The sequence below is a fragment of the Rattus norvegicus genome, chromosome 2 (genome assembly GCF_021556685.1).
Source record: "Rattus norvegicus strain SHRSP/BbbUtx chromosome 2, alternate assembly SHRSP_T2T, whole genome shotgun sequence".
In the NCBI taxonomy this organism is placed as follows: Eukaryota; Metazoa; Chordata; class Mammalia; order Rodentia; family Muridae; genus Rattus; species Rattus norvegicus.
This window is the reverse complement of record NC_141535.1, coordinates 177,953,956-178,026,044: the sequence shown is the minus strand read 5'-3', so window position 1 is coordinate 178,026,044 and position 72,089 is coordinate 177,953,956. Positions and strand designations below refer to the sequence as shown.

Sequence of the window (72,089 nt, the reverse complement as noted above, 5' to 3'; positions counted from 1 at the left end):
TATTTGGAGCATAGATATTTAAGATTGAGAGTTCATCTTGGTGGATTTTTCCTTTGATGAATATGAACTGTCCTTCCTTATCTTTTTTGATGACCTTTGGTTGAAAATCGATTTTATTCGATATTAGAATGGCTACCCCAGCTTGCTTCTTCAGATCATTTGCTTGGAAAGTTGTTTTCTAGACTTTCACTCTGAAGTAGTGTCTGTCTTTATCTCTGAGGTGTGTTTCCTGTAGGCAGCAGAATGCAGGGTCCTCATTGCGTATCCAGTTTGTTAATTTATGTCTTTTTATTGGGGAGTTGAGTCCATTGATGTTGAGAGGTATTAAGGAATAGTGATTGTTGCTTCCTGTTATATTTGTATTTGGATGTGAGATTATGTTTGTGTGCTTTTCTTCTCTTTGTTTTGTTGCCAAGACGTTTAGTTTCTTGCTTTTTCTAGGGTGTATCTTGCCTCCTTATGTTGGGCTTTACCATTTATTATCCTTTGTAGAGATGGATTTGTAGAAAGATATTGTGTAAATTTGGGTTTGTCATGGAATATCTTGGTTTTTCCATCTATGTTAATTCAGAGCTTTGCTGGATACAGTATCCTTGGCTGGCATTTGTGTTCTCTTAGGGTCTGTATGACATCTGTCCAGGATCTTCTGGCTTTCATAGTCTCTGATGAGAAGTCTGGTGTGATTCTGATTGGTCTCCCTTCATATGTTACTTGACCTTTTCCCCTTACTCCTTTTAATATTCTTTCTTTGTTTTGTGCATTTGGTGTTTTGACTATTATGTGATGGGAGGATTTTCTTTTCTGGTCCAATCTATTTGGAGTTTTGTAGGCTTCTTGTATGTTTATGGGCATTTCTTTCTTTGGGTTAGGGAAGTTTTCTTCTATGATTTTGTTGAAGATACTTACTGGTCCTTTGAGCTGGGAGTCTTCACTCTCTTCTATACCTATTATCCTTAGGTTTGATCTTCTCTTTGAGTCCTAGATTTCCTGTATGTTTTGGACCAGTAGCTTTTTCCGTTTTACATTATCTTTGACAGTTGTGTCGATGATTTCTATGGAATCTTCTGCTCCTGAGATTCTCTCTTCTATCTCTTGTATTCTGTTGGTGATGCTTGTATCTACGGTTCCTTGTCTCTTCCTTTGGTTTTCTATATCCAGGGTTGTTTCCCTTTGTATTTTCTTTATTGCTTCTATTTCCATTTTTAATTCCTTCACCTGTTTGTTTGTGTTTTCCTGGAAGTCTTTCAGGGATTTTTGTGGTTCTTCTCTATAGGCTTCTACTTGTTTACTTATGTTTTCTTGCATTTCTCTAAGTGAGTTCTTCATGTCTTTCTTGAAGTCCTCCATCATCATGATCAAATGTGATTTTAAATCTAGATCTTGCTTTTCTGGTGTATGTGCATATTCAGTGTTTGCCTTAGTGGGAGACTTGGGCTCCAATGATGCCATGTAGTCTTGGTTTCTGTTGCTTGGGTTCCTGCGCTTGCCTCTCACCATCAGGTTGTCTCTGGTGTTATTTTGTTCTGCTATTTCTGACAGTGGCTAGACCTTCCTATAGGCCTGTGTGTCACAAGTGCTGTAGACCTGTTTTCCTGTTTTCTTTCAGCCAGTTATGAGAACAGTGTGTTCTGCTTTCAGGCGTGTAGTCTTTCCTGTCTACTGGTCTTCAGCTGTTTCTGTGGGTGTGTGTCCTGAGTCCACCAGGCAGGTCGCTTGGAGCAGAAAAGTTGTTCTTACCTGTGGTCCTGCAGCTGAAGTTGCTCCTGGGGGACTGCTTTTGAGCTCTCCATGAGGGCAGCAACCAGGAGGGCCTGTGCTGCCTTTTCCTGGGGCCCCCGTGCACCAGGGTCCCAGATGGTGTTAGGTGTTAGGTGTTTTCCTCTGGAGTCAGAAATGTGGGCAGAGTGTAGTCTCTTCTGGCTTCCCAGGCATGTCTGCCCCTCTGAATATTTAGCTCTCCCTCCCATGGGATTTGGGTGCAGGGAGCTGTTGACCGGGTCCCTTCAGGTCTGGGCCAGGAATGATTGTTAAATAGCATAAAATCATTTAGTCCTATAATTACTTCTTGTGTAGATCAGGGAAGGATGTAGAGAAATGGAGACTGTGTAGAGGAGAGGAAAGAAGACTAGCTCTAGTCACTGAAAGGTGGGAAACAATGGGAGTCTTGCCTCTTGCTGCTCCAAGAACAGCATCACTTCATATGCACTAAGGGAGCCTAGACAGCTCTATGAATATGCAGAAGCTCAGTATATTCTTTGCGTTACTCACCTCCTTCAAGAGATCAGAGGAGAAATTGAAATACACGAACATGTCCTCAATAGCCATCGTGGAGGATCTGTGGTTTGCAGGACCCCTTGGAGAAAGAGTATCTGGGAGGCTCTGGCCTGCATCCAGGTCATCCTATTGAAAGAAACAAGAAGAAACTCCCAACTTGTCCATGCTTCTCTGCCACTGTGGAACAGAGAGAACCTCTCCACTCTTTACACAGATGATCAGATAACAAAACACAAGAAGATGAAGGACACTGAGTGCTTTAAAAGGCAAAAATCTTTTGCTCTAAAGTGTGAGAGCTTTAAGCCAAGGAATGTAGTTTAGTGTGTAGCTTGTATGAGGCTTTAGGTTCAGTTCCCAGGAAAAGAAAAAATAATAATAACAGGATGGTTGGGGGATAGAAAGAGTGTTCTTTTTTCTGTTTTTTTTTTATTGAATATTATGTTATTTACATTTCAAATGTTATCCCCTTCCCAGTTTCCCATCCATAAACCCCCTATCCCTTCCTCCCTCCCCACCCTGAATTCCCCTACCCTGGGGGCATCCAGCCTTGGCAGGACTAAGAGCTTCTCCTCCCATTGGTGCCCAACAAGCCATATACAACTGGAGCCATGGGTACTCAAGAAAGACAGTTCTTAATATTTCTTTTTACTAAAATAAGAGCAACAAACTCATATAAAACAAGGTAAAACTTTATTTTATCAAAACTTTAACAAGACAATCTCTACATATATTCCTTTTATTTGTCTTTCCTCTTACCCTTCCATTTTTCAGAGCACCATGGACAAAAATAAGGCTCCATGTGCTTACAACAAATGATGAAAGTAGGGAGGGTTTCAGAGCCAGCAGAAGCCATCAGGCAAAGACAGGCCATAGTACTAGGCAGCAAGTGTTGGCGTCTGCCTTCCTATTGGAGGAGCATATGGTCCTGGCACTCAGGTTGCTCTATGGATACAATGGCACAGGACTTCAGAGACATGGCATCTGTTATGGACAAGTCATCAAAGTCATCTGTGGACCTCTGACCAAGAAGTAGCAATGCTGAGAATAACAGCAGGATGGGACACTGGACAGCAAGGTTTCCACAGAGGGGTGATAGCAAACTTTTGGGAAAGGTCTGGGGTCTTTAACTTGTTCCTCCATTTCTTCAACAAACATCTATAATATCTACTAACATTTAAACACAGGTTGAGAGTTGACACAGGCTACCTAGTGGTAAAGAAAATTCTGCTGCTGTCCTGGAAAAACTCACAATCCAGAAGAAAACTTACATGTTTCCAAGGGAGCATTCACATATGCACAAGTGGATGTATAAGCAGAGGAGGGGAGGGCACTCTCCCTGGGCCATGGATGAGCACTGGAAACTATCAAACAAACCATAGATACCAGGCAGAGGGGCAGACAACTAAGGAAGGAGGTATGACAAGAACCAACCCATTACCTCACCTGGCTGAGCAGACAAGTACCCAGGAGAGAAGAGGCTTGACTCAGACTCAAGGGACTATAAATGTAAAACTTGGGGGACACTGGTAGAAGTCACCAAGAGAAGACAAGGTCATCCAAACTGGGGAAATGAACAAGGTAAAGTTTTTTAAATGAGAGGACAGAGATACTAATCCAAGGTGAGAGGTAAAGACAGACACACAGCAGCAGGAACATCCTCAAATAGGGCTAAACACTTCCCTCAGTGCTTGAAATGGGGCCACGTCTTGATAATGTTGTACAATGCCTGCCCAGGGGACAGAGTATTGGACACATCACTGTGGCCCATTAGCAGGTAGTTGGGAGTCAGGTACCCCTTGACCACAGCACACTGGATCAAGTCCTGGGCTGCCTGCAGTGCAGCTGCATTGGGTGAGGAACCTGCAAAACACAGCCAAACCACTGATTATAAAATCCCAGGGTGGCCAAAGCAGGACAGAATATGTTCCAAAACCCATCCAGTCTACCACTAAAATAGCATATGTGATTTTTGGCAGGCACTCTATATATAGACAGAACAGCAGATCAAGATTTTACATGTCTCAATCCCAAAGTCTTTCTGACTCTAAATTTCTGGAAATATACAGTTCTGAAAAACTCTAAATGTTTTCCTACAGTGAAAATTTGTCCTGATAGTTCTCCATTGGGAATATTTTAGTACCCTAAGGACCATTTGGCAATGCCTAGAGATTTATTTGATTGACAAAAGTGGGAGAAGAAAGGACACTTTCATTGTCAAGTTGGGAGAAGGCAACGACCTGACCAACCAAACTTCAAAGTACAGATCTGTGACAATGAGTTATCTCACCCAGAATGTCATGAGTAGGAAGATTTACAGACTTTCCCAATAGAGCCTCTCTGCACTGGCCCTTAGCCTTTATCTAGGGTTCATCTTCCAACCAACCAGAAATGTATGCAATAACAGTACCTTACCTCTCCAGAGTCTCAAAACAATAATGTAGCTCTAGTCAGAAGCTCTGAGTAAATAAATACTTTCAGTGCAGTCAAGGCAAATCCCTGCCTTGGTGTATAAGACTAAGTGATCTTGCATTGTTACCATGAGAACAAAAATAGGATAGGTTACAAAGGGGAACTGAAATTATTCACAATAACATTGTCCTTTGCTTCACCCATTCATTGTAGCAGAAAGGGGGGGAGGGGAGATGAGGAGGAGGAAGAGAGAGAGGGAGAGTGGATGAGATAGAGAATAATAAAAAGAGGGGGAAGGACAAAGAGAGGAAGGGAGATTAAAGATTTGTCTGTGTGTGAAAAAAGTGACTATAGAGTACCTACCCTCTTGGATCTGAAGGTCACTTTCAACCACACTCATCTTAGATAAATGTAAATATAAAGCTTCAGCATATGATGCTTTAAACAATGTCTGAGCCTGATGTCTTTTCTGTCCAAATCGGACACTTTCCTCAAAAGTGGCACAAGGATCACAACTACCCAAAGCTTCCCTTACCTGTGAAGATACCCATGAAGGCGATACTCAAAGCAATGTCATTGTACCCATCAGTTTTAGAGCCTTGGTTATTCCAGCCCACGCCTTCATAAACACCACCATCCTGGCCCACAAGGAAGCTGGAGAAGCAGAAGAGAGATAGAGATTAACATGAAAGAGAGATACTCTGGGACTGACATTTACCTTCCTTCATCAGTTCACTCTTTTTTATTTTTTTACTCAACTAAGCACCAAGTTAAGAACCAGTAAGAGAGAGTCATTGTGAGTTGTATGCTAGTGAAAACATCTGGAGAAATGGGGCTCTAGAAGAACCCAGAATTAAAACATTTGCTGATCTCTTCAGAAGTAAATTGCCACAGTAGTTGCTGTTAGAATATAAATGTCTGGGGTTGGGGATTTAGCTCAGTGGTAGAGCGCTTGCCTAGGAAGCGCAAGGCCCTGGGTTCGGTCCCCAGCTCCGAAAAAAAAGAACCAAAAAAAAAAAAAGAATATAAATGACTTACCAACTGACTCCCTAATTTCCCAAATATCTAACCATCATTTCCCTGCCAACCCCTCTTCCTTCTCCAGTCATCGTCTTCCCTTAAAGTCCACTGCATAATGGTCCACTCACCCTCTGGCAGATCCATCTCGGTATCTCAACCTCCTCATGTTTGTGTTCCTTGGGGTGCTCCCCTGCCCCTCTTCTTTCTTACTCTACATACTGGCGCAGAACTAACCTATCTATTTCCTCAGCTTCTTCACCATCCATGAAAGTGCACAACTCACATTTGGAGTCACTTCCCACCTTTTCTGGGGTAGCATTGGAGAGAAAAATCACCATCCACTGGCCCCAAACTCAGGCCTTAGCCCACTCACTTCATCTACTTGCCAGCCAAGACTTGTCACCAGTGTCTCCCAGCCACCTTTCTGGCATAGTTTTATGCCATAGTCACTAACCACTCACTTTCATGAGCTCTTAAATGCCCCCACTTCTCCCTGTGACATCTGTACCCTCTTAGCTCTATAAACATCTTGCCTTGTCTGGATTACCACAAATCTTAAACTCTCATTACCCTCACCATTCTGTTTCCAAAGCTTCGTACAAGGTGCCTTTCTCAAATACAAATCATGTAAAATCTTGCTCTTAGTCCTTTGTGCAGAATCTAAACTCCCAGTTAAAATACACCATCTTCAGAACATTGCTCTTTGCTTCCCAGCCTCAACTCTCACCAACACCCAATGTTGGCATTTATGTGATCATAATCAGTCTCTCGGATCCTCAAAAATCCTAGTCTTACCCTAGAATTCAGGCCTTCACCTATATTTGAAGCACTCTTGCTGCTTCCTCCTCTGATTTGTTCCCACTCCCTCCTGGGTTCCCAGCTAGTGAGTTTCTCCTCTGAGAAATGAGTCCTTCAGTGCTCTTCCTGCCTTCCTGCTCATCCCTCATATGTCCTTCATAACAGCACTTAATTCACCTTATTGAGACTAGTGTTGTAAGTTGTTTTTCTCACTCACTGAAGTCTGAATGCCAGGAGGGTAGGAGCCACCTGTTATTCCTGTTCCAAAGTACACCCTCATGCTGTGATGTATGAGAGTGTTTCCTGAGTTCAGACCCTTTCAAGAATATCAATAGGACACACAATATAAATCAGGAGCTGAGAAAACAGTAACTAGAGCCTGAGTAGGTAACTTCATCCTCAGTTGAAAAAAGATTTCTAAAGTTGTATTTAATATTCACATCTCCATTGCAGACTTACTAATCATTTGATAAGTCCTGATACACAATTAGTGGTGATATTTCCTCCCATATTTAAAGAGCTTCACTAAAGAAGATCAGTCATCTTAGAAGAATATATCAAATGCAACTGAGGCAGGCACATTGCACACAAGTGCCTGGTGGGAATAGTCAAGACTAAATACATCTCCAGAAGCTAATCCATGAATGTCCCCAGAGTAGCGGCTCTTTCTATTAACACATATAAACACACCATATGAGTTATCAGTGGCTTGTCCTTAGGCTTCAAGTTTAGTTTGTTTGTAATGGGAATTGAGCTGAGCTGTTCTTGTGTCTTAGCTGCAAGCTCTGGGTACATACTCCAGTGTTTTTGACTGTTTAGTGAAACATTTTTGTTTTCTATGTGGACCAGTCTCAAGTTACTGTCTTTTAGTGTAAGTAACTAACAACACTTTTAAAAGATTTATTTTATGTATATGAGTACACTATAGCTGTCTTCAGACACACCAAAAGAGTGCATCTGATCCCATTACAGATGGTGGTAAGCTACCATGTGGTTGCTGGGAATTGAGCTCAGGACCTCTGGGATAGCAGTCAGTGCTCTTAACTATAGAGCCATTTCTCCAGCCCCTGATGTAAGTGTTCTTAACCAATAAAACCCAATCTTAAATTTTTGATATTCATTTAGATTATATTATGTGAAAATGAAGAGAGTAAGGAAAGAAACAGGGTAGAAGGAGAAAAGGGAAGTGGTAGAAGAGACAGACAGACACAGAGAGAGGATAAGGACTAGGTAACACATTCTTCGTTATGAAATCAAAGACCTTGGTGCTATGAAATTATCAAAGATTTATCCAGTCTCTCTGAGTAGAAAGACTCTCCCTCTGAGTGTTCTTAGTCTTAGATATGCCACAATAATACCAGAAGGAGCAATCCAAGCAGAGGGCATCACCTGAGTCACAGTGTAATGAGAGGCATTGGACTTGGTTAGTCTCCTCTACAGGTTCCACTATCTTGCACGCTGTACCTTCCTCTAAATATTTCTTCAGAAGCCTTAGTAACTATAATGTCCATAAACTGCCTTTAACAGGTGCATATTTTAAGGATATGCTTGGGGCTATGACTACCCCTTATCTGTCTCCTAAATAAGAACATCCTGGATTGGGTAAGAAGCCAATGTATAAGTACATATAGATCTCTCATATGGTCAGTAATCTATTAAAAAATAATCTGCTTTTCCCTCCTATTGAGAGATTTCTATTTTCCCATTGAAGGAAAAAAGACCCTGCTTTGGGAATACTTACTTATACCCAATGTCACATGCGTTTAGCCTGTCCATGAAGAAGGACTGGAGATCTTGGATCAGCAGGCGGCACTCATCAGGCTGACTGCATGTTCTTCCAGCAGTGTGAAGGATGATGGCATACTTTGCAGGCAGAGTCATCTTGAAGCAGTGGGACTCTCTTGCCCCCCAGGCAGACCGTGGAACTATGTGGGGACAAGCTGCTGCAGGGTAAAACAACAAAAGCAACAAAACATAGAGGATTCATTTTACCACCCCATGCCTACCACATGACATGCTGTAACCCTCTGGTTGTTGAGAGTTGCCAACTACCCTCAAACCTCTTCCCAATCCTGACTGTGGTACTATGGAATATACTGATCCAAGCAGCAAACACAGAAGCTTTATTATGGAAACCTGTTTGATAGACATTTAAAACCAATAAGAGTCTGCTTGTACAAAGCAATATTAAATATGGAGAGATGACAGCAGTCTCAAAGAAGTGGTCAAACTGATTCAGGGCTCATGACAATGAGGACAAGTTTCTTCAAATGTTATTAAGCCCAAGAAAAGGCCAATAGCTTCAGGAAAACCCTGTCTAGGCCTCTCCTGTTCCGTGGTGTGGGTGTGTGTGGGTGTGTGTGTGTGTGTGTGTGTGTGTGTGTGTGTGTGTGTGTGTGTGTTTGTGTTTGTGTGTGGTGAGGAATGCTGAGACTTTAAGACTAGCTGAGACATTCTCCAACTTGTTGAACTACCTGCAAATTGTGCAATAAGCTCCACATTTGAGAGTGGCCACCCAGACTGGGGTGGGCTTTTGGTGATGGGCTCTTTCATAAGTAACCCCCCGCCCATGATCCTGTAATTAACCCCCAAACACTCATTGGTTCAGAGAGAGGGGGAGGGAGGGAGAAAGAAAGAAAGAGAAGGTGGGAGGGAGAGAGAAAATAAAGGTGAGGGAGGGAGGGAGGAAGGAAGGGAGGGACGGAGGGTGGAGGGAAGGAAGGAAGGAAGGAAGGAAGAAAGGAAGGAAGGAAGGAAGGAAGGAAGGAAGGAAGGAAGGAAGGGGACAAAGAAGGAAGTTTTGTTTGGCTTTGGGCTGGAAGGATAGTTCAGTGACCAAGAGCACTTGTAGCTCTTGCAGAGGGCCTGCGTTTGACTTCTAGTGTTCACATGACAGCTCACAATTATCTGTAATTCCAGTTCCAGGGGATCTAATGCCATCCTCTGGCTTCCATGGGCATCAGGTTCATACATAGTACACAATATATGTGTGTAAGCAAAACACTCACACATAAACAATAAAACAAATGAATCTAATAACTCATTGCTTTTAGTGTAGTCACTGCTTGTTCACCTAAAACAACATCTAACTTGTCTGAATTCTTTTAGTTCCTCCTTTAATGTCAGAGTGACAATGTCAAGTTTCTGTTATTGTCTGTATTTATAAATGTGAAGTTGTAAAGGCAGCACAGGCCCTCCTAGTTGCCGCCCTCACGGAGAGCTCAAAAAGCAACACCCACGAGCAAACTTGAGCTGCGGGACCGCAGGAAAGACCAACTTCTCTGCTCCAAGTGACCTGACTGGTGGCCTCAGAACACACAGAGGCAAAATTCCTCTGGGACCGGACATTTCCGGTTTTTAGCTGGATTCCCAACCTCGCTGATCCCCACCTGCAGCTAGCTCACGGCTCACAAACCCCGAGGGAGAGAGAGTTCACTGCCCGGACAGGTGGGCAAACCTGAGACTGCAGAGCGGAAGAGACCACCAATACTGCCCACCCCTGCCCACATCCCTGGCCCAAGAGGAAATTGTATACGGCCTCTGGGAACCAGAAGATAGGGGCACTGGAGCTGCAGGTCCCTGGTGCTCCAGATACCACCAGAACCTGAAGGGATCGGATGAAGAGTTCTCTGCACCCAAATCCCATGGGAGGGAGAGGTAAACCTTCAGAGAGGCAGACACACCTAGGAACCCAGAAGAGACTACACTCTGCCCACATTTCTGACTACAGAGGAAAACACCTAACACCATCTGGGACCCCTGTGCACGGGGGTTCCCAGAAAAGGCAGCGCAGGCCCTCCTGTCTGCTGCCCTCACAGACAGCTCATAAGCAACACCACACAAGCAAACTTGAGCCTCGGGACCACTGGTAAGACCAACTATTCTGCTACAAGCAACCTGCCTGGTGAACTCAGGACACAGGCCACAGGACCAGCTGAAGACCTGTAGACAGGAAAAACTACACGCCTGAAAACAGAACACTCTATTCCCATAACTGGCTGAAAGAAAACAGAAAAACAGGTCTACAGCACTCCTGACACACAGGCCTATAGGACAGTCTAGCCACTGTCAGAAATAGCAGAACAAAGTAACACCAGAGATTATCTGATAGCAAGAGGCAAGCACAGGAACACAAGCAACAGAAACCAAGACTACATGGCATCATCGGAACCCAAGTCTCCCACCAAAGCAAAGACTGAATATCCAAACACACCAGAAAAGCAAGATCTACAATTAAAATCATATTTGACCATAATGCTGGAGGACTTCAAGAAAGACATGAAGAAGTCCCTTAGAGAAATGCAGGAAAACATAAATAAACAAGTAGAAGCCTATAGAAAGGAATCACAAAAATCCTTAAAAGAATTCCAGGAAAACACAATCAAACAGGTGAAGGAATTAAAAATGGAAATAGAAGCAATCAACAAAGAACACAGGGAAACAACCCTGGATATAGAAAACCAAAGGAAGAGACAAGGAGCCTTAGATACAAGCATCACCAACAGAATACAAGAGATAGAAGAGAGAATCTCAGGAGCAGAAGATTCCATAGAAATCAACGACACAACTATCAAAGATAATGTAAAACAGAAAAAGCAACTGGTCCAAAACATACAGGAAATCCAGGACTCAGTGAGAAGATCAAACCTAAGGATAATAGGTATAGAAGAGAGTGAAGACTCCCAGCTCAAAGGACCAGTAAATATCTTCAACAAAATCATAGAAGAAAACTTCCCTAACCTAAAGAAAGAAATACCCATAAACATACATGGAGCCCACAGAACTCCAAATAGATTGGACCAGAAAAGAAAATCCTCCCATCACATAATGGTCAAAACACCAAATGCACAAAATAAAGAAAGAATATTAAAAGCAGTAAGGGGGAAAAGGTCAAGTAACATATAAAGGCAGACCTATCAGAATCACACCAGACTTCTCATCAGAGACTATGAAAGCCAGAAGATCCTGGACAGATGTCATACAGACCCTAAGAGAACACAAATGCCAGCCCAGGATAGTGTATCCAGCAAAGCTCTCAATTAACATAGATGGAGAAACCAAGATATTCCATGACAAAACCAAATTTACACAATATCTTTCTACAAATCCATCTCTACAAAGGATAATAAATGGTAAAGCCCAACATAAGGAAGCAAGATACACCCTAGAGAAAGCAAAAACTTAATCCTCTTGGCAAAAAAACAAAGAAGAAAAGCACACAAACATAATCTCACATCCAAATATGAATATAAGAGGAAGCAATAATCACTATTCCTTAATATCTCTCAACATCAATGGCCTCAACTCCCCAATAAAAAGACATAGATTAACAAACTGGATATGCAATGAGGACCTGGGATCCTGCTGCCTACAGGAAACACAACTCAGAGACAAAGACACACACTACCTCAGAGTGAAAGGCTAAAAACAACTTTCCAAGCAAAGGGTCTTAAGAAGCAAGGTGGAGTAGCCATTCTAATATTGAATAAAATAATTTTCAACTAAAACTCATCAAAAAAGATAAGGAAGGACATTTCATATTCATCAAAGGAAAAATCCACCAAGATGAATTCTCAATCAAAAATATCTATGCTCCAAATACCAGGGCACCTACATACATAAAAGAAACCTTACTAAAGCTCAAAACACACATTGCACCTCACAAAATAATAGTAGGAGATTTCAACAGCCCACTCTCATCAATGGACAGATCGTGGAAACAGAAATAAAACAGAGACATAGACAGACTAAGAGAAGTCATGAACCAAATGGAATAAACAGATATTTATAGAACATTCTATCCTAAAGCAAAAGAATATACCTTCTTCTCAGCTCCTCATGGTACTTTCTCCAAAATTGACCATATAATTGGTCAAAAAACAGGCCTCAACAGATAGAGAAAGGTAGAAATAATCCCATGTGTCCTATCAGACCACCATTGGCTAAAGCTGGTCTTCAATAACAATAAGGGAAGAACACCCACATATACATGGAAGTTGAACAATGCCCTACTCAATGATAACCTGGTCAAGGAAGAAATAAAGAAAGAAATTAAAGACTTCTTAGAATTTAATGAAAATGACGTACAACATACCCAAACTAATGGGACACAATGAAAGCTGTGCTAAGAGGAAAATTCATAGCAATGAGTGCCTACAGAAAGAAACAGGAGAGAGCATATATCAGCAACTTGACAGCACAACTTGACAGCTCTAGAACAAAAAGAAGCAAATACACCCAGGAGGAGTAGAAGTCAGGAAATAATCAAACTCAGAGCTGAAATCAACCAAGTAGAAAAAAAAAGGACCATAGAAAGAATGAACAGAACCAAAAGTTAGTTCTTTGAGAAAATCAACAAGATAGATAAACCCTTAGCCAGAATAATGAGAGGACAAAGAGAGTGTGTCCAAATTAACAAAATCAGAAATGAAAATGGAGACATAACTACAGAATCAGAGGAAATTCAAAAAATCATCAGATCTTACTATAAAAGCCTATATTCAACAAAACTTGAAACTCTGCAGTAAATGGGCAATTTCCTAGACAGATACCAGGTACCAAAGTTAAATCAGGAAGAGATAAGGCATTTAAACAACCCCATAACTCCTAACAAAATAGAAGCAGTCATTAAAGGTCTCCCAACCAAAAAGAGCCCAGGTCCAGACAGATTTAGTGCAGATTTCTATCAGACCTTCATAGAAGACCTCATACCAATACTTTCCAAACTATTCCAAAAAATTGAAACAGATGGAGCACTACCGAATTCCTTCTATGAAGCCACAATAACACTTATACCTAAACCACACAAAGACCCAACAAAGAAAGAGAACTTCAGACCAATTTCCCTTATGAACATTGATGCAAAAATGCTCAATAAAATTCTGGCAAACCGAATCCAAGAGCACATCAAAACAATCATCCACCATGATCAAGTAGGCTTCATCCCAGGCATGCAGGGATGGTTTAATATACGGAAAACCATCAACGTGATCCATTATATAAACAAACTGAAAGAACAAAACCACATGATCGTTTCATTAGATGCTGAGAAAGCATTTGACAAAATTCAACACCCCTTCATGATAAAAGTCCTGGAAAGAATAGGAATTCAAGGCCCATAACTAAACATAGTAAAAGCCATATACAGCAAACCAGTTGCTAACATTAAACTAAATGGACAGAAACTTGAAGCAATCCCATTAAAATCAGGGACTAGACAAGGCTGCCCACTCTCTCGCTACTTATTCAATATAGTTCTTGAAGTTCTAGCCAGAGCAATCAGACAACAAAAGGAGGTCAAGGGGATACAGATCGGAAAAGAAGAAGTCAAAATATCACTATTTGCAGATGATATGATAGTATATTTAAGTGGTCCCAAAAGTTCCACCAGAGAACTACTAAAGCTGATAAACAACTTCAGCAAAGTGGCTGGGTATAAAATTAACTCAAATAAATCAGTAGCCTTCCTCTACATAAAAGAGAAACAAGCCGAGAAAGAAATTAGGGAAACGACACCCTTCATAAAAGACCCAAATAATATAAAGTACCTCGGTGTGACTTTAACCAAGCAAGTAAAAGATCTGTACAATAAGAACTTCAAGACTCTGAAGAAAGAAATTGAAGAAGACCTCAGAAGATGGAAAGATCTCCCATGCTCATTCATTGGCAGGATTAATATAGTAAAAATGGCCATTTTACCAAAAGCGATCTACAGATTCAATGCAATCCCCATCAAAATACCAATCCAATTCTTCAAAGAGTTAGACAGAACAATTTGCAAATTCATCTGGAATAACAAAAAAACCAGGATAGCTAAAACTATCCTCAAGAATAAAAGGACTTCAGGGGGAAATCACTATCCCTGAACTCAAGCAGTATTACAGAGCAATAGTGATAAAAACTGCATGGTACTGGTACAGAGACAGACAGATAGACCAATGGAATAGAATTGAAGACCCAGAAATGAACCCACACACCTATGGTCACTCGATTTTTGACAAAGGAGCCAAAACCATCCAATGGAAAAAAGATAGCATTTTCAGCAAATGGTGCTGGTTCAACTGGAGGGCAACATGTAGAAGAATGCAGATCGATCCCTGCTTATCACCCTGTACAAAGCTTAAGTCCAAGTGGATCAAGGACCTCCACATCAGACACACTCAAACTGATAGAAGAAAAACTAGGGAAGCATCTGGAACACATGGGCACTGGAAAAAATTTCCTGAACAAAACACCAATGGCTTATGCTCTAAGATCAAGAATAGACAAATGGGATCTCATAAAACTGCAAAGCTTCTGTAAGGCAAAGGACACTTTGGTTAGGACAAAACGGCAACCAACAGATTGGGAAAAGATCTTTACCAATCCTACAACAGATAGAGGCCTTATATCCAAAATATACAAAGAACTCAAGAAGCTAGACCGCAGGGAAACAAATAACCCTATTAAAAAATGGGGTTCAGAGCTAAACAAAGAATTCACAGCTGAGGAATGCCGAATGGCTGAGAAACACTTAAAGAAATGTTCAACATCTTTAGTCATAATGGAAATGCAAATCAAAACAACCCTGAGATTTCACCTCACACCAGTGCGATTGGCTAAGATCAAAAACTCAGGTGACAGCAGATGCTGGCGAGGATGTGGAGAAAGAGGAACACTCCTCCATTGTTGGTGGGATTGCAGACTGATACAACCATTCTGGAAATCAGTCTGGAGGTTCCTCAGAAAATTGGACATTGAACTGCCTGAGGATCCAGCTATACCTCTCTTGGGCATATACCCAAAAGATGCCTCAACATATAAAAGAGACACGTGCTCCACTATGTTCATCGCAGCCTTATTTATAATAGCCAGAAAATGGAAAGAACCCAGATGCCCTTCAACAGAGGAATGGATACAGAAAATGTGGTACATCTACACAATGGAATATTACTCAGCTATCAAAAACAATGACTTTATGAAATTCGTAGGCAAATGGTTGGAACTGGAAAATATCATCCTGAGTGAGCTAACCCAATCACAGAAAGACATACATGGTATGCACTCATTGATAAGTGGCTTTTAGCCCAAATGCTTGAATTACCCTAGATCCCTAGAACAAACGAAACTCAAGACGGATGATCAAAATGTGAATGCTTCACTCCTTCTTTAAATGAGGAAAAAGAATACCCTTGGCAGGGAAGGGAGAGGCAAAGATTAAAACAGAGACTGAAGGAACACCCATTCAGAGCCTGCCCCACATGTGGCCCATACATATACAGCCACCCAATTAGACAAGATAGATGAAGCAAAGAAGTGCAGACCGACAGGAGCCGGATGTAGATCGCTCCTGAGAGACACAGCCAGAATACAGCAAATACAGAGGCGAATGCCAGCAGCAATCCACTGAACTGAGAATAGGTCCCTTATTGAAGGAATCAGAGAAAGAACTGGAAGAGCTTGAAGGGGCTCGAGACCCCAAAAGTACAACAATGCCAAGCAACCAGAGCTTCCAGGGACTAAGCCACTACCTAAAGACTATACATGGACTGACCCTGGACTCTGACCCCATAGGTAGCAATGAATATCCTAGTAAGAGCACCAGTGGAAGGGGAAGCCCTGGGTCCTGCTAAGACTGAACCCCCAGTGATCTAGTCTATGGGGGGAGGGCGGCAATGGTGGGAGGGTTGGGAGGGGAACACCCATAAGGAAGGGGAGGGGGGAGGGGGATGTTTGCCCGGCAACCGGGAAAGGGAATAACACTCGAAATGTATATAAGAAATACTCAAGTTAATAAAAAAAAAATAAAAAAAAAAGTATATTGCAAAAAAAATTATGCCCACAAGCATCTACACCACCATGAAAACTCAGTCGACCATTTCAAATTATAAATTGATCCCCTGGATTTGCCATAATATCACTCTTGGTGTTCCCTAGTTCTCTTCTGTGCCCATGGTCAGCACTAATAAATGTCTCTCTTCTAACTACAGAAAGGAAGAAAGGATGAGAAAACCATGAGTTTCATGATGGATGACCTTGACACAAATAAAGCTAAACACCTGAACTTTGAAGAATTTTTAGCCCACATAGATAGTAGGATTCTGATCAATACACATAAGGAGAGTCACAACAATGCTTCCTCATGTAGCCATGGCCAGAGTCCCAGCTATGTCCAAGCCTCAGAAAGGATGGCCATGGACACTACACAGCAATTAATCAGAAGACCAAGCCAATGCTGATTGCTAGGGAGAGCTTAGTCCTTTGTGAATGCAATGATCATTAGATCCATAACCCCCTTGTTAATACACACTGAAGGGATTGAACCACGATGGAATCACTATAGGATCTGATAAAATCAATATGAACTTTGAAAGACTTTGCCATGCTTATGTTCTCAGACACAGTGATAACTAAACTCAATGGAGAAGGAGCTATCCAAATGTCCCACGATAAGAGAGGGGGTACTTATAACAGATAGATGGGCTAGACGTTCTTTGAATGCAGGTAATGCCAATTACATAAAAACCATCCAGAAATTGAGACCTTAAATTATTTTTCAAAACACAGGGGCTAAACTAAGGTCAGTAGAGCATTTTGGCTGCTACCACAAAGCAATGCTGTATAAAACCCACTTAACTAAAGATAGAATGATTTTTTAAAAAATTAACTGTTGGAAAAATAGCTTCAACAGATTTAACTCACTAGCCATGATCAAGGCAAGGCCTATTAACAATAATTGGCGAGTTCTTAGAAACTAAGAACCCATAATTTAAATTTACTTGTCTTCTGAGTGATTTGGATTAATTATATCCATAATAGGCGCATAGGCACCCCCTCCCTGGCTTGGAGTTGTGGATGACTGCTGCACAGAATCTAGGCATTTACTTCAAACCTAGAGCATTCTGTGTGCTGCCAAGACAATGCTGCTACAAAGCCCATTTCCTCTTAGGATGTACTGAAAAGTGACAGGTGTTGATTTGCTGGTCTCTTTCTCAACAGATCTGAATGAGCTAAACAAAATGACTTCTCTACCCATTTAGGCAGAAAAATAAATGGAGACACCAGCTAATGAGTGAGGGTAGAGTTAGCTGGCCTCAAAGCTTTCCAAGCTGTTGGCAGCTGGAATCAAAAGAGGAATCATGCAGACAGTCGCTCATGTTTATTGCCGAACATGAAATTAGAAAGATATTTCATCTTCTCCATAGGTGTACGAGTATATAGTTATCAATTGCAGCAAAACACGCCTATTGACAACCCCAAGCCTACAGAATCCCACACTCAGCAAATAGCTTTCAAAGTTCATCCAAAAAACACTTTAGAATCAATACAAAAGCATCACGCAGTTGATGAATCTGTGCCCAGAAGAATTGTACATCCTAGAAGCATGGCACAAACTGTCTCTTGATATTTATGGAGTTGAGTATCATTGATGCTTTCTTTGTTCTTGTAAGGAGGGGGCCCCCACTATATAAAGAGTTTTGCAGCTTCTGACTGTGGACAGGTATAACTCCAGACTAGGGAGAGGATTGGATCAATTTTGTTTCTGTCCACAGCCTTTAATAACTGCTTTACTCGTTCACTGAGTCTTAAGTCATACAAGGTTATGTGCTCATCCTGTGAATTTAATAAATGTCTATTAGTCAGATTATTTAGTCAAATTTATTGTTGGACTAGTTAATTTCTAGTCTTAATATTTTGGAAAATGTATATAAACACAGATAGAGGGTTTACTTATTGGATTGATGCTATGAACTAATTATGATATACCATAAGAGTGTTTCATTAAAATTTGATTTATAGTCAAAAGAATTTAAAAGTCACCTTGGTTTAAAGGGGAGAAACACTTGAAACCATTGTAAAGATTGGCTTCTAAGCTATGTTGCCCATTGTTAAATGAACATACATAGTTTATTTGGTTGTTGATTTTACTAACTTATTTTGGGTTTTGCGATAGTATTCATAGAGAACATAAAATAAGAATATTATAAAATAAAACTATCAGATATGTAAATAAATATCACATGTGACCCAGGGTTAACTATGACACTCCAAATGTTCTCCATACATTTCTGTCATTTGAAACTAAGTCTTTAACTTGAGCCTATGTTTCTTGGTAGCCAGGAACATGATTTAGTACAAGAGATGTATGATTCCAGATGAATCACATGAGTCTTAGTGATGCTTGTGTATAAATACTAGGGGAACTGGGGGTAGAAAATAGAAAGTCCCAGATGCAAGGGAAACAAGAGGTTCCCAGGACCCAACAGAGATGGCATTAGCCAAAATATCCAACAGAGGGGAGATAGAACCTGTAGAGACTATATTCAGTGGATAGGCATGGCCCCTGGTAGAAAGATGGGGCCACCCACCCATCTCAAAAATTTTAACCCAGAATTATTCCTGTCTAAAGGAAATGCTGGGACAAAGAGTGGAACAGAGACTAAAGGAAAGGCCATCTAGAGACTGCACCACCTAGGGATCCATCCCATCTGTAGATACCAAATCCAGACACTATTGCTGATGCCAAGAAGCACTTGAAGGAGCCTGATATAGCTGTCCCCATGGAGGCTCAATACCCCAGTGTGGGGGGACGCAAGGGTGGGAGTGGTGAGTGGGTCGGGGAGCACCCTCATAGAGGCAGGGGAGGGGAAACAAGGAAAGGGGGACAACATTTGAAATGTAAATAAAATAACTAATAAAAAATCTTTAAAGAAAAAAAAAAGAAGACCAAGCCATTTTGCACCTGTCCAACCAGAACTACAAAGAATGTTGTGTCATAGAGGCTTATTTGTTGAACTGTAATATGGGGAGCAATAAAGTCTTTTTTAAGCCAATGCCTTCCATGATGTTTCTGTCTCCTAGATGTATCCTTCTGAATAAGATGAGCACTAGACAGGCCTGCTCTTGCTTGCAGCTCAAGCTCTCCATTAAATCATAATGAAATGACAACCAGCAACTTCTTTGTCTGCTTTTATCTCTGGGGATTCAACTGTGACTCTGTCTCATCTTGGACATGTGCCTACTGTTTGAGTGGGGGTTCCCATATTTAGCCTGTAAATGTGGCTCTTGGCAAAAGAAGCTGACCTCCCCTCAACATGCCAGCTATTTTCAACCTTGGCCCAGCCCTTCTTCACTGATCTCTGCCCACAATTCTCCTAATACAACACTAATCCTCTAAAAGTTTTTTTCTGAAATAAACCCAGGCAATGTTGTCTGGGGAGGAATACCTGAACTCTAGCAGTGTGAACACTGGAGTATGAGTAACTACAAATCCATTTTTTAGTCCATACTGCCTTTCTGTGTTACTCTAGGATATAGTATTTTTATCTGAGATGTGAGGTAGATATGTTTCCCTTCCCAAGAACTCTGCAGAGCTGGTGATAGGGCAAACTGGGAAATATCTATGAAGATCATTATGAAATATAAATCCAAGGGGCATTCTCGGGAGGCTGGCGTTGTTTTATAGCCTTCTGTGTTTCCTTTAGGGAGTTCCTATGGTAAAGGACCCCTGAGTCAATGGCTCAGAATTGTCCCTACTAATCACCTATGAAGAATTATGGATTTGAGTTCTCTTAAAGAGAATAGGTAAGAACATTCTCTCAACTATTTTCCTTTACACCTCATGAAGTCTCTCCCCCTTGAGAAAATAGGATAGTTAAACAGCAAGCATATTTGTGCCCAAAAAATCCCAGAGGACCCTCAGCTAGCCCAACCAACAGATGAGGGCTTAGTTGGCTTGATCCGCCTTGCCTGGCATTTTCATCCTTCAGCCTTAGTCTTCAGGAGTTGTCACTCCTCCAACAGCTGTCACCTCCTCTAGACTTTGTTCTTTCTTAGATGGTATTCCTGCCCTGGGAATAGAGCACTGTAGCTCTAGTTTCCCAATAAGGAAGTAACAAGCACTGATCTGAAACAAAAGAGATGTGACTAAGATATAAGGTTTAAGGCTGACTCTGACTAAAGCAACAAAAGGAACTCAGATAGAACTAGGACATGGCTGAAAATACCTGGAAATCTACCCTGTAAAAAAACAGGTTTCTTGTCCCTGGGAAAGAGCCAGATAGCTACATATTCCCATGGTTCCTTCCTGAAACCAGCCTTCAGTAATCCTTGCCATCCTTTGCCTAGAGTGATCTATGGACTGTATCCCTGACATCGAAGAATGGAGATGGGTCTGCTTCACTTGTCTGAGGGCTGTGGTATCAGCTCACTTCCAACTACCACCCCCTTTTCCTTTCTACAAGGGCTGAATTCTGGGAAAGAAATAAAAGATTATAATCCCCAAAAATAGTTCACTATGTGTCCTCATTAGGACTTCAGAACCTGTAGCCATCACATACATTCACCATCCATGCTTTGCCAAATATGATACTGCTTCCTTGAAACTCTTCAGCCCTATGCCCTGCCTCTGCACTTTGTCAGAGAGGTTCACACATACAGCTTTCCAACAGTGCTTTTCAGACCTTTAAGGTGAATGCTCATATCTAGCATCATTAAAGATTCTGTCCACTTGTTAGGGCACTGATAGCTACTGTGGACTACTTAGTGATGGGCTCCAGCACACTACAAGGCTGATCTCACCATGACTAAATCCTCACATTCTGATTTGTTCATTAAGAAGCACATTTAATGAGCTCCCGACTCAACAGATGGAGGGAATTCCAGATTAAGGTTTTTGGAAACAGATATCAAAGGAGCCAGGAATGTTGCTGACAATGGTAGATGCCATCTTTGGCTTCTTCAAAACATGTGACAATGTTTTCATATCTGTTATTTTAATGTCATTTTACTCTTGTTTTATTATTTAGATTTCCTTCATTTATTTCCATTTTCATCTGAAATATTATCCAATTTTACCCTTATTTTTGTGGTAGATACGGCATAAGCCTGTAACATCAGCTGAATGAAAGACTGAGGGAAGAGGATCATGAGTTCAAGATCAGCCTAGACAACTTGGTAAGACCCTGTGGTAAAATAAAATTATCCCTGTAAAACTCTTAGTGGTGGAACCAGGACACTGATCTAGACACAAAATCTTGGACCTGCATCTGTTCTTGTTCAAGATATGCTGTGGCAATGTTGGCTCAGAGCTTGTCCAAGAGGCCAACCAATGACTGATCTAACTTGAGGCCCAAGCCACTAAGGCCCTTACTGGACCCTGTTCTGGTTGTCCAGGAACCAGAAGCTGGATGGCTCAGAGATATACCTTAAAACAAAACATGAGAAACCCGCGGATCCCGGCCCGCAGCAGCTCTCTGCTCCCAGACCCCGAGGGAGAGAGACCTCACCGCCTGATCAGGAGGGCACTCCTGAGGCTGCAGAGCAGAAGAGACCACCAACACTGTCCACCCCTGCCCACATCCCTGGCCCAAGAGGAAACTGTATACGGCCTCTGGGTTCCCGTGGGGGAGGGCCCAGGAGCGGAAGGACCCCTGCGCCTGAGACACCACCAGAACCTGAAGGAACAGACCGGATAAAGAGTTCTCTGCACCCAAATACCGTGGGAGGGAGAGCTAAACCTTCAGAGAGGCAGACACACCTGGGAAACCAGAAGAGACTGCACTCTGCACACATTTCGGACGCCAGAACCCTGGTGCACAGAAGCTCCCAGAAAGGGCGGCGCAGATCTTCCTGGTTGCTGCCGCTGCGGAGAGCTCATAAGCAACACCCCATGAGCAAACTTGAGCCTCGGGACCACAGGTAAGACCAACTTTTCTGCTGCAAGTGACCTGCCTGGTGAACTCAAGACACAGGCCCACAGGAACAGATGAAGACCTGTAGAGAGGAAAAACTACACACCCGAAAGCAGAACACTCTGTCCCCATAACTGGCTGAAAGAAAACAGGAAAATAGGTCTACAGCACTCCTGACACACAGGCTTATAAGACAGTCTAGCCACTGTCAGAAATAGCAGAACAAAGTAACACTAGAGATAATCTGATGGCGAGAGGCAAGCGCAGGAACCCAAGCAAGAGAAACGAAGACTACATGGCATCATCGGAGCACAATTCGCCCACCAAAACAAACATGGAATATCCAAACACACCAGAAAAGCAAGATCTAGTTTCAAAACCATATTTGATCATGATGCTGGAGGACTTCAAGAAAGACGTGAAGAACTCCCTTAGAGAAACACAGGAAAACATTAATAAACAAGTAGAAGCCTACAGAGAGGAATCGCAAAAATCCCTGAAAGAATTCCAGGAAAACACAATCAAACAGTTGAAGGAATTAAAAATGGAAATAGAAGCAATCAAGAAAGAACACATGGAAACAACCCAGGATATAGAAAACCAAAAGAAGAGACAAGGAGCTGTAGATACAAGCTTCACCAACAGAATACAAGAGATGGAAGAGAGAATCTCAGGAGCAGAAGATTCCATAGAAATCATTGACTCAACTGTCAAAGATAATGTAAAGCAGAAAAAGCTACTGGTCCAAAACATACAGGAAATCCAGGACTCAATGAGAAGATCAAACCTAAGGATAACAGGTATAGAAGAGAGTGAAGACTCCCAGCTCAAAGGACCAGTAAATATCTTCAACAAAATCATAGAAGAAAACATCCCTAACCTAAAAAAAGAGATACCCATAGGCATACAAGAAGCCTACAAAACTCCAAATAGATTGCACCAGAAAACAAACACCTCCCGTCACATAATAGTCAAAACACCAAACACACAAAATAAAGAAAGAATATTAAAAGCAGTAAGGAAAAAGGTCAAGTAACATATAAAGGCAGACCTATCAGAATCACACCAGACTTTTCACCAGAAACTATGAAGGCCAGAAGATCCTGGACTGATGTCATACAGACCCTAAGAGAACACAAATGCCAACCCAGGTTGCTGTATCCTGCAAAACTCTCAATTAACATTGATGGAGAAAGCAAGATATTCCATGACAAAACCAAATTTACACAATATCTTTCTACAAATCCAGCACTACAAAAGATAATAAATGATAAAGCCCAACATAAGGAGGCGAGCTATACCCTAGAAGAAGCAAGAAATTAATCGTCTTGGCAACAAAACAAAGAGAAAAAAAGCACACAAACATAACCTCACATCCAAATATGAATATAACAGGAAGCAATAATCACTATTGCTTAATATCTTTCAACATCAATGGCCTCAACTCCCCAATAAAAAGACATAGATTAACAAACTGGATACGCAATGAGGACCCTGCATTCTGCTGCCTACAGGAAACACACCTCAGAGACAAAGACAGACACTACCTCAGAGGGAAAGGCTGGAAAACAACTTTCCAAGCAAATGGTAGGAAGAAGCAAACTGGAGTAGCCATTCTAATATCAAATAAAATCAATTTTCAACTAAAAGTCATCAAAAAAGATAAGGAAGGACACTTCATAGTCATCAAAGGAAAAATCCACCAAGATGAACTCTCAATCCTAAATATCTATGCCCCAAATACAAGGGGACCTACATACGTAAAAGAAACCTTATTAAAGCTCAAAACACACATTGCACATCACATAATAGTAGGAGATTTCAACACCCCACTCTCATCAATGGACAGATCATGGAAACAGAAATTAAACAGAGACGTAGACAGACTAAGAGAAGTCATGAGCCAAATGGACTTAACAGATATTTATAGAACATTCTATCCTAAAGCAAAAGGATATACCTTCTTCTCAGCTCCTCATGGTACTTTCTCCAAAATTGACCATATAATTGGTCAAAAAACAGGCCTCAACAGGTACAGAAAGATAGAAATAATCCCATGCGTGCTATCAGAACACCACGGCCTAAAACTGATCTTCAATAACAATAAGGGAAGAATGCCCACATATACGTGGAAATTGAACAATAATCTACTCAATGATAACTTGGTCAAGGAAGAAATAAAGAAATTAAAAACTTTTTAGAATTTAATGAAAATGAAGGTACAACATACCCAAACTTATGGGACACAATGAAAGCTGTGCTAAGAGGAAAACTCATAGCGCTGAGTGCCTGCAGAAAGAAACAGGAAAGAGCATATGTCAGCAGCTTGACAGCACACCTAAAAGCTCTAGAACAAGAAGAAGCAAATACACCCAGGAGGAGTAGAAGTCAGGAAATAATCAAACTCAGAGCTGAAATCAACCAAGTACAAACAAAAAGGACCATAGAAAGAATCAACAGAACCAAAAGTTGGTTCTTTAAGAAAATCAACAAGATAGATTAACCCTTAGCCAGACTCATGAGAGGACACAGAGAGTGTGTCCAAATTAACAAAATCAGAAATGAAAAGGGAGACATAACTACAGATTCAGAGGAAATTCAAAAAATCATCAGATCTTACTATAAAAGCCTACATTCAACAAAACTTGAAAATCTGCAGGAAATGGACAATTTCCTAGACAGATACCAGGTACCGAAGTTAAATCAGGAACAGATAAACCAGTTAAACAACCCCATAACTCCTAAGGAAATAGAAGCAGTCATTAAAGGTCTCCCAACCAAAAAGAGCCCAGGTCCAGACAGATTTAGTGCAGATTTCTATCAGACCTTCATAGAAGACCTCGTACCAATATTATCCAAACTATTCCACAAAATTGAAACAGATGGAGCACTACCGAATTCCTTCTATGAAACCACAATTATTCTTATACCTAAACCACACAAAGACCCAACAAAGAAAGAGAACTTCAGACCAATTTCCCTTATGAATATCTACGCAAAAATACTCAATAAAATTCTGGCAAACCGAATCCAAGAGCACATCACAACAATCATCCACCATGATCAAGTAGGTTTCATCCCAGGCATGCAGGGATGGTCTAATATACGGAAAACCATCAACGTGATCCATTATATAAACAAACTGAAAGAACAAAACCACATGATCATTTCATTAGATGCTGAGAAAGCATTTGACAAAATTCAACACCCCTTCATGATAAAAGTCCTGGAAAGAATAGGAATTCAAGGCCCATACCTAAACATAGTAAAAGCCATATACAGCAAACCAGTTGCTAACATTAAACTAAATGGAGAGAAACTTGAAGCAATCCCACTAAAATCAGGGACTAGACAAGGCTGCCCACTCTCTCCCTACTTATTCAATATAGTTCTTGACGTTCTAGCCAGAGCAATCAGACAACAAAAGGAGGTCAAGGGGATACAGATCGGAAAAGAAGAAGTCAAAATATCACTATTTGCAGATGACATGATAGTATATTTAAGTGATCCCAAAAGTTCCACCAGAGAACTACTAAAGCTGATAAACAACTTCAGCAAAGTGGCTGGGTATAAAATTAACTCAAATAAATCAGTAGCCTTCCTCTACACAAAAGAGAAACAAGCCAAGAAAGAAATTAGGGAAACGACACCCTTCATAATAGACCCAAATGATATAAAGTACCTCGGTGTGACTTTAACCAAGCAAGTAAAAGATCTGTACAATAAGAACTTCAAGACACTGAGGAAAGAAATTGAAGAAGACCTCAGAAGATGGAAAGATCTCCCATGCTCATTCATTGGCAGGATTAATATAGTAAAAATGGCCATTTTACCAAAAGCGATCTACAGACAGATTCAATGCAATCCCCATCAAAATACCAATCCAATTCTTCAAAGAGTTAGACAGAACAATTTACAAATTCATCTGGAATAACAAAAAACCCAGGATGGCTAAAACTATCCTCAACAATAAAAGGACTTCAGGGGGAAATCACTATCCCTGAACTCAAGCAGTATTACAGAGCAATAGTGATAAAAACTGCATGGTATTGGTACAGAGACAGACAGATAGACCAATGGAATAGAATTGAAGACCCAGAAATGAACCCACACACCTATGGTCACTCGATTTTTGACAAAGGAGCCAAAACCATCCAATGGAAAAAAGATAGCATTTTCAGCAAATGGTGCTGGTTCAACTGGAGGTCAACATGTAGAAGAATGCAGATCGATCCATGCTTATCACCCTGTACAAAGCTTAAGTCCAAGTGGATCAAGGACCTCAACATCAAACCAGATACACTCAAACTAATAGAAGAAAAACTAGGGAAGCATCTGGAACACATGGGCACTGGAAAAAATTTCCTGAACAAAACACCAATGGCTTATGCTCTAAGATCAAGAATCAACAAATGGGATCTCATAAAACTGCAAAGCTTCTCTAAGGCAAAGGACACTGTGGTTAGGACAAAACGGCAACCAACAGATTGGGAAAAGATCTTTACCAATCCTACAACAGATAGAGGCCTTATATCCAAAATATACAAAGAACTCAAGAAGTTAGACCGCAGGGAGACAAATAACCCTATTAAAAAATGGGGTTCATACCCAAATCCCGTGGGAGGGAGAGCTAAACCTTCAGAGAGGCAGACAAGCCTGGGAAACCAGAAGAGACTGCTCCCTGCACACACATCTCGGACGCCAGAGGAAAAAGCCAAAGACCATCTGGAACCCTGGTGCACTGAAGCTCCCGGAAGGGGCGGCACAGGTCTTCCTGGTTGCTGCCAGTGCAGAGAGCCCGTGGGCAGCACCCCACGAGCGAACTTGAGCCTCAGGACCACAGGTAAGAACAAATTTTCTGCTGCAAGAAAGCTGCCTGGTGAACTCAAGACACAGGCCCACAGGAACAGCTGAAGACCTGTAGAGAGGAAAAACTACACGCCCGAAAGCAGAACACTCTGTCCCCATAACTGACTGAAAGAGAGGAAAACAGGTCTACAGCACTCCTGACACACAGGCTTATAGGACAGTCTAGCCACTGTCAGAAATAGCAGAACAAAGTAACACTAGAGATAATCTGATGGCGAGAGGCAAGCGCAGGAACACAAGCAACAGAAACCAAGACTACATGGCATCATCGGAGCCCAATTCTCCCACCAAAGCAAACACGGAATATCCAAACACACCAGAAAAGCAAGATCTAGTTTCAAAATCATATTTGATCATGATGCTGGAGGACTTCAAGAAAGACATGAAGAACTCCCTTAGAGAACAAGTAGAAGCCTACAGAGAGGAATCGCAAAAATGCCTGAAAGAATCTCAAAAATCCATGAAAGAATTCCAGGAAAACATAAATAAAAAAATAGAAGCCCATAGAGAGGAGACACAAAAATCCCTGAAAGAATTCCAGGAAAACACAATCAAACAGTTGAAGGAATTAAAAATGGAAATAGAAGCAATCAAGAAAGAACACATGGAAACAACCCTGGATATAGAAAACCAAAAGAAGAGACAAGGAGCTGTAGATACAAGCTTCACCAACAGAATACAAGAGATGGAAGAGAGAATCTCAGGAGCAGAAGATTCCATAGAAATCATTGACTCAACTGTCAAAGATAATGTAAAGCAGAAAAAGCTACTGGTCCAAAACATACAGGAAATCCAAGACTCAATGAGAAGATCAAACCTAAGGATAATAGGTATAGAAGAGAGTGAAGACTCCCAGCTCAAAGGACCAGTAAATATCTTCAACAAAATCATAGAAGAAAACTTCCCTAACCTAAAAAAAGAGATACCCATGGACATACAAGAAGCCTACAGAACTCCAAATAGATTGGACCAGAAAAGAAACACCTCCCGTCACATAATTGTCAAAACACCAAACGCACAAAATAAAGAAAGAATATTAAAAGCAGTAAGGGAAAAAGGTCAAGTAACATATAAAGGGAGACCTATCAGAATCACACCAGACTTCTCGCCAGAAACTATGAAGGCCAGAAGATCCTGGACTGATGTCATACAGACCCTAAGAGAACACAAATGCCAGCCCAGGTTACTGTATCCAGCAAAACTCTCAATTAACATTGATGGAGAAACCAAGATATTCCATGACAAAACCAAATTTACACAATATCTTTCTACAAATCCAGCACTACAAAGGATAATAAATGGTAAAGCCCAACATAAGGAGGCAAGCTATACCCTAGAAGAAGCAAGAAACTAATCGTTTTGGCAACAAAACAAAGAGAATGAAAGCACACAAACATAACCTCACATCCAAATATGAATATAACGGGAAGCAATAATCACTATTCCTTAATATCTCTCAATATCAATGGCCTCAACTCCCCAATAAAAAGACATAGATTAACAAACTGGATACGCAACGAGGACCCTGCATTCTGCTGCCTACAGGAAACACACCTCAGAGACAAAGACAGACACTACCTCAGAGGGAAAGGCTGGAAAACAATTTTCCAAGCAAATGGTCAGAAGAAGCAAGCTGGAGTAGCCATTCTAATATCAAATAAAATCAACTTTCAACTAAAAGTCATCAAAAAAGATAAGGAAGGACACTTCATATTCATCAAAGGAAAAATCCACCAAGATGAACTCTCAATCCTAAATATCTATGCCCCAAATACAAGGGCACCTACATACGTAAAAGAAACCTTACTAAAGCTCAAAACACAGATTGCTCCTCACACAATAATAGTGGGAGATTTCAACACCCCACTCTCATCAATGGACAGATCATGGAAACAGAAATTAAACAGTGATGTCGACAGACTAAGAGAAGTCATGAGCCAAATGGACTTAACGGATATTTATAGAACATTCTATCCTAAAGCAAAAGGATATACCTTCTTCTCAGCTCCTCATGGTACTTTCTCCAAAATTGACCATATAATTGGTCAAAAAACGGGCCTCAACAGGTACAGAAAGATAGAAATAATCCCATGCGTGCTATCGGACCACCACGGCCTAAAACTGGTCTTCAATAACAATAAGGGAAGAATGCCCACATATACGTGGAAATTGAACAATGCTCTACTCAATGATAACGTGGTCAAGGAAGAAATAAAGAAAGAAATTAAAAACTTTTTAGAATTTAATGAAAATGAAGATACAACATACTCAAACTTATGGGACACAATGAAAGCTGTGCTAAGAGGAAAACTCATAGCGCTGAGTGCCTGCAGAAAGAAACAGGAAAGAGCATATGTCAGCAGCTTGACAGCACACCTAAAAGCTCTAGAACAAAAAGAAGCAAATACACCCAGGAGGAGTAGAAGGCAGGAAATAATCAAACTCAGAGCTGAAATCAACCAAGTAGAAACAAAAAGGACCATAGAAAGAATCAACAGAACCAAAAGTTGGTTCTTTGAGAAAATCAACAAGATAGATAAACCCTTAGCCAGACTAACGAGAGGACACAGAGAGTGCGTCCAAATTAACAAAATCAGATGAAAAGGGAGACATAACTACAGATTCAGAGGAAATTCAAAAAATCATCAGATCTTACTATAAAAACCTATATTCAACAAAACTTGAAAATCTTCAGGAAATGGACAATTTCCTAGACAGATACCAGGTATCGAAGTTAAATCAGGAACAGATAAACCAGTTAAACAACCCCATAACTGCTAAGGAAATAGAAGCAGTCATTAAAGGTCTCCCAACCAAAAAGAGCCCAGGTCCAGACGGGTTTAGTGCAGAATTCTATCAAACCTTCATAGAAGACCTCATACCAATATTATCCAAACTATTCCACAAAATTGAAACAGATGGAGCCCTACCGAATTCCTTCTACGAAGCCACAATTACTCTTATACCTAAACCACACAAAGACACAACAAAGAAAGAGAACTTCAGACCAATTTCCCTTATGAATATCGACGCAAAAATACTCAATAAAATTCTGGCAAACCGAATTCAAGAGCACATCAAAACAATCATCCACCATGATCAAGTAGGCTTCATCCCAGGCATGCAGGGATGGTTTAATATACGGAAAACCATCAACGTGATCCATTATATAAACAAACTGAAAGAACAGAACCACATGATCATTTCATTAGATGCTGAGAAAGCATTTGACAAAATTCAACACCCCTTCATGATAAAAGTCCTGGAAAGAATAGGAATTCAAGGCCCATACCTAAACATAGTAAAAGCCATATACAGCAAACCAGTTGCTAACATTAAACTAAATGGAGAGAAACTTGAAGCAATCCCACTAAAATCAGGGACTAGACAAGGCTGCCCACTCTCTCCCTACTTATTCAATATAGTTCTTGAAGTTCTAGCCAGAGCAATCAGACAACAAAAGGAGATTAAGGGGATACAGATCGGAAAAGAAGAGGTCAAAATATCACTATTTGCAGATGACATGATAGTATATTTAAGTGATCCCAAAATTTCCACCAGAGAACTACTAAAGCTGATAAACAACTTCAGCAAAGTGGCTGGGTATAAAATTAACTCAAATAAATCAGTTGCCTTCCTCTATACAAAAGAGAAACAAGCCGAGAAAGAAATTAGGGAAACGACACCCTTCATAATAGACCCAAATAATATAAAGTACCTCGGTGTGACTTTAACCAAGCAAGTAAAAGATCTGTACAATAAGAACTTCAAGACACTGAGGAAAGAAATTGAAGAAGACCTCAGAAGATGGAAAGATCTCCCATGCTCATGGATTGGCAGGATTAATATAGTAAAAATGGCCATTTTACCAAAAGCAATCTACAGATTCAATGCAATCCCCATCAAAATACCAATCCAATTCTTCAAAGAGTTAGACAGAACAATTTGCAAATTCATCTGGAATAACAAAAAACCCAGGATAGCTAAAGCTATCCTCAACAATAAAAGGACTTCAGGGGGAATCACTATCCCTGAACTCAAGCAGTATTACAGAGCAATAGTGATAAAAACTGCATGGTATTGGTACAGAGACAGACAGATAGACCAATGGAATAGAATTGAAGACCCAGAAATGAACCCACACACCTATGGTCACTTGATTTTTGACAAAGGAGCCAAAACCATCCAATGGAAAAAAGATAGCATTTTCAGCAAATGGTGCTGGTTCAACTGGAGGGCAACATGTAGAAGAATGCAGATCGATCCATGCTTATCACCCTGTACAAAGCTTAAGTCCAAGTGGATCAAGGACCTCCACATCAAAGCAGACACACTCAAACTAATAGAAGAAAAACTAGGGAAGCATCTGGAACACATGGGCACTGGAAAAAATTTCCTGAACAAAACACCAATGGCTTATGCTCTAAGATCAAGAATCGACAAATGGGATCTCATAAAACTGCAAAGCTTCTGTAAGGCAAAGGACACTGTGGTTAGGACAAAACGGCAACCAACAGATTGGGAAAAGATCTTTACCAATCCTACAACAGATAGAGGCCTTATATCCAAAATATACAAAGAACTCAAGAAGCTAGACCGCAGGGAAACAAATAACCCTATTAAAAAATGGGGTTCAGAGCTAAACAAAGAATTCACAGCTGAGGAATGCCGAATGGCTGAGAAACACCTAAAGAAATGTTCAACATCTTTAGTCATAAGGGAAATGCAAATCAAAACAACCCTGAGATTTCACCTCACACCAGTGAGAATGGCTAAGATCAAAAACTCAGGTGACAGCAGATGCTGGAGAGAATGTGAAGAAAGAGGAACACTCCTCCATTGTTGGTGGGGTTGCAGACTGATACAACCATTCTGGAAATCAGTCTGGAGGTTCCTCAGAAATTTGGACACTGAACTACCTGAGGATCCAGCTATACCTCTCTTGGGCATATACCCAAAAGATGCCCCAACATATAAAAAAGACACGTGCTCCACTATGTTCATCGCAGCCTTATTTATAATAGCCAGAAGCTGGAAAGAACCCAGATGCCCTTCAACAGAGGAATGGATACAGAAAATGTGGTACATCTACACAATGGAATATTACTCAGCTATCAAAAACAACGACTTTATGAAATTCGTAGGCAAATGGTTGGAACTGGAAAATATCATCCTGAGTGAGCTAACCCAATCACAGAAAGACATACATGGTATGCACTCACTGATAAGTGGCTATTAGCCCAAATGCTTGAATTTGTTCTAGATGCCTAGAACAAATGAAACTCAAGACGGATGATCAAAATGTGAATGCTTCACTCCTTCTTTAAAAGGGGAACAAGAATACCCTTGGCAGGGAAGAGAGAGGCAAAGATTAAAACAGAGACTGAAGGAACACCCATTCAGAGCCTGCCCCACATGTGGCCCATACATATAGAGCCACCCAATTAGACAAAATGGATGAAGCAAAGAAGTGCAGGCCGACAGGAGCCGGATGTAGATCGCTCCTGAGAGACACAGCCAGAATACAGCAAATACAGAGGCGAATGCCAGCAGCAAACCACTGAACTGAGAATAGGACCCCCGTTGAAGGAATCAGAGAAAGAACTGGAAGAGCTTGAAGGGGCTCGAGACCCCATATGTACAACAATACCAAGCAACCAGGGCTTCCAGGGACTAAGCCACTACCTAAAGACTATACATGGACTGACCCTGGACTCTGACCTCATAGGTAGCAATGAATATCCTAGTAAGAGCACCAGTGGAAGGGGAAGCCCTGGGTCCTGCTAAGACTGAACCCCCAGTGAACTAGACTGTTGGGGGGAGGGCGGCAATGGGGGGAGGATGGGGAGGGGAACACCCATAAGGAAGGGGAGGGGTGAGGGGGATGTTTGCCCGGAAACCGGGAAAGGGAATAACACTCGAAATGTATATAAGAAATACTCAAGTTAATAAAAAAAAAAAAAAAAAAAACATGACTGGCAAAATAAAGTCAATGAAATGACTCCTTTTGATATTCTGCTATGCTTATAGATTGGTGCCTAGCCCAAGCAGCATCAGAGAGGCATCTTCATGCAGCTGATGAATGAAACAGAGAGCCACAACAACACATTAGATGGAGCTCGGCAGCTATTCAGAAGTCAGGGAGGAAGGGTCATAGGAATCAGAGAAGTTGAAGATCCCAGGAAGGAATGGCCCAATGATATCAACTATGTAGAGTTCATAGAAGTTCACAGAGACTGAAGCAACAATTACAAGACTGTGTGGATCTGCACTAGGTCCTCTGTATATGTTATGTTTGTCTAGCTTGGTATTTTTGTAGGACCCCTACAGTGGAAGTCGGGGTGTGTCTGACTCTTTTTTCCATTCCTGTGATCCTTTTCCTCCTACTGGGTTTCTTTTCCAGTCTTGATATGAGGGTTTGTGCCCAGTCTTATTGCATCTTGTTATGAAGTTGAGATCACTGGAAAGCCTCCTCTTTTTCTGAAGGGAAACAGAGAATCAGTAGGTCTAGGAGAAAGGAAAATGGGGGGGAGGGGTGATGATAGGAGTAGAAACTGTGGTCAGGGTGTATTATGTGAGAGAAAACTAAGTAAAAATAAATAACTAAGAAAAATTAAATTAAATCAACACAGACTAACCTATTTAGTCCATATCCTGCTACCTGTATGTATGTTTTCAGGGCTGATACTTTGGCACTGGACAGCCAGTTTGTGTGCTTCTAAGAAAAGCCTCTCCTCCTGCTCTAAGCTTTACTCAGTTACCTACAATTCCTTACTTTCTGATACCTGGGACTGAATCCAAATGGACTACATTCTGTGTCAATTTAATTTAATTTTTCATAGTTATTTACCTTAAATATACAGTCCATTATCACTATGGCAGGAAGCATGGTCATGTCTAGGCAGGCATGGAGCTGGAGGAATTGAGAGTTCAACCTCTTGTCCCAAAGGCAGCTAGGAGAAGATTGGCTCCTACATGGTTAGGAAAGGGGTCTTAAAGCACATACCCAAATGACACACTTCCTCCAACAAGGCCACACCTCCAAATAGTACCACTCCCTGAGCCAAGCATACTAAAACTTCCACTGTTGGTCTGCCCTCTTTAGCATGAAAAGAAACAAACCTATCATCTTCAACCTAAGTCTACATTGTTATTGGAAATTGCTAACATATTTAAATAGCATATTTAAATCATCATCAATATGTTAACACTAATGTCCATGAAAAGAGACTCAACCTTCATTCCACCTGTCATCATGGGTGTCTTCAATCTATTCTCTTGTATGACTAAGCCCTGTTCTCTTCCTCAAAACTGCATATGACTGCCACTAGTTGAGTTACTAACACGTACAACAATAAACTCATACAGGGAAGTGGAGACTGTTGTCCAAGAAGAAGCAGAACCTGCCAGAGCCAAATAGAAGTGGCCATGCTACTGCCACAGATAACAATAACAAGAGAGCAAGAACTGAGGGCTTACTGCATGTCAGACACTGGTTCTAACACGTCACATATAATGCAGTCTATGCCACACCTATGATACTGTTATCCCTAGTGCAGATGTTCAGTGGAAAGTGAAAAAACAGACAGAGAGGAAGGAATCCATCTACAGGGCCTGGAAAATAACTTCAAAATTGCAACCCTCTTACAATCACAGACTTATTTTATTCAGATGATAAATGAAGGAATGATTTTTTTTCATCTTTATTAACTAGGGTATTTCTTATTTACATTTCGATTGTTATTCCCATTCCTGGGTTCCTGGCCAACATCCGCCTAACCGCTCCCCCTCCCCTTCTCTATCGGTGTTCCCCTCCCCATCCTCCCACCATTACTGCCCTCCCAACAACAATCACATTCACTGAGGGTACAGTCTTTTTTTTTATTTATTTTATTTTTTATTATTAACTTGAGTATTTCTTATATACATTTCGAGTGTTATTCCCTTTCCCAGTTTCCGGGCAAACATCCCCCTCCCCCCTCCCCTTTCTTATCGGTGTTCCCCTCCCCACCCTCCCCCCATTGTCCCCCTCCCCCCAACAGTCTAGTTCACTGGGAGTTCAGTCTTAGCAGGACCCAGGGCTTCCCCTTCCACTGGTGCTCTTACTAGGATATTCATTGCTACCTATGAGGTCAGAGTCCAGGGTCAGTCCATGTATAGTCTTTAGGTAGTGGCTTAGTCCCTGGAAGCTCTGGTTGCTTGGCATTGTTGTACATATGGGGTCTCGAGCCCATTCAAGCTCTTCCAGTTCTTTCTCTGATTCCTTCAACAGGGGTCCTATTCTCAGATCAGTGGTTTGCTGCTGGTATTCGCCTCTGTATTTGCTGTATTCTGGCTGTGTCTCTCAGGAGCGATCACCATCCGGCTCCTGTCGGTCTGCACTTCTTTGCTTCATCCATCTTGTCTAATTGGATGGCTGTATATGCATGGGCCACATGTGGGGCAGACTCTGAATGGGTGTTCCTTCAGTCTCTGTTTTAATCTTTGCCTCTCTCTTCCCTGCCAAGGGTATTCTTGTTCCCCTTTTAAAGAAGGAGTGAACCATTCACATCTTGATCATCTGTCTTGAGTTTCATTTGTTCTAGGCATTTAGGGTAATTCAAGCATTTGGGCTAATAGCCACTTATCAGTGAGTGCATACCATGTATGTCTTTCTGTGTTTGGGTTAGCTCACTCAGGATGATATTTTCCAGTTCCAGCCATTTGCCTACGAATTTCATAAAGTCGTTGTTTTTGATAGCTGAGTAATATTCCATTGTGTAGATGTACCACATTTTCTGTATCCATTCCTCTGTTGAAGGGCATCTGGGTTCTTTCCAGCTTCTGGCTATTATAAATAAGGCTGCAATGAACATAGTGGAGCACGTGTCTTTTTTATATGTTGGGGCATCTTTTGGGTATATGCCCAAGAGAGGTATAGCTGGATCCTCAGGCAGTTCAATGTCCAATTTTCTGAGGATCCTCCAGACTGATTTCCAGAATGGTTGTACCAGTTTGCAATCCCACCAACAATGGAGGAGTGTTCCTCTTTCTCCACATCCTCGCCAGCATCTGTTGTCCCCTGAGTTTTTGATCTTAGCCATTCTCACTGGTGTGAGGTGAAATCTCAGGGTTGTTTTGATTTGCATTTCCCTTATGACTAAAGATGTTGAACATTTCTTTAGGTGTTTCTCCGCCATTCGGCATTCCTCAGCTGTGAATTCTTTGTTTAGCTCTGAGCCCCATTTTTTAATAGGGTTATTTGTTTCCCTGTGGTCTAACATCTTGAGTTCTTTGTATATTTTGGATATAAGGCCTCTATCTGTTGTAGGATTGGTAAAGATCTTTTCCCAATCTGTTGGTTGCCGTTTTGTCCTAACCACAGTGTCCTTTGCCTTACAGAAGCTTTGCAGTTTTATGAGATCTCATTTGTCAATTCTTGATCTTAGAGCGTAAGCCATTGGTGTTTTGTTCAGGAAATTTTTTCCAGTGCCCATGTGTTCCAGATGCTTCCCTACTTTTTCTTCTATTAGTTTGAGTGTGTCTGGTTTGATGTGGAGGTCCTTGATCCACTTGGACTTAAGCTTTGTATAGGGTGATAAGCAGGGATCGATCTGCATTCTTCTACATGTTGACCTCCAGTTGAACCAGCACCATTTGCTGAAAATGCTATCTTTTTTCCATTGGATGGTTTTGGCTCCTTTGTCAAAACTCAAGTGACCATATGTGTGTGGGTTCATTTCTGGGTCTTCAATTCTATTCCATTGGTCTATCTGTCTGTCTCTGTACCAATACCATGCAGTTTTTATCACTATTGCTCTGTAATACTGCTTGAGTTCAGGGATAGTGATTCCCCCTGAAGTCCTTTCATTGTTGAGGATAGCTTTAGCTATCCTGGGTTTTTTGTTATTCCAGATGAATTTGCAAATTGTTCTGTCTAACTCTTTGAAGAATTGGGTTGGTATTTTTGAATTTCCTCTGAATCTGTTGTTATGTCTCCCTTTTCATTTCTGATTTTGTTAATTTGGACGCACTCTCTGTGTCCTCTCGTTAGTCTGGCTAAGGGTTTATCTATCTTGTTGATTTTCTCAAAGAACCAACTTTTGGTTCTGTTGATTCTTTCTATGGTCCTTTTTGTTTCTACTTGGTTGATTTCAGCTCTGAGTTTGATTATTTCCTGCCTTCTACTCCTCCTGGGTGTATTTGCTTCTTTTTGTTCTAGAGCTTTTAGGTGTGCTGTCAAGCTGCTGACATATGCTCTTTCCTGTTTCTTTCTGCAGGCACTCAGCGCTATGAGTTTTCCTCTTAGCACAGCTTTCATTGTGTCCCATAAGTTTGGGTATGTTGTACCTTCATTTTCATTAAATTCTAAAAAGTTTTTAATTTCTTTCTTTATTTCTTCCTTGACCAGGTTATCATTGAGTAGAGCATTGTTCAATTTCCAAGTATATGTGGACATTCTTCCTTGATTGTTATTGAAGACCAGTTTTAGGCCGTGGTGGTCCGATAGCACGCATGGGATTATTTCTATCTTTCTGTACCTGTTGAGGCCCGTTTTTTGACCAATTATATGGTCAATTTTGGAGAAAGTACCATGAGGAGCTGAGAAGAAGGTATATCCTTTTGCTTTAGGATAGAATGTTCTATAAATATCCGTTAAGTCCATTTGGCTCATGACTTCTCTTAGTCTGTCTACATCTCTGTTTAATTTCTGTTTCCATGATCTGTCCATTGATGAGAGTGGGGTGTTGAAATCTCCCACTATTATTGTGTGAGGTCCAATGTGTGTTTTGAGCTTTAGTAAGGTTTCTTTTACGTATGTAGGTGCCCTTGTATTTGGGGCATAGATATTTAGGATTGAGAGTTCATCTTGGTGGATTTTTCCTTTGATGAATATGTAGTGTCCTTCCTTATCTTTTTTGATGACTTTTAGTTGAAAATTGATTTTATTTGATATTAGAATGGCTACTCCAGCTTGCTTCTTCTGACCATTTGCTTGGAAAGTTGTTTTCCAGCCTTTCACTCTGAGGTAGTGTCTGTCTTTGTCTCTGAGGTGTGTTTCCTGTAGGCAGCAGAATGCAGGGTCCTCGTTGCGTATCCAGTTTGTTAATCTATGTCTTTTTATTGGGGAGTTGAGGCCATTGATATTGAGAGATATTAAGGAATAGTGATTATTGCTTCCCGTTATATTCATATTTGGATGTGAGGTTATGTTTGTGTGCTTTCATTCTCTTTGTTTTGTTGACAAGACGATTAGTTTCTTGCTTCTTCTAGGGTATAGCTTGCCTCCTTTGTTGGGCTTTACCATTTATTATCCTTTGTAGTGCTGGATTTGTAGAAAGATATTGTGTAAATTTGGTTTTGTCATGGAATATCTTGGTTTCTCCATCTATGTTAATTGAGAGTTTTGCAGGATACAGTAACCTGGGCTGGCATTTGTGTTCTCTTAGGGTCTGTATGACATCAGTCCAGGATCTTCTGGCCTTCATAGTTTCTGGCGAGAAGTCTGGTGTGATTCTGATAGGTCTGCCTTTATATGTTACTTGACCTTTTTCCCTTACTGCTTTTAATATTCTTTCTTTATTTTGTGCATTTGGTGTTTTGACTGTTATGTGACGGGAGGTGTTTCTTTTCTGGTCCAATCTATTTGGAGTTCTGTAGGCATCTTGTATGCCTATGGGTATCTCTTTTTTTAGGTTAGGGAAGTTTTCTTCTATGATTTTGTTGAAGATATTTACTGGTCCTTTGAGCTGGGAGTCTTCACTCTCTTCTATACCTATTATCCTTAGGTTTGATCTTCTCATTGAGTCCTGGATTTCCTGTATGTTTTGGACCAGTAGCTTTTTCCGCTTTACATTATCTTTGACAGTTGAGTCAATGATTTCTATGGAATCTTCTGCTCCTGAGATTCTCTCTTCCATCTCTTGAATTCTGTTGGTGAGGCTTGTATCTACAGCTCCTTGTCTCTTCTTTTGGTTTTCTATATCCAGGGTTGTTTCCATGTGTTCTTTCTTGATTGCTTCTATTTCCATTTTTAATTCCTTCAACTGTTTGATTGTGTTTTCCTGGAATTCTTTCAGGGATTTTTGCGATTCCTCTCTGTAGGCTTCTACTTGTTTATTAATGTTTTCCTGTGTTTCCCTAAGTGTGTTCATGTCTTTCTTGAAGTCCTCCAGCATCATGATCAAATATGATTTTGAAACCAGATCTTGCTTTTCTGGTGTGTCTGGACATTCCATGTTCGCTTTGGTGGGAGAATTGGGCTCCGATGATGGCATGTAGTCTTGGTTTCTGTTGCTTGGGTTCCTGCGCCCGCCTCTCGCCATCAGATTATCTCTAGTGTTACTTTGTTCTGCTATTTCTGACAGTGGCCAGACTGTCCCATAAGCCTGTGTGTCAGGAGTGCTGCAGACCTGTTTTCCTCTCTTTCAGTCAGTTATGGGGACAGAGTGTTCTGCTTTCGGGAGTGTAGTTTTTCCTCTCTACAGGTCTTCAGCTGTTCCTGTGGGCCTGTGTCTTGAGTTCACCAGGCAGCTTTCTTGCAGCAGACAAGTTGGTCTTACCTGTGGTCCCGAGGCTCAAGTTTGCTCGCGGGGTGCTGCCCAAGGGCTCTCTGCGGCGGCAGCAACCAGGAAGACCTGTGCCGCCCCTTCCGGGAGCTTCAGTGCACCAGGGTTCCAGATGGCCTTTGGTGTTTTCCTCTGGCGTCCGAGATGTATGTACAGAGAGCAGTCTCTTCTGGTTTCCCAGGCTTGTCTGCCTCTCTGAAGGTTCAGCTCTCCCTCCCACGGGATTTGGGTGCAGAGAACTGTTTATCCGGTCTGTTTCCCTCAGGTTCCGGTGGTGTCTCAGGCAGGGGTCCTGCCGCTCCTGGGCCCTCCCCCACGGGAGCCCAGAGGCCTTATACAGTTTCCTCTTGGGCCAGGGATGTGGGCAGGGGTGGGCAGTGTTGGTGGTCTCTTCCGCTCTGCAGCCTCAGGAGTGCCCACCTGATCAGGCGGTGAGGTGTCTTTCCCACAGGGTCCGGGAGCAGAGAGCTGCTGCGGGCCCGGGATCCGCGGGCGTGGGACCTCCGGCAAACACAGGACGTGCCCGGTCCTAGATGAACTCTGCCTCTGTGTGCCCCGATCTCACCAGGCAGCTCTCTTGCAGCAGACAAGTTGGTCTTACCTGTGGTCCCGAGGCTCAAGTTTGCTCGCGGGGTGCTGCCCACGGGCTCTCTGCGGTGGCAGCAACCAGGAAGACCTGTGCCATCCCCGAGGGTACAGTCTTGGCAAGACCAATGGCTTCCCCTTCCACTGGTGCTCTTACTAGGATATTCATTGCTACCTATGAGGTTGGAGCCCAGGGTCAGTCCACGTATAGTCTTTGGGTAGTGGCTTAGTCCCTGGAAGCTCTGGTAGAATGGCATTGCTGTTCATATGGGGTCTCAAGCCCCTTCAAGCTCTTTCAGACCTTTCTCTGATTCCTTCACTGGGGGATCCGTTCTCAGTTCAGTGGTTTAATGATGGCATTCACCTATGTATTTGCTGTATTCTGGGTGTGTCTCTCAGGAGAGATCTACATCCGGTTCCTGTCGGCCTGCACTTCTTTGCTTCATCAATCTTATCTAGTTTGGTGGCTGTATATGTATGGGCCACATGTGGGGTAGGCTCTAAATGGGTGTTCCTTCTGCCTCTGTTCTAAACTTTGCCTCCTTATTCCCTCCCAAGGATATTCTTGTTCCCCTTTTAAAGAAGGAGTGAAGCATTTGCATTTTGGTCATCCTTCTTGAGTTTCATGTGTTCTGTGCATCTAGGGAAATTCAAGCATTTGGGCTAATAGCCATTTATCAATGAGTGAATACCACATGTGTTTTTCTGATTGGGTTACCTCACTCAGGATGATATTTTCCAGTTCCATCCATTTGCCTATGAATTTCATAAAATCATTGTTTTTGATAGCTGAGTAGTATTCCATTGTGTAGATGTACCACATTTTCTGTATCCATTCCTCTGTTGAAGGGCATCTGGGTTCTTTCCAGCTTCTGGCTATTATAAATAAGGCTTCTATGAACATAGTGGACCATGTGTCTTTGTTATATGTTAGGGCATCTTTTAGGTATATGCCCAAGAGAGGTATAGCTGGGTCCTCAGGTAGTTCAATGTCCAATTTTCTGAGGAACCTCCAGACTGATTCCCAGAATGGTTGTACCAGTTTGCAGTCCCACCAGCAATGGAGGAGTGTTCCTCTTTCTCCACATCCTTGCCAGGATTAGCTGTCACCTGAGTTTTTGATCTTAGCCATTCCGACTGGTGTGAGGTGGAATCTCAGGGTTGTTTTGATTTGCATTTCCCAACTAAGGATGTTGAACATTTCTTTAGGTGTTTCTCAGCCATTCGGCATTCCTCAGCTGTGAATTCTTTGTTTAGCTCTAAACCCCAGTTTTTAATAGGGTTATTTTTCTCCCTGCACTCTAACTTCTTAAGTTCATTTTATATTTTGGATATAAGCCCTCTACCAGTTGTAAGATTGATAAAGATGTTTTCCCAATCTGTTGGATGCCATTTTGTCCTAACGACAGTGTCCTTTGCCTTACAGAAGATTTGCAGTTTTATGAGATCGGATTTGTCAATTCTCGATCTTAGAGCATAAGCCATTGGTGTTTTGTTCAGGAAATTTTCTCCAGTCTGGTTAAGGGTTTATCTATCTTGTTGACTTTCTCAAAGAACCAACTTTTGGTTCTGTTGATTCTTTGTATAGTCCTTTTTGTTTCTACTTGCTTGATTTCAGTCTGAGTTTGATTATTTCCTGCCTTCTACTCCTCCTGGTTATATTTGTTTCTTTTTGTTCTAGAGCTTTTAGATGTGCTGTCAAACTGCTGATATATGTTCTCTCCTGTTTCTTTCTGCTGGCACTCAGAGATATGAGTTTTCCTCTTAGCACAGCTTTCATTGTGTCCCATAAGTTTGGGTATGTTGTACCTTTATTTTCATTAAATTCTAAGAAGCCTTTAATTTCTTTCTTTATTTCTTCCTTGACCAGGTTATCACTGAGTAGAGCATTGTTCAACTTCCATGTATATGTGGGTGTTCTTCCCTTACTGTTATTGAAGACCAGCTTTAGCCCATGGTGGTCTGATAGGACACATGGGATTATTTCTATCTTTCTGTATCTGTTGAGGCCTGTTTTATGACCAATTATATGTTAATGTTGGAGAAAGTACCATAAGGTGGTGAGAAGAAGGTATATCCTTTTGTTTTAGGATAGAATGTTCTATAAATATCTATATCTTATAAATATCTTATCTATAAATATCTATATACTTATATCAAATATAAGTCCATTTGGCTCATGACTTCTCTTAGTCTGTCTATGTCTCTGTTTAATTTCTGTTTCCATGATCTGTCCATTGATGAGAGTTGGGTGTTGAAATATCCTACTATTATTGTGTGAGGTGCAATGTTTGCTTTGAGCTTTAGTAAGGTTTCTTTTATGTATGTAGGTACTCTTGTATTTGGAGCATAGATATTTAAGATTGAGAGTTCATCTTGGTGGATTTTTCCTTTGATGAATATGAACTGTCCTTCCTTATCTTTTTTGATGACCTTTGGTTGAAAATCGATTTTATTCGATATTAGAATGGCTACCCCAGCTTGCTTCTTCAGATCATTTGCTTGGAAAGTTGTTTTCTAGACTTTCACTCTGAAGTAGTGTCTGTCTTTATCTCTGAGGTGTGTTTCCTGTAGGCAGCAGAATGCAGGGTCCTCATTGCGTATCCAGTTTGTTAATTTATGTCTTTTTATTGGGGAGTTGAGTCCATTGATGTTGAGAGGTATTAAGGAATAGTGATTGTTGCTTCCTGTTATATTTGTATTTGGATGTGAGATTATGTTTGTGTGCTTTTCTTCTCTTTGTTTTGTTGCCAAGACGTTTAGTTTCTTGCTTTTTCTAGGGTGTATCTTGCCTCCTTATGTTGGGCTTTACCATTTATTATCCTTTGTAGAGATGGATTTGTAGAAAGATATTGTGTAAATTTGGGTTTGTCATGGAATATCTTGGTTTTTCCATCTATGTTAATTCAGAGCTTTGCTGGATACAGTATCCTTGGCTGGCATTTGTGTTCTCTTAGGGTCTGTATGACATCTGTCCAGGATCTTCTGGCTTTCATAGTCTCTGATGAGAAGTCTGGTGTGATTCTGATTGGTCTCCCTTCATATGTTACTTGACCTTTTCCCCTTACTCCTTTTAATATTCTTTCTTTGTTTTGTGCATTTGGTGTTTTGACTATTATGTGATGGGAGGATTTTCTTTTCTGGTCCAATCTATTTGGAGTTTTGTAGGCTTCTTGTATGTTTATGGGCATTTCTTTCTTTGGGTTAGGGAAGTTTTCTTCTATGATTTTGTTGAAGATACTTACTGGTCCTTTGAGCTGGGAGTCTTCACTCTCTTCTATACCTATTATCCTTAGGTTTGATCTTCTCTTTGAGTCCTAGATTTCCTGTATGTTTTGGACCAGTAGCTTTTTCCGTTTTACATTATCTTTGACAGTTGTGTCGATGATTTCTATGGAATCTTCTGCTCCTGAGATTCTCTCTTCTATCTCTTGTATTCTGTTGGTGATGCTTGTATCTACGGTTCCTTGTCTCTTCCTTTGGTTTTCTATATCCAGGGTTGTTTCCCTTTGTATTTTCTTTATTGCTTCTATTTCCATTTTTAATTCCTTCACCTGTTTGTTTGTGTTTTCCTGGAAGTCTTTCAGGGATTTTTGTGGTTCTTCTCTATAGGCTTCTACTTGTTTACTTATGTTTTCTTGCATTTCTCTAAGTGAGTTCTTCATGTCTTTCTTGAAGTCCTCCATCATCATGATCAAATGTGATTTTAAATCTAGATCTTGCTTTTCTGGTGTATGTGCATATTCAGTGTTTGCCTTAGTGGGAGACTTGGGCTCCAATGATGCCATGTAGTCTTGGTTTCTGTTGCTTGGGTTCCTGCGCTTGCCTCTCACCATCAGGTTGTCTCTGGTGTTATTTTGTTCTGCTATTTCTGACAGTGGCTAGACCTTCCTATAGGCCTGTGTGTCACAAGTGCTGTAGACCTGTTTTCCTGTTTTCTTTCAGCCAGTTATGAGAACAGTGTGTTCTGCTTTCAGGCGTGTAGTCTTTCCTGTCTACTGGTCTTCAGCTGTTTCTGTGGGTGTGTGTCCTGAGTCCACCAGGCAGGTCGCTTGGAGCAGAAAAGTTGTTCTTACCTGTGGTCCTGCAGCTGAAGTTGCTCCTGGGGGACTGCTTTTGAGCTCTCCATGAGGGCAGCAACCAGGAGGGCCTGTGCTGCCTTTTCCTGGGGCCCCCGTGCACCAGGGTCCCAGATGGTGTTAGGTGTTAGGTGTTTTCCTCTGGAGTCAGAAATGTGGGCAGAGTGTAGTCTCTTCTGGCTTCCCAGGCATGTCTGCCCCTCTGAATATTTAGCTCTCCCTCCCATGGGATTTGGGTGCAGGGAGCTGTTGACCGGGTCCCTTCAGGTCTGGGCCAGGAATGATTGTTAAATAGCATAAAATCATTTAGTCCTATAATTACTTCTTGTGTAGATCAGGGAAGGATGTAGAGAAATGGAGACTGTGTAGAGGAGAGGAAAGAAGACTAGCTCTAGTCACTGAAAGGTGGGAAACAATGGGAGTCTTGCCTCTTGCTGCTCCAAGAACAGCATCACTTCATATGCACTAAGGGAGCCTAGACAGCTCTATGAATATGCAGAAGCTCAGTATATTCTTTGCGTTACTCACCTCCTTCAAGAGATCAGAGGAGAAATTGAAATACACGAACATGTCCTCAATAGCCATCGTGGAGGATCTGTGGTTTGCAGGACCCCTTGGAGAAAGAGTATCTGGGAGGCTCTGGCCTGCATCCAGGTCATCCTATTGAAAGAAACAAGAAGAAACTCCCAACTTGTCCATGCTTCTCTGCCACTGTGGAACAGAGAGAACCTCTCCACTCTTTACACAGATGATCAGATAACAAAACACAAGAAGATGAAGGACACTGAGTGCTTTAAAAGGCAAAAATCTTTTGCTCTAAAGTGTGAGAGCTTTAAGCCAAGGAATGTAGTTTAGTGTGTAGCTTGTATGAGGCTTTAGGTTCAGTTCCCAGGAAAAGAAAAAATAATAATAACAGGATGGTTGGGGGATAGAAAGAGTGTTCTTTTTTCTGTTTTTTTTTTTATTGAATATTATGTTATTTACATTTCAAATGTTATCCCCTTCCCAGTTTCCCATCCATAAACCCCCTATCCCTTCCTCCCTCCCCACCCTGAATTCCCCTACCCTGGGGGCATCCAGCCTTGGCAGGACTAAGAGCTTCTCCTCCCATTGGTGCCCAACAAGCCATATACAACTGGAGCCATGGGTACTCAAGAAAGACAGTTCTTAATATTTCTTTTTACTAAAATAAGAGCAACAAACTCATATAAAACAAGGTAAAACTTTATTTTATCAAAACTTTAACAAGACAATCTCTACATATATTCCTTTTATTTGTCTTTCCTCTTACCCTTCCATTTTTCAGAGCACCATGGACAAAAATAAGGCTCCATGTGCTTACAACAAATGATGAAAGTAGGGAGGGTTTCAGAGCCAGCAGAAGCCATCAGGCAAAGACAGGCCATAGTACTAGGCAGCAAGTGTTGGCGTCTGCCTTCCTATTGGAGGAGCATATGGTCCTGGCACTCAGGTTGCTCTATGGATACAATGGCACAGGACTTCAGAGACATGGCATCTGTTATGGACAAGTCATCAAAGTCATCTGTGGACCTCTGACCAAGAAGTAGCAATGCTGAGAATAACAGCAGGATGGGACACTGGACAGCAAGGTTTCCACAGAGGGGTGATAGCAAACTTTTGGGAAAGGTCTGGGGTCTTTAACTTGTTCCTCCATTTCTTCAACAAACATCTATAATATCTACTAACATTTAAACACAGGTTGAGAGTTGACACAGGCTACCTAGTGGTAAAGAAAATTCTGCTGCTGTCCTGGAAAAACTCACAATCCAGAAGAAAACTTACATGTTTCCAAGGGAGCATTCACATATGCACAAGTGGATGTATAAGCAGAGGAGGGGAGGGCACTCTCCCTGGGCCATGGATGAGCACTGGAAACTATCAAACAAACCATAGATACCAGGCAGAGGGGCAGACAACTAAGGAAGGAGGTATGACAAGAACCAACCCATTACCTCACCTGGCTGAGCAGACAAGTACCCAGGAGAGAAGAGGCTTGACTCAGACTCAAGGGACTATAAATGTAAAACTTGGGGGACACTGGTAGAAGTCACCAAGAGAAGACAAGGTCATCCAAACTGGGGAAATGAACAAGGTAAAGTTTTTTAAATGAGAGGACAGAGATACTAATCCAAGGTGAGAGGTAAAGACAGACACACAGCAGCAGGAACATCCTCAAATAGGGCTAAACACTTCCCTCAGTGCTTGAAATGGGGCCACGTCTTGATAATGTTGTACAATGCCTGCCCAGGGGACAGAGTATTGGACACATCACTGTGGCCCATTAGCAGGTAGTTGGGAGTCAGGTACCCCTTGACCACAGCACACTGGATCAAGTCCTGGGCTGCCTGCAGTGCAGCTGCATTGGGTGAGGAACCTGCAAAACACAGCCAAACCACTGATTATAAAATCCCAGGGTGGCCAAAGCAGGACAGAATATGTTCCAAAACCCATCCAGTCTACCACTAAAATAGCATATGTGATTTTTGGCAGGCACTCTATATATAGACAGAACAGCAGATCAAGATTTTACATGTCTCAATCCCAAAGTCTTTCTGACTCTAAATTTCTGGAAATATACAGTTCTGAAAAACTCTAAATGTTTTCCTACAGTGAAAATTTGTCCTGATAGTTCTCCATTGGGAATATTTTAGTACCCTAAGGACCATTTGGCAATGCCTAGAGATTTATTTGATTGACAAAAGTGGGAGAAGAAAGGACACTTTCATTGTCAAGTTGGGAGAAGGCAACGACCTGACCAACCAAACTTCAAAGTACAGATCTGTGACAATGAGTTATCTCACCCAGAATGTCATGAGTAGGAAGATTTACAGACTTTCCCAATAGAGCCTCTCTGCACTGGCCCTTAGCCTTTATCTAGGGTTCATCTTCCAACCAACCAGAAATGTATGCAATAACAGTACCTTACCTCTCCAGAGTCTCAAAACAATAATGTAGCTCTAGTCAGAAGCTCTGAGTAAATAAATACTTTCAGTGCAGTCAAGGCAAATCCCTGCCTTGGTGTATAAGACTAAGTGATCTTGCATTGTTACCATGAGAACAAAAATAGGATAGGTTACAAAGGGGAACTGAAATTATTCACAATAACATTGTCCTTTGCTTCACCCATTCATTGTAGCAGAAAGGGGGGGAGGGGAGATGAGGAGGAGGAAGAGAGAGAGGGAGAGTGGATGAGATAGAGAATAATAAAAAGAGGGGGAAGGACAAAGAGAGGAGGGGAGATTAAAGATTTGTCTGTGTGTGAAAAAAGTGACTATAGAGTACCTACCCTCTTGGATCTGAAGGTCACTTTCAACCACACTCATCTTAGATAAATGTAAATATAAAGCTTCAGCATATGATGCTTTAAACAATGTCTGAGCCTGATGTCTTTTCTGTCCAAATCGGACACTTTCCTCAAAAGTGGCACAAGGATCACAACTACCCAAAGCTTCCCTTACCTGTGAAGATACCCATGAAGGCGATACTCAAAGCAATGTCATTGTACCCATCAGTTTTAGAGCCTTGGTTATTCCAGCCCACGCCTTCATAAACACCACCATCCTGGCCCACAAGGAAGCTGGAGAAGCAGAAGAGAGATAGAGATTAACATGAAAGAGAGATACTCTGGGACTGACATTTACCTTCCTTCATCAGTTCACTCTTTTTTATTTTTTTACTCAACTAAGCACCAAGTTAAGAACCAGTAAGAGAGAGTCATTGTGAGTTGTATGCTAGTGAAAACATCTGGAGAAATGGGGCTCTAGAAGAACCCAGAATTAAAACATTTGCTGATCTCTTCAGAAGTAAATTGCCACAGTAGTTGCTGTTAGAATATAAATGTCTGGGGTTGGGGATTTAGCTCAGTGGTAGAGCGCTTGCCTAGGAAGCGCAAGGCCCTGGGTTCGGTCCCCAGCTCCGAAAAAAAAGAACCAAAAAAAAAAAAAAGAATATAAATGACTTACCAACTGACTCCCTAATTTCCCAAATATCTAACCATCATTTCCCTGCCAACCCCTCTTCCTTCTCCAGTCATCGTCTTCCCTTAAAGTCCACTGCATAATGGTCCACTCACCCTCTGGCAGATCCATCTCGGTATCTCAACCTCCTCATGTTTGTGTTCCTTGGGGTGCTCCCCTGCCCCTCTTCTTTCTTACTCTACATACTGGCGCAGAACTAACCTATCTATTTCCTCAGCTTCTTCACCATCCATGAAAGTGCACAACTCACATTTGGAGTCACTTCCCACCTTTTCTGGGGTAGCATTGGAGAGAAAAATCACCATCCACTGGCCCCAAACTCAGGCCTTAGCCCACTCACTTCATCTACTTGCCAGCCAAGACTTGTCACCAGTGTCTCCCAGCCACCTTTCTGGCATAGTTTTATGCCATAGTCACTAACCACTCACTTTCATGAGCTCTTAAATGCCCCCACTTCTCCCTGTGACATCTGTACCCTCTTAGCTCTATAAACATCTTGCCTTGTCTGGATTACCACAAATCTTAAACTCTCATTACCCTCACCATTCTGTTTCCAAAGCTTCGTACAAGGTGCCTTTCTCAAATACAAATCATGTAAAATCTTGCTCTTAGTCCTTTGTGCAGAATCTAAACTCCCAGTTAAAATACACCATCTTCAGAACATTGCTCTTTGCTTCCCAGCCTCAACTCTCACCAACACCCAATGTTGGCATTTATGTGATCATAATCAGTCTCTCGGATCCTCAAAAATCCTAGTCTTACCCTAGAATTCAGGCCTTCACCTATATTTGAAGCACTCTTGCTGCTTCCTCCTCTGATTTGTTCCCACTCCCTCCTGGGTTCCCAGCTAGTGAGTTTCTCCTCTGAGAAATGAGTCCTTCAGTGCTCTTCCTGCCTTCCTGCTCATCCCTCATATGTCCTTCATAACAGCACTTAATTCACCTTATTGAGACTAGTGTTGTAAGTTGTTTTTCTCACTCACTGAAGTCTGAATGCCAGGAGGGTAGGAGCCACCTGTTATTCCTGTTCCAAAGTACACCCTCATGCTGTGATGTATGAGAGTGTTTCCTGAGTTCAGACCCTTTCAAGAATATCAATAGGACACACAATATAAATCAGGAGCTGAGAAAACAGTAACTAGAGCCTGAGTAGGTAACTTCATCCTCAGTTGAAAAAAGATTTCTAAAGTTGTATTTAATATTCACATCTCCATTGCAGACTTACTAATCATTTGATAAGTCCTGATACACAATTAGTGGTGATATTTCCTCCCATATTTAAAGAGCTTCACTAAAGAAGATCAGTCATCTTAGAAGAATATATCAAATGCAACTGAGGCAGGCACATTGCACACAAGTGCCTGGTGGGAATAGTCAAGACTAAATACATCTCCAGAAGCTAATCCATGAATGTCCCCAGAGTAGCGGCTCTTTCTATTAACACATATAAACACACCATATGAGTTATCAGTGGCTTGTCCTTAGGCTTCAAGTTTAGTTTGTTTGTAATGGGAATTGAGCTGAGCTGTTCTTGTGTCTTAGCTGCAAGCTCTGGGTACATACTCCAGTGTTTTTGACTGTTTAGTGAAACATTTTTGTTTTCTATGTGGACCAGTCTCAAGTTACTGTCTTTTAGTGTAAGTAACTAACAACACTTTTAAAAGATTTATTTTATGTATATGAGTACACTATAGCTGTCTTCAGACACACCAAAAGAGTGCATCTGATCCCATTACAGATGGTGGTAAGCTACCATGTGGTTGCTGGGAATTGAGCTCAGGACCTCTGGGATAGCAGTCAGTGCTCTTAACTATAGAGCCATTTCTCCAGCCCCTGATGTAAGTGTTCTTAACCAATAAAACCCAATCTTAAATTTTTGATATTCATTTAGATTATATTATGTGAAAATGAAGAGAGTAAGGAAAGAAACAGGGTAGAAGGAGAAAAGGGAAGTGGTAGAAGAGACAGACAGACACAGAGAGAGGATAAGGACTAGGTAACACATTCTTCGTTATGAAATCAAAGACCTTGGTGCTATGAAATTATCAAAGATTTATCCAGTCTCTCTGAGTAGAAAGACTCTCCCTCTGAGTGTTCTTAGTCTTAGATATGCCACAATAATACCAGAAGGAGCAATCCAAGCAGAGGGCATCACCTGAGTCACAGTGTAATGAGAGGCATTGGACTTGGTTAGTCTCCTCTACAGGTTCCACTATCTTGCACGCTGTACCTTCCTCTAAATATTTCTTCAGAAGCCTTAGTAACTATAATGTCCATAAACTGCCTTTAACAGGTGCATATTTTAAGGATATGCTTGGGGCTATGACTACCCCTTATCTGTCTCCTAAATAAGAACATCCTGGATTGGGTAAGAAGCCAATGTATAAGTACATATAGATCTCTCATATGGTCAGTAATCTATTAAAAAATAATCTGCTTTTCCCTCCTATTGAGAGATTTCTATTTTCCCATTGAAGGAAAAAAGACCCTGCTTTGGGAATACTTACTTATACCCAATGTCACATGCGTTTAGCCTGTCCATGAAGAAGGACTGGAGATCTTGGATCAGCAGGCGGCACTCATCAGGCTGACTGCATGTTCTTCCAGCAGTGTGAAGGATGATGGCATACTTTGCAGGCAGAGTCATCTTGAAGCAGTGGGACTCTCTTGCCCCCCAGGCAGACCGTGGAACTATGTGGGGACAAGCTGCTGCAGGGTAAAACAACAAAAGCAACAAAACATAGAGGATTCATTTTACCACCCCATGCCTACCACATGACATGCTGTAACCCTCTGGTTGTTGAGAGTTGCCAACTACCCTCAAACCTCTTCCCAATCCTGACTGTGGTACTATGGAATATACTGATCCAAGCAGCAAACACAGAAGCTTTATTATGGAAACCTGTTTGATAGACATTTAAAACCAATAAGAGTCTGCTTGTACAAAGCAATATTAAATATGGAGAGATGACAGCAGTCTCAAAGAAGTGGTCAAACTGATTCAGGGCTCATGACAATGAGGACAAGTTTCTTCAAATGTTATTAAGCCCAAGAAAAGGCCAATAGCTTCAGGAAAACCCTGTCTAGGCCTCTCCTGTTCCGTGGTGTGGGTGTGTGTGGGTGTGTGTGTGTGTGTATGTGTGTGTGTGTGTGTGTGTGTTTGTGTTTGTGTGTGTGTGTGGTGAGGAATGCTGAGACTTTAAGACTAGCTGAGACATTCTCCAACTTGTTGAACTACCTGCAAATTGTGCAATAAGCTCCACATTTGAGAGTGGCCACCCAGACTGGGGTGGGCTTTTGGTGATGGGCTCTTTCATAAGTAACCCCCCGCCCATGATCCTGTAATTAACCCCCAAACACTCATTGGTTCAGAGAGAGGGGGAGGGAGGGAGAAAGAAAGAAAGAGAAGGTGGGAGGGAGAGAGAAAATAAAGGTGAGGGAGGGAGGGAGGAAGGAAGGGAGGGACGGAGGGTGGAGGGAAGGAAGGAAGGAAGGAAGGAAGAAAGGAAGGAAGGAAGGAAGGAAGGAAGGAAGGAAGGAAGGAAGGAAGGGGACAAAGAAGGAAGTTTTGTTTGGCTTTGGGCTGGAAGGATAGTTCAGTGACCAAGAGCACTTGTAGCTCTTGCAGAGGGCCTGCGTTTGACTTCTAGTGTTCACATGACAGCTCACAATTATCTGTAATTCCAGTTCCAGGGGATCTAATGCCATCCTCTGGCTTCCATGGGCATCAGGTTCATACATAGTACACAATATATGTGTGTAAGCAAAACACTCACACATAAACAATAAAACAAATGAATCTAATAACTCATTGCTTTTAGTGTAGTCACTGCTTGTTCACCTAAAACAACATCTAACTTGTCTGAATTCTTTTAGTTCCTCCTTTAATGTCAGAGTGACAATGTCAAGTTTCTGTTATTGTCTGTATTTATAAATGTGAAGTTGTAAAGGCAGCACAGGCCCTCCTAGTTGCCGCCCTCACGGAGAGCTCAAAAAGCAACACCCACGAGCAAACTTGAGCTGCGGGACCGCAGGAAAGACCAACTTCTCTGCTCCAAGTGACCTGACTGGTGGCCTCAGAACACACAGAGGCAAAATTCCTCTGGGACCGGACATTTCCGGTTTTTAGCTGGATTCCCAACCTCGCTGATCCCCACCTGCAGCTAGCTCACGGCTCACAAACCCCGAGGGAGAGAGAGTTCACTGCCCGGACAGGTGGGTAAACCTGAGACTGCAGAGCGGAAGAGACCACCAATACTGCCCACCCCTGCCCACATCCCTGGCCCAAGAGGAAATTGTATACGGCCTCTGGGAACCAGAAGATAGGGGCACTGGAGCTGCAGGTCCCTGGTGCTCCAGATACCACCAGAACCTGAAGGGATCGGATGAAGAGTTCTCTGCACCCAAATCCCATGGGAGGGAGAGGTAAACCTTCAGAGAGGCAGACACACCTAGGAACCCAGAAGAGACTACACTCTGCCCACATTTCTGACTACAGAGGAAAACACCTAACACCATCTGGGACCCCTGTGCACGGGGGTTCCCAGAAAAGGCAGCGCAGGCCCTCCTGTCTGCTGCCCTCACAGACAGCTCATAAGCAACACCACACAAGCAAACTTGAGCCTCGGGACCACTGGTAAGACCAACTATTCTGCTACAAGCAACCTGCCTGGTGAACTCAGGACACAGGCCACAGGACCAGCTGAAGACCTGTAGACAGGAAAAACTACACGCCTGAAAACAGAACACTCTATTCCCATAACTGGCTGAAAGAAAACAGAAAAACAGGTCTACAGCACTCCTGACACACAGGCCTATAGGACAGTCTAGCCACTGTCAGAAATAGCAGAACAAAGTAACACCAGAGATTATCTGATAGCAAGAGGCAAGCACAGGAACACAAGCAACAGAAACCAAGACTACATGGCATCATCGGAACCCAAGTCTCCCACCAAAGCAAAGACTGAATATCCAAACACACCAGAAAAGCAAGATCTACAATTAAAATCATATTTGACCATAATGCTGGAGGACTTCAAGAAAGACATGAAGAAGTCCCTTAGAGAAATGCAGGAAAACATAAATAAACAAGTAGAAGCCTATAGAAAGGAATCACAAAAATCCTTAAAAGAATTCCAGGAAAACACAATCAAACAGGTGAAGGAATTAAAAATGGAAATAGAAGCAATCAACAAAGAACACAGGGAAACAACCCTGGATATAGAAAACCAAAGGAAGAGACAAGGAGCCTTAGATACAAGCATCACCAACAGAATACAAGAGATAGAAGAGAGAATCTCAGGAGCAGAAGATTCCATAGAAATCAACGACACAACTATCAAAGATAATGTAAAACAGAAAAAGCAACTGGTCCAAAACATACAGGAAATCCAGGACTCAGTGAGAAGATCAAACCTAAGGATAATAGGTATAGAAGAGAGTGAAGACTCCCAGCTCAAAGGACCAGTAAATATCTTCAACAAAATCATAGAAGAAAACTTCCCTGACCTAAAGAAAGAAATACCCATAAACATACATGGAGCCCACAGAACTCCAAATAGATTGGACCAGAAAAGAAAATCCTCCCATCACATAATGGTCAAAACACCAAATGCACAAAATAAAGAAAGAATATTAAAAGCAGTAAGGGGGAAAAGGTCAAGTAACATATAAAGGCAGACCTATCAGAATCACACCAGACTTCTCATCAGAGACTATGAAAGCCAGAAGATCCTGGACAGATGTCATACAGACCCTAAGAGAACACAAATGCCAGCCCAGGATAGTGTATCCAGCAAAGCTCTCAATTAACATAGATGGAGAAACCAAGATATTCCATGACAAAACCAAATTTACACAATATCTTTCTACAAATCCATCTCTACAAAGGATAATAAATGGTAAAGCCCAACATAAGGAAGCAAGATACACCCTAGAGAAAGCAAAAACTTAATCCTCTTGGCAAAAAAACAAAGAAGAAAAGCACACAAACATAATCTCACATCCAAATATGAATATAAGAGGAAGCAATAATCACTATTCCTTAATATCTCTCAACATCAATGGCCTCAACTCCCCAATAAAAAGACATAGATTAACAAACTGGATATGCAATGAGGACCTGGGATCCTGCTGCCTACAGGAAACACAACTCAGAGACAAAGACACACACTACCTCAGAGTGAAAGGCTAAAAACAACTTTCCAAGCAAAGGGTCTTAAGAAGCAAGGTGGAGTAGCCATTCTAATATTGAATAAAATAATTTTCAACTAAAACTCATCAAAAAAGATAAGGAAGGACATTTCATATTCATCAAAGGAAAAATCCACCAAGATGAATTCTCAATCAAAAATATCTATGCTCCAAATACCAGGGCACCTACATACATAAAAGAAACCTTACTAAAGCTCAAAACACACATTGCACCTCACAAAATAATAGTAGGAGATTTCAACAGCCCACTCTCATCAATGGACAGATCGTGGAAACAGAAATAAAACAGAGACATAGACAGACTAAGAGAAGTCATGAACCAAATGGAATAAACAGATATTTATAGAACATTCTATCCTAAAGCAAAAGAATATACCTTCTTCTCAGCTCCTCATGGTACTTTCTCCAAAATTGACCATATAATTGGTCAAAAAACAGGCCTCAACAGATAGAGAAAGGTAGAAATAATCCCATGTGTCCTATCAGACCACCATTGGCTAAAGCTGGTCTTCAATAACAATAAGGGAAGAACACCCACATATACATGGAAGTTGAACAATGCCCTACTCAATGATAACCTGGTCAAGGAAGAAATAAAGAAAGAAATTAAAGACTTCTTAGAATTTAATGAAAATGACGTACAACATACCCAAACTAATGGGACACAATGAAAGCTGTGCTAAGAGGAAAATTCATAGCAATGAGTGCCTACAGAAAGAAACAGGAGAGAGCATATATCAGCAACTTGACAGCACAACTTGACAGCTCTAGAACAAAAAGAAGCAAATACACCCAGGAGGAGTAGAAGTCAGGAAATAATCAAACTCAGAGCTGAAATCAACCAAGTAGAAAAAAAAAGGACCATAGAAAGAATGAACAGAACCAAAAGTTAGTTCTTTGAGAAAATCAACAAGATAGATAAACCCTTAGCCAGAATAATGAGAGGACAAAGAGAGTGTGTCCAAATTAACAAAATCAGAAATGAAAATGGAGACATAACTACAGAATCAGAGGAAATTCAAAAAATCATCAGATCTTACTATAAAAGCCTATATTCAACAAAACTTGAAACTCTGCAGTAAATGGGCAATTTCCTAGACAGATACCAGGTACCAAAGTTAAATCAGGAAGAGATAAGGCATTTAAACAACCCCATAACTCCTAACAAAATAGAAGCAGTCATTAAAGGTCTCCCAACCAAAAAGAGCCCAGGTCCAGACAGATTTAGTGCAGATTTCTATCAGACCTTCATAGAAGACCTCATACCAATACTTTCCAAACTATTCCAAAAAATTGAAACAGATGGAGCACTACCGAATTCCTTCTATGAAGCCACAATAACACTTATACCTAAACCACACAAAGACCCAACAAAGAAAGAGAACTTCAGACCAATTTCCCTTATGAACATTGATGCAAAAATGCTCAATAAAATTCTGGCAAACCGAATCCAAGAGCACATCAAAACAATCATCCACCATGATCAAGTAGGCTTCATCCCAGGCATGCAGGGATGGTTTAATATACGGAAAACCATCAACGTGATCCATTATATAAACAAACTGAAAGAACAAAACCACATGATTGTTTCATTAGATGCTGAGAAAGCATTTGACAAAATTCAACACCCCTTCATGATAAAAGTCCTGGAAAGAATAGGAATTCAAGGCCCATAACTAAACATAGTAAAAGCCATATACAGCAAACCAGTTGCTAACATTAAACTAAATGGACAGAAACTTGAAGCAATCCCATTAAAATCAGGGACTAGACAAGGCTGCCCACTCTCTCGCTACTTATTCAATATAGTTCTTGAAGTTCTAGCCAGAGCAATCAGACAACAAAAGGAGGTCAAGGGGATACAGATCGGAAAAGAAGAAGTCAAAATATCACTATTTGCAGATGATATGATAGTATATTTAAGTGGTCCCAAAAGTTCCACCAGAGAACTACTAAAGCTGATAAACAACTTCAGCAAAGTGGCTGGGTATAAAATTAACTCAAATAAATCAGTAGCCTTCCTCTACATAAAAGAGAAACAAGCCGAGAAAGAAATTAGGGAAACGACACCCTTCATAAAAGACCCAAATAATATAAAGTACCTCGGTGTGACTTTAACCAAGCAAGTAAAAGATCTGTACAATAAGAACTTCAAGACTCTGAAGAAAGAAATTGAAGAAGACCTCAGAAGATGGAAAGATCTCCCATGCTCATGGATTGGCAGGATTAATATAGTAAAAATGGCCATTTTACCAAAAGCGATCTACAGATTCAATGCAATCCCCATCAAAATACCAATCCAATTCTTCAAAGAGTTAGACAGAACAATTTGCAAATTCATCTGGAATAACAAAAAACCCAGGATAGCTAAAACTATCCTCAACAATAAAAGGACTTCAGGGGGAAATCACTATCCCTGAACTCAAGCAGTATTACAGAGCAATAGTGATAAAAACTGCATGGTATTGGTACAGAGACAGACAGATAGACCAATGGAATAGAATTGAAGACCCAGAAATGAACCCACACACCTATGGTCACTCGATTTTTGACAAAGGAGCCAAAACCATCCAATGGAAAAAAGATAGCATTTTCAGCAAATGGTGCTGGTTCAACTGGAGGGCAACATGTAGAAGAATGCAGATCGATCCCTGCTTATCACCCTGTACAAAGCTTAAGTCCAAGTGGATCAAGGACCTCCACATCAGACACACTCAAACTGATAGAAGAAAAACTAGGGAAGCATCTGGAACACATGGGCACTGGAAAAAATTTCCTGAACAAAACACCAATGGCTTATGCTCTAAGATCAAGAATCGACAAATGGGATCTAATAAAACTGCAAAGCTTCTCTAAGGCAAAGGACACTTTGGTTAGGACAAAATGGCAACCAACAGATTGGGAAAAGATCTTTACCAATCCTACAACAGATAGATGAGGGCTTATATCCAAAATATACAAAGAACTCAAGAAGTTAGACCACAGGGAGAAAAATAACCCTATTAAAAATGGGGTTCAGGGCTAAACAAAGAATTCACAGCTGAGGAATGCCGAATGGCTGAGAAACAGCTAAAGAAATGTTCAACATCTTTAGTCATAAGGGAAATGCAAATCAAAACAACCCTGAGATTTCACCTCATACCAGTGAGAATGGCTAAGATCAAAAATTCAGGGGACAGCAAATGCTGGCGAGGATGTGGAGAAAGAGGAACACTCCTCCATTGTTGGTGGGATTGCAGACTGGTACAACCATTCTGGAAATCAGTCTGGAGGTTCCTCAGAAAATTGGACATTGAACTGCCTGAGGATCCAGCTATACCTCTCTTGGGCATATACCCAAAAAATGCCCCAACATATAAAAAAGACACGTGCTCCACTATGTTCATTGCAGCCTTATTTATAATAGCCAGAAGCTGGAAAGAACCCAGATGCCCTTCAACAGAGGAATGGATACAGAAAATGTGATACATCTACACAATGGAATATTACTCAGCTATCAAAAACAATGACTTTATGAAATTCGTAGGCAAATGGTTGGAACTGGAAAATATCATCCTGAGTGAGGTAACCCAATCACAGAAAAACACACATGGTATGCACTCATTGATAAGTGGCTATTAGCCCAAATGCTTGAATTACCCTAGATGCCTAGAACAAATGAAACTCAAGACGGATGATCAAAATGTGAATGCTTCACTCCTTCTTTAAAAGGGGAACAAGAATAGCCTTGGCAGGGAATAGAGAGGCAAAGATTAAAACAGACACAGAAGGAACACCCATTCAGAGCCTGCCCCACATGTGGCCCATACATATACAGCCATCCAATTAGACAAGATGGATGAAGCAAAGAAGTGCAGGCCAACAGGAGCCGGATGTAGATCTCTCCTGAGAGACACAGCCAGAATACAGCAAATACAGAGGCGAATGCCAGCAGCAAACCACTGAACTGAGAATAGGACCCCTGTTGAAGGAATCAGAGAAAGAACTGGAAGAGCTTGAAGGGGCTCAAGACCCCATATGTACAACAATGCCAAGCAACCAGAGCTTCCAGGGCCACTACCTAAAGACTATACATGGACTGACCCTGGACTCTGACCTCATACGTAGCAATGAATATCCTAGTAAGAGCACCAGTGGAAGGGGAAGCCCTGGGTCCTGCTAAGACTGAACCCCCAGTGAACTAGATTGTTGGGGGGAGTGCGGCAATGGGGGGAGGATGGGGAGGGGAACACCCATAAAGAAGAGAGGGAGGGATTAGGGGGATGTTTGCCCGGAAACCGGGAAAGGGAATAACACTGGAAATGTAAATAAGAAATACTCAAGTTAATAAAAAAAAAAAAAAAAAAAGAATTGATAAAAGGTGTTTAGTTTGTTTTATGAATTACCCCACTAAAAGCCATATGGCTCGTTGATGCCAGCTAGCGGGGGTTTGTGGTTACTTTTGATATTTACCACAACAGGAAGCTCAAATTCTCTTAACGTGGCTCCACGGGAATTTTGGGTTCATTTCCTGCTATCATAGAGTACAAAAGCCTATCTGGCTCATTGTTTAACTCACTTCCTTTTTAAAAAATTGTTTAATCTTCATAATGGGTGTGACTTTGAGTTTTATGGTTATATTATTACTCTAGGAGAGAGTTCAAGATACAAGCTTTTCTGGTTACAGACTAAGGAACACAGTATTTTGGGAGAAAGATTTTTGTCTTTGTGTTTTTAGAAAGTGTGATTAGGCTCTGGAAACCTCACAGAGTCATACTGATCAGATTTGATAAAGGTAGACCGCCTGAAAAATTTATTCAGGAGAATCAAACAAAAAGATATCTCAAGGGGCTGGGGATTTAGCTCAGTGGTAGAGCGCTTACCTAGGAAGCGCAAGGCCCTGGGTTCGGTCCCCAGCTCCGAAAAAAAGAACCAAAAAAAAAAAAAAAAAAAAAAAAAAAAAGATATCTCGATTCTAAACTTTTGTCTTGAGAGTTGTATTTTACAGAGTGTGCCTACTTGGATTCCTGGTCTCCAGGATTTTCAGGGGGGTCCAGTCAGGACACATCAGCTACAGCATTTGCTTCATTCTTCCTCCCCCCTACCCCCAAGGATATCTCAATGCCCATGTACAGTTTGAAGAAGTTATGGAGGAGTCGTCGTCCCAATTCCCTGAACTTTTGGGGGGCTGAAAGTGGTTATTCTAAAGTTGTTTTTATGAGGAATTTAGAAATAGTTGTAATTTAACAGGGAGGAATTAGCTAGAGTTATGCGGTCATAATCTCATTTGTTAACTAAGCTAAAATCTTGTCTTTGCTTTGATATAGAATTTATTTGTTAAAAGTTTAAAAGTACAAGGTTTAGAGCCAGTCCTTCTAATGGTGTCATTAAGAACTTCTGAGTCGATTACACATGTGAGTTAAGGACCAAATAGCAAACATATTACTGACTTTGTGAGAGAACTCTCAAGATATTATTAAGATATAAAGACAACAGTACAGATTGTCTTATATAGGTAGATGGTTTTCAAAAACATCACAAATCCACAAAATTAGATATTTAAAATTATTTATCTTTTGTTGAGATATATCTGCTCCTAACAGTTCCCCTTTGGTGGATTTAACGAAGAATTTGAACATCTCAACCTCCAGGTGAGGCAATACTTTGTGGCTAGGCAGCTACTGTACAAAACTGCCTGCTTCATCTGCAGACTAATACTGTCCAGAAAAGGACAAATTATGCAGAATAGTTGACTGATAAACTCTGCCAAGACAGGGTGATCAGCCCTTCAAAATCTGCATTTCAAGAGTCTGTCAGAACTGGAAGAGCTTGAAGGGGCTCGAGACCCCATATGAACAACAATGCCAAGCAACCAGAGCTTCCAGGGACTAAGCCACTACCTAAAGACTATATATGGACTGACCCTGGACTCTGACCTCATAGGTAGCATTGAATATCCTAGTAAGATCATCAGTGTAAGGGGAAGCCCTGGGTCCTGCTAAGACTGAACGTGATTGTTGGGGGGAGGGCGGCAATGGGGGGAGGATGGGGAGGGGAACACCCATAAAGAAGGGGAGGGGGAGGGATTAGGGGGATGTTGGCCCGGAAACCGGGAAAGGGAATAACACTCGAAATGTATATAAGAAATATTCAAGTTAAAAAAAAATAAAATAGAATAAAAATTTGCATTACAAATAGCCAGGAACAATTCAAGTGTTTTTATAGCATTGACTCAAAAGCTTGTATAAGAGCTATCTATGTTAAAGCAAACAGTTTGCCTCCAAGATATCAGTGTGTTGCTGTAATCATTTTTAAATATGCTTATGAAATTCAAGTTGTCTGTTGTTTTTCTCATAAATAAGCTAATATATTGTAAGAATTCTGTTTGTAATAAAAACAGCTAACAGCCTCTTTTTAGTAACTAATCCCAATTTCCGTTGGTGCCACTTAAGCATTTCATCTCTTAATAGTGGTTTTCAATCAGTTTTAAAATGCACAACTTGTAAATAGGGAAGAAATGTCAGCCAGCAAACCCTAAATGTTTTAAGACTAAAATTCTAGGTAGAATTCAGACATGATGCAGGACAATGAACACATGTGGGAAAAAGGACCAGACTTATTGGCATGTATTTACTGTTTGATGTCACATTAGTTAACAAAATAAATAAAATAAACAGTATACGAAAAAAAAGAGTCTGTCAGTTGATTTTGGGCCAGAAACCTGAAAACTTGCACCCACATGTTGCTAACAGGGGACTGTGATAGTAGAGATTTGTCTCTACAACCTCTCAGTTCTGGAAGCCCTGTTAGGTTTCCTTTGTGTATAGATATTTGGTCATTCTCAGATTTCTGATGGGGTTGAAGACTGATTATAGTCTCCTAGCCTATCAGGCTATTTAACTCTGAATATGCATATTTTATTGGATAGTTATCAGATAGTATACAAACTAGCCAAGATATAATATAGATTTTAAGCCTTTCTTAAGCTGGAATGGAGAACTAAATGTTCTGTTTAACTGATACAGTGATGGACTGGGTGTTGAGTATATCACATGCTTTATAAATTGTAGGATGGTAATAATTGTACTCAATTTATATATAAGTGAAAAGGCTTTTGAACTGGACAAAAAGGGGGAAATGTTGTGGTTTGCCCTGAAGTTATCTGTATTTTGATGCTAATTCCACTGCCCCAAGGACAGCTGCCTAGTCACGTACTCAGGAATCAGGTGACTTCACCAGAACCTTCTCCCCATTGAATTTGTAAAGTACAGGTGAGGGGTGGGTACAGGATAGAAGGAGGCCTGTCATTGGAGGAGAAGGAAGGATGGGTGGGAGAGAAGTTTGAAGGAAGAGGAGGAGACTGGAACGGAAAGGAAGAGACAGGAGATAGAGAGAGAAGCTGTGGCAGGACAATGGAGGCTGACGTAAAGATCTCGCTCTGAAAAAAAAAAAAAGATCTCGCTCTGTGTATTTACAGGTTGTTATTAATGTTCTCAAGGGATGTGTGATACCGGGCTTTGTATGTTTAAGTGGGCAATTATATCTTACCAATTGGGTCAAAGGTTAAAAAAAATGTGTAGTTGTGAAAAAGAACTGGGCAGTAATGTGCCCAGTCCTTTTCCATGTCTATTTTCTTCCCTAACAATTTTGACCATATAACCCATAATTTGTACCTTATTTTCACTCCTCTGTGCACTGAAGCTCTATGATTCAAGGGTTCTTGTGCTTTGCTCCTTAGATCCAATTTTTGCTGAGGAAGCAAGTGTGGAATGACTGCAGAAAAATTGTTCACATAACACCAGTCATCCTGATGGGGTGCTGTCACCACAGCTAATGCAGAAAGAAGTGACCTGAGATGTTCCTCTCAAGGCTTGACAACATCAGTATTTCAGAAAGCTAGGTGACCACATGGCTTCTGGGAGGGATGTAAGAAAGCCTGAGGGGTCACTCCTAGGTCTCACCTTTCTTCTGTTTCCCCTTCTGTGGAGGGACCAAGCAGTCTTCACTTTTCACAAGAAGTGGCTGGATATACTTGGATGATAAGTGGCCTTTCTTCACAGCATGGGAAATCAGGGCCTCCATGGCCAACAGAGCAACAGGGCTGGGACTATGGCCTGGAAGAGAATGATTTATAGGTATTCCAGTCTGGCACAGTGTCAGGAAACAGTGGGAAGAAGCCAGAGTGCTCTGACAAACCTACACAGCTGCTAGAGGAAACTATGGGGACAGGTCAGAGAGGTGAGCATCAAGGACCTGCTATAGCTGGGCTCTGGGTGGCTCAGGTTGGAGCCCTCCCCAAAGATGTGCCAAGACTTCACGTGTCTATAGTCTCCATCTACAAGAGAACTTTAAGGAAGCTCAGTAAGCTCAGCAAGCCCCACCTGTTCTCACCAGTGCTTCCCTTATTAGTCTCAGCACAAAAATATGAATCAGGTACTATTAGCAACCCCCTTGTTCATGAAGAACAATATGGGATCTAAAAAGTACATGCTTCAAATCCCAAACCAACAAATAAATCTATAAATTGAACAGGCATCTTGGACTCTGTGGGAACCACCCGCCTATTGGAAATGGAAAGTACAGGCTTGTTCTGACTCTTCCCCATGGTGTGTCACTCTGGATTATCTGCTTCTCTGAAACTTGGGTTGAACACTGTAGTAATAGGAATAATAGAATCTACCTGGATTGTCCCAAAGGGTACTAAGTAGGAAATGAGAAACTACAGAAATCAGCTAACAAACTCACAGACATGCTGCTAGGGCTGTATGTTAGGATTCAGGGCGTGAGAGGTTGTAATCAATAGACTTGGAAGAAAATGAAGGACTTGAAATAAAAATGAAAGACTGTCTTAAGAGGCTGGGTTGTCCCAGAACAAAACACAAAATAAATTCCATGGGTCACACCCCACTTTGAGCTTTTGTTTCATTTTGCTTTGCTTGGATTTTTTTCTGTTCTCTATGTGTGTGTGTGTGTGTGTGTGTGTGTGTGTGTGTGTGAGAGAGAGAGAGAGAGAGAGAGAGAGAGAGAGAGAGAGAGAGAGAGAGAACAAGAAGGGGAAATCTGGGAGGGGGAGGTGAAAGCATGGTCAAAATATATGAAAAAATTAATACAATTAATTGTCAACTTGAGCAGATCTAGGAGACAACCTGTGGGCATTTTTCCCGGATGTGTTCACTGAGGAGGACGGCCCTTTAGATACCTCCATGCTGTGGAGTTCTGGACTGAACAAAGGAGACAGTAGGGCGAGCCCCCGTGTCATCCTCTTGTTTCTAACCTTGGTTACAACTCCACTACCCACTTTGAGCTTCTGATATGATATCTCCCCTATTGTGATGAGTTATCCCCTCAAACTGTGAGCTAAAATAGACCCTTCTATCTTTCCTTAAGTTGGTTTCATTTAGTATTTGGTTACAGCAACGAGAAAAATAGCTAATACAGAGGCATCAAGGTGGGTTTTTTTCTTTTTTAATGGATAAAAAATCTAGGAGTTAGAAACAGACAGAGGGTAATCTGGCCTACAACCACAGACCAGTCAGTCCTGAAGAGAAGGTGCAATAGCCACTAACACAGAGATATAACACACAAAGCACAGATCTACCTGCAGAACAGAGCAAGAATCTAGCAGATAAAAGCCCAGTGGAAAGAGTAGGAGAGGCTCACCTAGCAAATCCTGGGCGTTAAAGGAAGAAGTGTGGCAGAACATATGTAGCAGAGGTGCAGTTTGGTCTTTGTGTGGATCCCCAACAACTGGAGTGGCTATCCCTGACTCTGTTGCCTGCCTATGGATTCTACTCCCCTAACTCAGCCTCAGTGACAGAGAATACACCCAGTCCTGCAGTGACTTGAGGTGCCAGGGGGACCTCCCCCTTCTCAGGGGTGAATGGGAGGGGAGAGATAGAGGGGTCATGTAAGGAGGGGCTGGGAGAAGGAGGGACTGCAACTGGGATGTGAATAAATTAATGGGAAAAAAGAGAAACATGGCAGAAACATAGAAGGAAGCCAGAACAGAAGGAAGAAGAGCACCATGTTGTGTATTCTAGAAACCAAGGGAGAAAAACATGCCAGGAGAAACTGGCTTTTCAGAGATGCCTGAGAAGGCAGCAGGGCATCAAGGCAGAGCAGCAGAGATCTCTTGGAAGGACTGTCAACTGAGGTGGCATTACCTTCCTGGGTGCCAAAGAAAGCAACACCTAAGGAGATGTTGTTGTAGCCCTGGTCGTGAGAGCCTTGGACATTCCAACCAACACCTTCATATACTTTGCCATCATCCCCAACCAGGAAACTGTGGGTAGGAAAACACAAGTTACTGGCTGGCACTGACATACATTCCTGAGAGAGCAAACCACCTACTTAGGCTGAGAAGGGAGAAGAGCTCAGAGCAACTTCACAAAAAGTATCTGCATGGATTTCTCTGAGACAATAGAAAAACCAAGTTATGTATTCTCATCCTTAACATTGAAAATGAACCACACACACATACATCTCATACTCCCCTCCTATAACCAAGTTACATATAAATCATCCTAAATACTGAGAAAAAAGAGGGGACCTTGTTCATCTGCAGAAACTACAGTTGATCTAGCCACACGATATTTGTCTCCATGGATTCCATACATCCTTAAAATTGGCTCTCCTACCTCCCACTGAAGGCATACTGCCCACATGATCTCCACACAGGTTACTCATTTGTTTTCTCCCTCCCAGGTAACATCCTACATAAAAACACCATGTGAGACACCAACATAGGGGCAGGCAATGTGTTTCAGAAGTTATCCCATAAGCCACAGAAATGGAGCAAGGAGAAAAAAGACCAAAGAGAAAAATTCAATAGCCTATGCTCCTGAACTAGCTTGAAAGAGGACACCCAGCACTGACTATGACTGCTGCTGACCATGACACCCATCATGTCCTGCTGAAGAAATGTTTATATACACTTTAGAACCAGCCTTCAGAAGGCCTGGGCTGATGAGGTTAACCACTAACTCCTGTCCTCCATGGATCATTAACTCCCCTAAATCATAGAAGCCCTAGAGAAAGCATGGTGTAGGAAAGCAAAGATGCTGTGGACACTTGGTAAGAGAAGCCATTACCACGCTCCAGACTGTGGCCAAAGTCACATAAGAGTCTCTGAGACTGGCTGTTAGGGTCATAGGTTGGATGATTGCCCCAATGAGATCAGAACCCTTACCTGTAGTGTGGTGAGGAATACCTTGGATGGAGACAGGTTGAGCTAGTTTAGAAGAGATGACTATACCTCTGTGTGACACTGAGGAAATCAAACCATCTCCCTACCTTGTGGAAATGGTGACTCTCTCTGCCCTAGTCAGACTGGTGGATGATGGAGGCACTTAGGTATAAGGAAGAATTCTGTAAACTGTGATGTGTCAGGTAAACCAAGATTTTCCAAAGGCATTCAAAGGAGCAGTTATGTCTTGATTTTTCATTCTGCATCTCAGAGACAGGAATCTCACAGAAAATTATGAAGACTTTGAATACTGTATTGATTACAAAACCTATAGAACCACAACCAAGAAGGCAAGGAAAACAGGTGAAAAGACTACAAGAATCTTAACAGGGCATCTCTGAGCACATGACTGGCCAGGCCACGTACTTGTAAGCCACATCACACCAGTGGTTGCGGATGTGATAAGCTTGCAATTCCCGAAGCTTCTGGCTACAGACAGTCTGGTTGTGGCATTCTAATCCAGGGACATGGTGTATAACAAGGACATCCACTGGCCTGCCAAGCTTGGAGCTGCAGCCAGTTGCTTCTGCCCCCCATCCCTTACGAGAAACCATGATGAAGGCATCTGTGGGAAGAGTACAGCATGTCAGTTAGTGCATCTTACCTTTGCTACCTGAGCTGTACATGTTGTCTGACCTACGCTGGTGAAAATGCCCCAGGAGAGGTATCAATGGCTGGCCATACCTTCCTGCTCAGGTGTACACCTTGTAGGCCCTCACCACCAATGCCTGAACTGGCCAAGGAGTCTGGATATTTTGTTCTTCTGTCTTAGGAATCCCCATCAGAAGTGCACCCTCATTAGAAAGTATGCCCATGCCATCCACTTGTCCCCACCCAGCCCTCTAGCACTCACTGACAATTCCCTCTATGACTGCTACTCTCCTTAAGGGGTTACACCTCTTCCTCTGCCTAGGGGGATCTCACTCAGCAGGGTCTTCATCTGCCCTTCACTCTCTAACCTGCTGAACTCAGAGACTGGCTCTCTACCCTATTTAAGTGTTTCTCCCATTTTAATAACATTCCCCTAAATTCCAAAAGTGTAAAAAAAATGAGCTTCTGGCCAGAGCCCCTCTACAATTCAATGCTATTCAACCTATCCTGGTTGGCTGTGCAAACTTTCAATGCATTTCTGGCCACATAAGAAACCCCAGCAGATCCCTTAGTATCCTCACCATCACGGCCCAGTATGTCTTTCTCAAAGAACTGGGAGATGTTGCCAAGCAGTTGCTGCAGCCCTTTTGACACTTGATTAGTTTGTGGTTTTTCCAAGGAGGAAACACCTGCAAAAAGAATGTTCCTGTTTTCATCTGTCTTCAAAGAGTTCCAAAACCCTTTGATAATAGTGGGAATAACAGAGTTCTAGCCAGAAATAGTTGCTCTTTCCACTACCTTTCTCCCTCCCAAAATCCCCAAGTGTCCTCCAAGAAGTGCCTCTGGGTTGACCAGGAAACCTCCTTTAACAGATAATTGTGTGGTTTTCTTTAATGTTGTCTTCAGGTAATCCCTCAGGATGTTATAAGTAGGGAATTCTGCATATTGAGCAATTGTAAGACATATATAAACATAAAATTAGCAAAAATAACTTAGAAATATATTCAGGCACCTCAAAACCAAAAACAAAAGTTCTCATCTGTGTACATTTTGTGTATCTGATACAATAAGAGGAACTAGTTAAAATGGTCTTTCATGAATCAGGACACTTTCTGCTCAGTGCTAGGGTGTTGATCAAACCCATCCTCCTACTTGAAGGACTGTGAGGGATGTCACTGGGCACTGGTTTACATTATTGCTCCAAAGGAACCTTGTTTTGTTGACAAGCACAAATATAAGTTTGTGTAAATGCTAACTGGCATTACATAGCATTAATACAGATATAATCATTGCTCCCATTGATTGTTTCTTACTGCCAAGTGCTAGGTCAGTCATGTGTGTTACCTCACTTAATCCTCAAATTTAAGAGGAAAGCAAACTTTCTCAATCTTGATAAAGAACTTAAAACTTAAAGAATTTAATTTAATTTAAGGAATTTAACCACTTATTGAAAACTATTCCTTGGGGTAGGGCAAAGAGTTGGCCCCAGGACTCCACAAAGTCAGGGAAGAGCATGCATTTGGTCCAGAGTTGGGAAAACCTTACCCAATGCTGGAAGAACCAAGGTATGGAAGACAAGAAGCCAGGACAGCATCCTCAGGTGGTCCCAAGACACCCACATGAAGTATGATAATCAACCCTAGGAAGGACACTGACAATTAATATGACTGTGCCAGCTACCAATGACGTGTTTCCTGGCTGTATAAAACCCTGCCTATCTACTGCCTTGCTGTGGGCCTTCTGAGGGCTGGCACCTGGCTAAGGCTCCTCTTGGGTGCCCTGAACACAGCTGGTGCACAACATCCTAGTACATACTCCTAGCTACTCTCTTTTACCAGTGCCTAAAGAGTATGTGTGTGGTTTGTGTGGTGTGTGTGTGTGTGTGCGCGCGCGTGCACGCGGTTTATGTCGATACTTGCACAGTAAGTCTTAAATAATCCTCACTCAAATTCTATATATACCTGAACAAAAATCTAAGAATGGTCCAACTAAGAAATCCAAACTCCCATGGAAGGGTCTAATGCAGACATTCTTTTTCCAGCTAGGAATAAGACCAGGTAAGGTAAGCGGGATTCAGGAGTTGAGAGAGACCAGACCTGGATCTTAGGCAGACGGCACATGATCTATCTTAAAACTGGTTTAGTAGAGTCTAGTTCCTTCTGGAGATAGAAAGTGTTTTTAAAGATCACACTCAAACAGGAACAGCTGAAACTGGGGGATGGCTCAGTTGCTAAAGTGTTTGCCAAGTGAGAATGATGAAGTTCAAAATTAAAAAAAAAAAAAAAAAAAAGCCAGCTGAGTGTGAATGTGGCTGGGCAAGTCAGTAATTCCACTGCTGGGAGGTGGAGACAGTCAGATCCTTGGCATTCACTATTCAGCCTGGCCAAATCCATGAGCTCAGTCATTCACTGAGAGGTTCTGTCTCAGAAAATAAGATGGAAAGCAGTTGACAAAGACACCCATCCATGTTTCCACACGCGAGCACACACACACAAACACACACACACACACACACACACACACACACAGTGAGTGGGGAGGGAAGGAGAGGAGGATAGAGATGGAGGGGGGGAACACTAACATATACATACACACCACCATGCTCTCTTACAGAATAAACAAAATAGAATTACCTGGGGACCCTGTTCTGTTCCAGCCCAGCAGGTCAGAAGACAGTCAGCTCACTCACCACTCAACTTTCTGGTAGTTCCTGCCTTCTGCCTTGGTTCCCAGGCCTTGTACCTCCTCTAGTAGGTGTCTCCTCTTGCTCTCCCTTGCTCTAGAAGTCACCCTATCACTAGGAATGGAGCACTTGGGCTTCAACTTCCTCAAAAGAAGATGTGAAGGAGCGCGAAAAAGGATGGAGGGCAGAGGTCTGAGCCTTGAATTCAACGCACTTCAGAGCACCGAAAGGAACTCAGGTGAAAACAGGCAAATTGACAGCACAGGGACCCGCCCTGTGAATAAGCTTGGCTTCCTCCTCCCTTGGAAAGGGCACAATTGCCACATCCTCCCTCACCTCCTTCTTCAGCTCAGCTTTCAGTAAGCCCTGCTGACCTGAGCCTGAATCCCTGGTGAGTGTTTCTGACATCAGTGAACTTCTTGCCAATATCGATCTACTCTCAAATCTTAAGGCCATTGAATTATGTCATTTACCAGTTACTACTCCAAACACCTTCCTACCAAAGTCACCAACACAGGCAGGATGGAAGGAAAGTGGAAAGCTATGTTCCCAGGAGGAAGTTCACTGTGCCTAATTCTGACCCTGTAGCCTGTGTATACAACACCTTTCCTCCTCCTATACCCACTCTATGACCCATGAAACAATCTTCACCCACTTCTGGCTCAGGGCCTAATTATGTCATCCCTGACCAGGTGTCCTGGAAGTTTCACATAATAGTACAATTCCAGCATCTTCACAGGGAATATACAGTCTCTCAGCTTTCAGCAGATAGGGCAGCCTTTAGAGACCCTAGGAAATAGCACTCTACATAGAAATATGCCACCATCTTCTACCTTTTTGGTGTAGTACAAAAGAATAATATATATATTATATATATAATATTATATACATAATATAGTATATATTATATAGTATATATTAGTATATAATATATATTATACTATATATATAGTGTGTGTGTTTTGCTTCCTTCAAAAATTACTTATCTGGGATGTATTTTTCTTCCCATCTTCAATATAAACAGAATATAGAAATACATTGAATGTAGAAATAGAAACAAAATGGCAGCATTCTTCCTCTAAGATGTACAGTAAAGAAGTTTGTGAGCATTGTCTTAAAGACATATTTTACAACAGTTTTATAAAACAAATAATTACTTTATTTTTAATAGATTAACATCAATGGGTTTTTAATGATACTTTAAAATTTGGGGTTTTTTTCAAATTCTAATAAAATAGGCATATAGAAAATAACTCATAAAAAACCCTATGTAGTACTCAATAATTCTCACAAGCACAAAATAATTCTAAATGCAAAATGTTTTAAAATCTGAGGCCAGGAAATGGCTCAGCATTTCAAAGAACTGGTTGTGCCAGCCTGACAACTTGAGAACCCAGGTTAATCAGCTAGATATGGAGACACACTCTGCAACAGTGAGATAGGAGACAGAGCTGTCTCAATGCCCAACTAGCCAAGGGTATGCAGTGCAGCCATGGGATAAACAAAAGATACCATACTACCTCAACAAGTTGGGAGATGAGAACTGATTCCCAATAGTTGTTCTCTGACTTCCTAATGCATGCTGTGGCATGTTCATGCGCACGCGCGTGTGCATGTGCGCGCGCGCACACACACAAACACACACACACACAATTAATTTACAAAAAACTTCATCTGAGTCTACAATGGGTATTTTTAAAACCTAAAAGAAAGCTGGGTAGTGGTGGTGGCACACACCTTGATTCAAGCACTTAGAAGGCAGAGGCAGGGTTCAAAATCAACCTGGACTACAGAGTGAATTCCTGGATGGCCAGAATACATAGAGAAATCCTATCATAAAAATAAAAAAAAAAAGCTTCCAGTGTCCATCTACGCCTTGGAGCTGACCCTGTGCCACAGCTCTCCACACCTCAGTCCTGTCTGCCCAAGAGTATTGACACACCCCCAAACTCACAAATGAGACCACCACTACAGCCCCAACACCTGGCCCAAGTGGGTCCTGTCCTGGGTCCAGTGGACGCAGGAACATCAGGGCACTGGGTACACAATTCTTCCTGTTTCCATCTGCACCTGGAAGTTGACCCTGTGCTATAGCCATCCACACTCCAATCCCACCCAGAGGAAGCTTGTCCCCAAGGAGTGTTGACACACCCAGGGTCACTGGAGTATTGACACACCCAAGTTCACAAAGGAAGCTTGACCCTCAGGAGTGCTGGCACACATAGTCCCACAAGCTCACAAGGACAAACTCCAGTCAGAGAGAGCAAGGCCAGCTAACACCAGAGATAACCAGATGGCAAGAGGCAAGTGAAAGGACATAGGCAACAGAAACTTCTGCTAATTTACCAATTAGCATCATCAGAACCCAGTTCTCCCACCACAGCAAATCCTGGATACCCACAACACAACAGAAAAGCAAGATTTGGATTTAAAATCACATCTAGTGATGATAGAGGACTTTAAGAAGGACATAAATAACTGCCTTAAAGAAATACAGGGCATCTCAGGTAAACAGTTAGAAGCCCTTAAAGAGGAAACACAAAAATCCCTGAAAGTCTTACAGAAAAACACAACCAAACAGGAGGAATTGAACAAAACCATACAGGATCTAAAAATGGAAATAGAAACAATAAAGAAATCACAAAGGGAGACAACACTGGAGACAGAAAACCTAGGAAAGAGATCAGAAGTCATAGGTGCAAATATCACCAACAGAATATAAGAGGTAGAAGAGAGAACCTCAGGAGCAGAAGATACCATTAAAAAAAAAACTATTGACACAACAGGACACAACAGTCAAAGAAAATGCAAAATTCAAAAAACCCTAACCCAAAACATCCAGGAAATCCAGGACACAAGGAGAAGATCAAACCTAAGGGTAATAGGTATAGAAGAAAGGAAAGACTCTCAACTTAAAATGTCAGTAAATATTTTCAACAAAATTATAGAAGAAAACTTCCCTAACCTAAAGAAAAAGATGACCATGAACATACAAGAAGCCTACACAACTTCAAATAGACTGGACCAGAAAGAAATTCCTCCTGTAACATAATAATCAAAACACCAAATGCACAAAACAAAGAATGAATATTAAAAGCAATAAAGGGGAAAGGACAAGTAAAATATGA

At 41.6% G+C, this 72,089-nt stretch overlaps 2 protein-coding genes across 3 annotated transcripts; both read right to left on the bottom strand.

Annotated features, from left to right (window-relative positions):
• Positions 1-2,942: 2,942 nt before the first annotated feature.
• Positions 2,943-8,446, bottom strand: Pglyrp4 (peptidoglycan recognition protein 4; the record flags this gene model as incomplete). The annotated part of the gene is given in 3 exon segments (NM_001412554.1): positions 2,943-4,134; positions 5,219-5,337; positions 8,243-8,446. Coding segments are annotated over 3 exon segments (502 nt in total), but the record flags the coding sequence as incomplete, so codon positions are not given.
• Positions 8,447-45,456: 37,010 nt separating this feature from the next.
• On the bottom strand, positions 45,457-69,243 carry LOC147996364 (peptidoglycan recognition protein 4). Of its 2 annotated transcripts, none has more exons than XM_087641798.1 (9): positions 68,912-69,243; positions 67,824-67,917; positions 66,860-66,967; positions 66,054-66,252; positions 64,606-64,724; positions 62,404-62,556; positions 50,758-50,959; positions 47,733-47,851; positions 45,457-46,648 (listed from the first exon to the last, which is right to left on the bottom strand). In XM_087641798.1, exons 2-9 carry the CDS (start codon positions 67,897-67,899, stop codon positions 46,470-46,472), a joined length of 1,155 nt encoding a protein of 384 aa, XP_087497924.1. In that variant the 5' UTR covers positions 67,900-67,917; positions 68,912-69,243; the 3' UTR covers positions 45,457-46,469. The 2 variants fall into 2 exon arrangements, with proteins under 2 accessions (XP_087497924.1, XP_087497925.1); XM_087641799.1 differs by having other exon boundaries at positions 50,758-50,956; positions 68,912-69,237.
• Between the last annotated feature and the right edge of the window lie 2,846 nt (positions 69,244-72,089).

What these genes read in the sequence shown, in the direction of transcription:
- LOC147996364 (XM_087641798.1), bottom strand. Translation starts at nt 67,899, where the DNA reads ATGTGGGTGTCTTGGGACCACCTGAGGATGCTGTCCTGGCTTCTTGTC. An exon ending in CTTGGTTCTTCCAGCATTGG is followed by an intron (nt 66,968 to 67,823) that starts GTAAGGTTTTCC and finishes TTCTTTTTGCAG; the next exon opens with GTGTTTCCTCCTTGGAAAAA. An exon ending in TTTCTTTGGCACCCAGGAAG is followed by an intron (nt 62,557 to 64,605) that starts GTAATGCCACCT and finishes ATTCTCTTCCAG; the next exon opens with GCCATAGTCCCAGCCCTGTT.